This window comes from Cryptomeria japonica, chromosome 6 (assembly GCF_030272615.1).
Source record: "Cryptomeria japonica chromosome 6, Sugi_1.0, whole genome shotgun sequence".
Lineage (NCBI taxonomy): Eukaryota > Viridiplantae > Streptophyta > Pinopsida > Cupressales > Cupressaceae > Cryptomeria > Cryptomeria japonica.
Window position 1 is genome coordinate 103,630,379 of NC_081410.1, and position 72,089 is coordinate 103,702,467.

General features: G+C 35.9%; 1 protein-coding gene across 7 annotated transcripts; it reads left to right on the forward strand.

The window, feature by feature from the left end:
* Nucleotides 1-33,048: 33,048 nt before the first annotated feature.
* LOC131050132 (uncharacterized) lies at nt 33,049-51,456 on the forward strand. 7 transcript variants are annotated; one of them, XR_009106856.2, is made up of 3 exons: nt 33,049-34,572; nt 36,850-37,024; nt 43,829-48,797. XR_009106856.2 is itself a non-coding variant. In XM_057984302.2 (2 exons), exon 1 carries the CDS (start codon nt 33,263-33,265, stop codon nt 34,574-34,576), a length of 1,314 nt encoding a protein of 437 aa, XP_057840285.2. In that variant the 5' UTR covers nt 33,049-33,262; the 3' UTR covers nt 34,577-34,583; nt 51,442-51,456. The 7 variants fall into 7 exon arrangements, 4 of the variants coding, with proteins under 4 accessions (XP_057840285.2, XP_059063177.1, XP_057840282.2 ...); XR_009358158.1 differs by having other exon boundaries at nt 43,903-48,797; XR_009106858.2 differs by having other exon boundaries at nt 45,601-48,797.
* The last annotated feature ends 20,633 nt before the right edge of the window (nt 51,457-72,089 follow it).

A 72,089-nucleotide genomic window follows, 5' to 3' on the forward strand; every position in this document is an offset into this window, starting at 1 on the left:
CATCCATTAGTGATAGGATTGCATGGCCTACTGTGAGGTCTACAATTATGTCAATACTGGGCAAAGGAAAGTCGTCATTTAGACAGGCTTTGTTGACATCTCTAAAATCAGTGCAAATTTTGATACTGCCATCTGGTTTTGATACTGGTACAATGTTGGAAATCCATTCAGCATAGTCGATAGGTCGAATAAATCCGACGTCTAATAGTTTCTTTAGCTCAGCTTTAACTATGAGTGCTATATGTGGATTCATCTTTCTTAGTTTTTGCTTGACTGGCTTAGCTCCTGGAGCAATGGACAAGTGATGCACGATTAATTGTGGATCAATCCCGGGCATATCTGCATATGACCAAGCAAAGTTGATTTGCTTTTCTTTAAAAAATTTAACAAATTCTGATCTTTCTTCCTCTGTCAGAGATTCTGCAAGGTGTATAGTTTTGGCTGCTTCTGTAGTACCAATGTTGATTGATTGAGTGGGCTCAATCAATATGGGTGATTTCTCATGATAATGCTTAGGAAGAGTGTCAAGTCTCCCATTCTTAGCTGCCTTAAAAAGGTTTTCACCCTCAGATGCATCCTTTATTTTTACTTGTGTGTGATCTATTGTTGCCATTGACTGGTTTTCAGCAGTAAATCTTTTAGTTTGCTTATTTTTGCGACTGAGAGACTTGGCACTCTCCTGATTGCAGATGCCGTTACTTTGTTCACTGGTAGAGCCTGTCTCCGAGGTAACGGTACATAAGTAATGGATAATGGATTTGACGTTTGGAAAAATTGGTATATCATGAGTTTCGGGCTCGTCCCAATCTATGAGGTCAGGAAAGACAAGTGGTAAGGAGTCATTTGGTGGATCAAGTTCTGCGGTTGTAAGTGTCAGGAAGAAGGTATCATCGTGATTGGTCGGGGTGTTAAAGAAGTTAAGGATTTCGTCGAGGTCTTCGATGGTTTCATTTTCTGTATAGACTTGTGGATAATGTTGCTGCTCTTTTTCCTTGGCGTCATAGATATTTTGTGGACCAAATTCAAGTGGTCTAGATTCTGTGTCGCGTTCTTCTTGAGAGATGGGTGTATTACTGTCATTTGCACAAATATCTTCAGTAACATTAGAACAGTTGCCCCATTCATATTCATTGGAATCAGTCTCAGAGATATTATCCCAGATTCTAGTAGTGTTGTGAATTGGTATGTTGTAGGGTGAGAACGGGTCTTTGATAATTGAGACAAGTTTGATAGTTTTCTCTGATTCTGTGTCAGATCCTGCTTCCACTCTTTGCATTTGTTCATATATTGTCTCTCCTCGGGGAGGAATGATGTAATCAGGAGGTGATTCTTCTTTGTTGGATATTGGTTCTTGAATATGATGTGCTTCTACAGTAGATGCTTCTTTCTTTTGATTGATAGGTTGCCTTTGACATTTCTTTTGTTCTTGATGCTCACGTTCTTTGTGTATTGTCTCAGCTGACTCATACAGTGCCTCCTGCCAGGAGTCTTCTTTGTATTTCTTCTTTGCTTTCCACTGAGGTTTTTGATATTTATGTGGTGCCCTCTTTGGTAGTAGAGTGAGTTCAAAGCCCAATCCTTTTTTGTCTTTACTGAATTGTGAAGGAGGATCTAATGGTTCTGTGATGCCTTCCTTTCGCTTACCAATAGGTCCTTTGTCATTGTATCCCATTTGCTACATGATTAAGTAGCGTTTTCCATACAAGTGTGTTGGTATAGCTACTTCCACAGTAGCTGCTCTGTCTTCTTCCTCATCTTTGTATAGCCAACTAAGGATGTCCTTTTCCTCGGATTCATGTACTAGAGTGTTGAGTTGGATGAATGTGCCATCAAACTTGGTGATGGGCCGAGTTTCTTGATGTGTTGATGTTGTAGGTAATCCATGAGATCTAGGTGATGTTGGTAAGTTGGCCAAACACATGGGTTCCAAAGAGTATTCTCCCATGCCTTGTTCTTTGATTTTCATTTTCTGCTTGAAATCCATAGATAATGATTTAGACTTTTCTTGTTGAAGATCTGGTGCTGAGGAATTTTGTTTCTCTCTATTATGTGGAACCAAGTTGTCTTGGGTTGCCCCCATAGCATTACAATGATGAAATGGATTATGATCAGCTGATATAAAAACCTCCTGCCCATTGTAGGGGAATTTAACACACTGGTGATAAGTGGAGGGTACCGCTTGCATTTCCTATATCCAAGGTCGACCATATTGTATGTGAGGTCTATGTCTAAGACCTAGCACATAGTATCCTTTCGTATTGGTCCTACTTGAATTGGCAACACCACTGTTCCTTTGGATGATCTTTCTTCATCATCATATGCCTTTATAGTGATCTTTTTGTGTGGATCAATAGACTCCTTAGAGAAGCCTAAAGCACAGATAAGTTTTAAGGTACAAATATTAAGTCCAGCTCCTCCATCTATTAATACTCGTTTAACTCGGTGTTTATAGACCATGACTTCAATATGGAGTGGAGTATTGTGTGGATGGCTCAATGAGATATTATCATGCTCAAAAAAAGTGAGGTTATGAAGCCCTTCCATATGAGCCACCATGGCTTGGAATTTGTCAGCATCCAAATCTTGAGGTACATTTGTTTCTAATAATGCTTGTTCCAATATGTCTTTGTGTTTTGGCGAAAGTTTTAACAATTCCAGTATAGATATTTGAGCAGGAGTTTTGCGCAGTTCATTGACTAGATCATATTGAATTTTGGGTATGGTGTTTGTTGTTGACATATGTCCCTTCAAGACCTATTTTTGAGCTCTGGTTGTTATGTTGACGGATTCATGTTCATGCTTGTCTTTGATTGTGATAACATTGACTTGATTATCCTCAACTGATATGTGATTAATGGTGTCATTGTATATGTGATTGATACGAGCTCCATGTGTATCGTTCGAGGTTGAAGCTCCTTCCTTGTTGTAGTTTGGAAGAGGATTCTTGAAAGCTCTGTGGTCACCATTTGTCTTGAGGCCATCGACTGTTAATCACCTCTATCGATCAAGTCTTGAACAATGTTTTTTAGCCTCATGCAATCATTTGTTTGATGACCTTTCTTGCAATGAAAATCACAAAAGTGTGAGTCATTCCACCAGGGTGGTTTGATTTGTGGTTCAAAGTTGTTGATTGTTGGTAAAGAGATAATTTTGTTTGCTAGGAGTTCTCTGAATGCTAATTCTAGTGATTGCCCTAGTGGTGTATAAATGCATTTCATAAAGTTGTTTACATTACCTCGTGAGTTTGGATTAGGTCCCCTATTGGTGTTATTGTTTTGGGTATTGTTGGTGTTGTTTGTGTTGAGTTGATTTTGATTGGTATTTGGTGCATAAGTGTTGGTGCCTGGGTTAGCACCTTTGGGATTCTTTGTAGCTTGAGGATTACCTCATAATGCGAGCATGGGTTGCTTTGATTTTGGATCATATGATTCATTTCCTCCTTCATTTCCATTGTTTTTGTTTTTGGTCCAGAATCTGGATTTGTCCAAGTTGTTGTTGTTTTGGTTGTTGTAATTGGATGAACTTGTTCCTTCTTTGAAAAATTTCAACGTTCCCTTCTTGACACATGCTTCTTCTACTTGGATGCCATCCTCAATCAATTTAGCAAAAGATGGTATGCATTGGAGTTTGAGTCTGTAACTCATCTCACTATTCAAGTTGTCGATGAAAATTTCCATCTTTTCCTTCTCAAGTACATCATGAGGATATCTTGAAACCATACGCCGCCAACGTTGAAGGAATACCATGACTGTTTCATTGTTTTTCTGTTTGGTGTTACAGACGTCCAACATGGTGATAGCATGTTGAATGTTATAGGAATATTGAGTTATGAATTTGTTGACTAGTTCATCGAATGATCTGACAGGAGGTGTGATTTTGGATAACCATTCCATTGTTTGTCCGCCCAAGCTTCTTGGGAATAACCTCATCAAATAGGTGTCATTATGGGCGAATTCAAGACTCAGTGTGCAAAATTCTCGAACATGATCACGGGGATCACTTTTCCCATCATATTTGTCAAATTTGGGAACGTCTGAGTTTGGAGGAAAAGGTAACATGTTCAATCTTCTGTCAAACGAATAAGGAAAAATTTCAGTTAATGAATACCGTACTGTCATCCCTTGTTGCATGTCTTGCATTTGTTGAGTAAGAGCAATCAAAGGTGCATTATTTTGCCGAGGGAATAATTCTTCCCTTGCATTAATTCTAGGCTAAAATGGTGTATGGAACGGTATGTTTTTCTCGGGGATGTTTTGCTCAGGTATATTTTGCTCAGGGTCACGTGTTTCTTCCTCTCTTTGTTATTCTTGATATTTGTGATTTTGAGATCTTGTTCTAAAAATGTCTGTGTCAAAGTCTTTAGGAAGTTTAACTCCTTTGCTTGTGAGCATGAGTAGGTATTTTTCCTTGTCATTTTCCACGAGTCTTTCCACAAGTTTTTGAAACGAAGCGCTCTCTTGACATTCTTGAAGAAGTTCTTCAGAAATTTCGGTGTCCTCTAGATTTGGACGCTTGAAAGGATTTGATAATCTCCGATTCATGTTGGATTCCGGTTGCATTTCACTTTGTTTGTTTCATTGAGAGTGAGTAACGACGGGCATCTAGTAGAAGCTCTCTGTGACAAAAGGAACGAACTCTTCTTTAATGTTTTGCTCAGGGGTTGGTGGTTCAAATCGGGGTATGTTATAAGTGATGCACTCTTCGGGAAAGAAGGCCGGATTGATCTTTCCTCCACGATTTATTTGTTGGCTGAATGCGGACTTTTGACAGAATGCTCTACTCCTTAATGGTTTATTGTCAAATTCGTTTGTTTTGTTTTGAAGATATAATCATATATGACAAAGAAATGTGCGATGAGATTTGAAGAGTTGGCCATTGATGTATAAAAATTTATTTCTTTTGGCAAGTTTCGAAGAACTTGATTGTTGTTTCTTCAACTTAGTGTTATGATAAATATTCTTTCTTCTCAGAATATGAGGATTAGTCATGCACAAGCGATCAATAGTGTCCTTTGATTTGTTTTGGATTCAGTTTAGCTTGTTTTAGAAACTTAAGTCTTACTTTATCAAAGTGAAGGTTTAGATGCCCCTCACAACAAAGTGCGTCAAATGATATGGAATACGAGCTTTCTCGATATGGAAACTTGATTTGACAACTTAGAGTTTTAAACAAGTGTGTTTTGGGATAAAAATCCGTTTGATTTAAAGGACCTGTTTGCCACTTGTGATGATGTTTCCTGATTTTGATAGGAGAGATATGTTAATCTTGTGACTAGTTTCAGATTTTCAGACAACTTTGCTTGATGGAAATTTGCTTGTAGAAACAACTTTTGATACTTTGTTTTTGGTTTTCTGATTGATAAAGTTCAGGCTGATGAAGGAAAGCTTTCGAAACTGTTTTCAAAATTTTCAAAATTGACCTTTGTTTTGCCCCCTGTTTTTCTGGTTTTGACTATGCGCTAGAACAAAGATGCAATGCGCTATAAAAACTTCTCTATGCGCTAGCGAAAAGACTCCACGCGCTACGCTGCCCCTTGATACGCGCTAACTGGTTAATACTATTTAATATTGCTTTAGATTTGGTTCAAAAGGTTATGTGCCAATATGGGCCACCTATGCGCTAACAGTTAAACCCTACGCGCTAAAGTTTGACTTCTACGCGCTAAGCCGATGTTTTCAAAACGAGCTAACTGCCACTGCTTGCTTTTAGATTCTGGTGAAGGGCTATTGCAAAGACTTGACATGCTAAAGAGAAGATTTAATGCACTAAAAGATGGTTCCTACGCACTAAGAGGTTGCTCTTACGCACTAAACTGCCCTGAAATATATTGACTTGGGTGTTTTCTGCAATTTTGGAATTTTGCCTTGATTTTTTAGTGCTGATAGATGATTTTCTGAAATAACAAATGAAAGCATGACACCAAAGAGACAACCATTTTGCTTAATCTAAACAATAAGTGTATGTTCTGCAAGGATATGTTCAAATCCCCAATGTTTCAACAGGTTTAGATACAACATGCATTTCAATTAGACTCTTTATTCAAGGGTCATGAGCAATATCATAGCCCACTAGTCTCGATACTCTGTCAACTCAAACAGTCGTGTCACCCCCTAGGGGGCGCCCATTTTTTGCCTTTTGCCAGAAATTAACCCAAAGTGAATTGCTTCACAATTGAGTAGTTATCTTGGGAGATATATGGTGAGCGATCTTGGGGGCGGATTCTTCCCCACCCTTGCACTATGATATTGCAAATGTCTAGTTACTGACTCGGTTCAAAGTCTCTATACTAAGGTTTGTAATCAAGCTTCTTGTTCGGTCGTCAGTGATAAACTCACTCAGGAGGCTTCGCAACCTTTAGAACAAAGGCTTTATGTATCGTAAAGATACTAGGGGAAGGCTAATCGCTGCGCGCAACCGTTGAAAAGGACTTTCGTCACTTTCCACTTTTGATTATAGTGGGTTGAAACACTTGGCTTCAAATTTGTTTCCCACTTAGGTCATTCCCTTCACACCGGCCAAAAACGGCTTTCAGAATTTTTCCCCTTGGGAAGGCAGGCCTGCTAAAGGATTTATTGCTTGAATTAAAGAAAGCTTTAAGAGTGGTTTGGTTTTTTGATCACCCAATTAAGGGGAGAGCATATACCTTCCACTTTCGAGACAAAGCACACAAGTTCTTTTTAGCCCTTCAAAGCAATGATTTGCTAATCCTATATGGAGATGTTGCTCCACAAAAACATGGAGTTCTTTTTAAATTTTCAAGGCAATGATTTTTTGATCTAAAAAGAACTTGGTCAACAAAATGAATGCAATTTTCGTCAACAAAAGAAATCGATCAAAAGGGGAATATCTTCCCTCTTTAGTTGCAAAAAGACTTTTGGGACTTTGTGTGGTTCTTTACTTTACTAAAACCTAAAATGGATCCTTTTATACACCAAAGGATGGTGAAGTTCTTTTTAATCCATTTGTTTGCAAAACTTGAAAAAAAATTAATTTGTTCTCTCTTTTTAAAACCCAATTTGAAAATTTTCTCTCCTAGAAAAGCAAGAAATTTTTTGTTTTGTGGTTCTTTTTAAAGCCCAAACAAAAATGAGTTCAATTTTAACAAGAATCAAAAGAATTTTATATCTCAACTAACTTAACCAAGTTAGTAAAAACCTAAACTATTTAATGATCTTAAAATTAAGATCCTATCTGCAAGAAATTTGTTAAAACCCTGCAAAATACCAAGTTAAATTGTTAGAAAATTTGAGGTTTTTGTGGACTTCAACAAGTCTAATTTTTACATTCGGTTACAGTTTTTGGTTTTGCCTCTGTCTGTGATGTGCTACAGAACAAACTGTACATGCTACTGTATAGCCAAGATGCGCTATCGGATAGACCCGATGCACTAAGTTGTTTTCTAGATGCGCTAAGTTGTTATTCTTCCGTGCCGAGACCTACAAGAAAAGGTTAGTGAGGATGATGCGCTAAAGTATGATCTTCACGTGCTGGGAAATGAGTCCCACACGCCAAACAGTAGTCTGTATGCGCTAAATGATACACCAGATGTGCTAAGGGATGTTCCCTATGCGCTGATTCCTGTTTCCTGCGTACCTACAAAAGTAATTATTTTTAAAAATCGATTTGATTAATGGGGTAGAGCCCCACGGTGGGCACCAGAAATTTATGCGAGAAAAACGGGGTGATGAAACTTAAAATGTAAAATAAATGAAGTTCAAAGAGGCTTATCCACACACCCACATGACTTCTTGGTGCAAGTTATGGAGTCATGAAGAATGGCTCAACTTCCCAAAGTTGGTTCCATGGTTCTCTATCTCACAAGGTCCCTCACGCCAATGCCTTTGCTCTCAGAACACTGAGCAAAGTGGCTTAGGGATGACAAATGCAAGAATGAGGGATGCTTATGATTGATTTAGTTATGAAAATGCATCCTATCTATGCATGATTCTACAAATGTAATGAACTAGATTATAAGATGACAAGAGTAGTAGCAATACTATCCTAACATGATATACTATGAGTTAAGCTAATGATAAAGAAAATAGTCTAAAATGCTTATTAGATTAATTCCTATTACAAAGAGAAGCTAGATGGGTTAATAAAATTGAGCATAAATGAGATACTAAAAGCTTGCATGGATCTTTAAAATGGAGAAATGAGAGCTCTATTTATAGTGAAAATAGGGCAATGGATGGTCAGGATTGAAAGAGTTAATCAAGGGTCAAGTTTGAAAGTTGTCAATCCATGTTTTCAATTTTCACCAATGAAATGGTGACAATTGTCAACATAAGGCTGGTTGAGAGGAGAGGTAAGAAGCATTAAATCCTTGAGAAGACCTCATGATTACCCTAGGAGGTAAGGGTTAAGGTTAGATTAGGGTTATCCATTGGATAAAGCTATTACCCAAGGGGTAAACTCTTGTGCGAAGGTTAAAGGAATAACCATGGTCAAAGCAATAAATGCTTGATGAGACCCTTGGGTTAGATGGAGGTTAAGTTAGTCAAAAAGTCTCTAACCATGCCACTAAGGGTTAGTTAACCATTAATGGTTTGAAGACTTTGGGGACAAATTTGTAAGAGTCCTTCCAAATTTGGGGGTATTCAACAAGTTAGCTTGTTGAATGGATAAAGGCTTGAATGCCTTTTGAAGACTTTACTCCAAATTTGAGAAGTGACCTTCTCAAATTTAGGGAAAAGGGATAATGGATGGGTTTGGGGTTAATTGATTAGGATTAGATGGATTCTAGAAGAAATTAGGAATAGGGTTTAGGATGCAAGTGGGAGATGTATGAAAATGCAAGTGGGTGAGGGAAAATAGAATTAATTAAAATAAATTACTTTATTTCAATTTGGTTGCAATTTGGGAAATTGAATAAATTAGATTTATTCAATTTGGGGTAAACTATTAATTAAATATAAATTTAATTAAAAGGTAAGAAGAAGGGTTTTAATTAAATAAAATGATTTATTCAATTAAATGACATAAATGGCTTAAGTGAATTTAACTAAATAAATTGAATAATTTACTTAATTAAATAGAGGAATGTAGGTGATTTAGTTAAATTAGATTTAACTAAAATAGAGGAATGAACATAAAATATTCATTTAGGAATATGGTCATTTTTATACGTCTATAGAAAGCATCACACCATTGCCTGTCCCCACCAAAAATAGCCATGGCCAGATGCCACAGCACATCCCAAGTAAGCTCATCACAGTAAAAAATTCTCTTGCATTGTTGTTGAAATGTCTCCTCCGCACATAGGCAGCTCAACCCAAAGTGATGGACCATTTTCCCTCAATTCTCCTCCTATATTCATTGCTCGATCTGCCTTCCTATTTAACCTCAGTCTTATGGTTTCTTGTCCTTATCGAACATCGGGCTCTGTCTAAAAGAGAGAAATCTGATATCCCGTGAAGTGTCCTAATCTCTTGCCACCTTCTCCCAATGTCCCTTCATTCACGGTAATTGGAGCCTTATTTTTGTCTATCATGATCACCTATGTCACTCTGGATCCAAATTTGTGGTTTGGAATCCAAATCAGTACCCTCCCTTAGTTGTACCTATCCAATGCCTTTTTTTTTTGCATCCACAAGGCTTCATAGTCATCCACTAGAATCTATTCCAAATCCTCACTCGGGATTGCCTCGAAAACCTACCCATCCTTTGTCCTTTAAATTTATTCCCATGTTTGCCATGTAATCTGCAACCATGTTTGCCTCCTTGAAAACATGTCCAACCTCATAGTCGGGAACTTTATTTAGAGCATCCATAATGTCCCTCAAAATCCTTTGTATTTTCCAATTTGGTTTGGCACCATTCTTAGTAGCGTCGATAAGTATCTATGCATCACCTTCTATCAGTATAGAGTTCAAACCCTTCTCTACACATTGTCTGAGCCTTCTAGCAATATAGTAGCTATAGATGATGCTAGGCAAAGGTATATACGGGCCTATAAGATTTATACAAAGCAAGGGTCAAGTGTTGAAACAAACAAAGCCAATACATAGTCGATTAGTTTCTAGCTAGACTAAATGAATTGACTCTACCAAAGCTCTTATGGAGCAAACACAACAAATTTGTAAAATAAAACTGTCAGAAAAAATACCTTAAAGAAATGCGGTCTCATGGTGATGGAATTCCATGACAATCAAATTACTATGGATTGTCATGGCATTCCATCACCATGAGAACGCATTTCTTTGAGACATTTTTTGAAACAGTTCGTTGCCTTGTCTATGCAAGGTAGTGAACCATTTGATTGACCTTCATATAAGATGTAAGCTAACATAAGATAAATGAATTACATATGCAGGAACCTGAACCCCTTTGATGAGGTTCTTGCATAGTCTACATAAAGGCAAGGCGACGATTCTTCTCATGGATCGGCAGGTATAAGTCAATACACCCTATAGAAACCATTTATTATTTTTTTGCTTTCTCTTTACACCCATCTTGGAGTGGTTTAATATTAAGCCAGGTTTTAGCAACTATATTTTGTCAAAACTTTGATTTTTTTTCTCACCTAAACCACCTTGACATCCACATGGTATAGCTCATCCCACTTTGTCGGCCCTCCTATATTCTTTAAGTGACAAGGAAGAATATTTTTCTGATTTTTTGAAACTCCAAAATTACCAAGAAAACAAACTTGCTTAGTTTTTGAAACCTCGACATTAGCAGCAACTCTAATATAATTATCAGCACTTGAGGCCCTAGTTGGCCTTATTCGAATTTAAATCTCAACATGAACTTTAGGGCCGACTTCTTCATCAACATTACCCTCAATGATGAATATGGGGAAAAAACATGAGCCATTCTTATCAATCCATGCAATGGACCTTTGACAACCCGCCCTCAAATCTATTTGCAACATTTGCAAAAAATCAACAAGATATGGTGAACCATCTATTACAACTTCTTGACGTCTCTCTCCATGGAATCCTAAAATTTATTTCCTCTCACAATAACAATCGACCCTCTCCCAACTATCTCTCTCATTTGATGGAGTGAGGGTACACCAAATAGGTATTTGTCAGATGTGTCTTCCTCAAGCGAGGGAAATTCAGGAAGAGAAGATCAGGAAAGCGAGACATGTAGTAGGTCTAAAAGAGGGAGATCAACTAGAGGTCAAAAGATTAGAATAAAATTCCATAAACGCATGGAATTGTTTCTTGCTCAAGGGGGGTCATGTTCTTATGATGACGAGAGAATAGGCAACATTGAGGTGCCCTTGAGGAACAAACATCTACAGAAACAATGCTTACCCAAGGAACTTCCTCCAATAAACACTGATTTTTGTGTTAACGGGAGGATATATCGCATAGCACCATCGTCATTACATGGTTTGGGCCTATTTTCAATGGACGACATAAAAGTCTATTATAAAAAAGTTGTTGAATTGATGGAGTATGTCGGACCCTGTTACAATTACAAAAATTGGATGCAGCTGGTTCGATATACACGAAGTATGCGTAGGTATGCACTATCAACAAATTATATACAGCTAAAAGATAATGATCAAAGTAAAAGAGTGGCTATGTACATTGACGGAAGGCCAAAAGCAACAGGGAATATTACAGGTTTTATAAACAATACACGACCTAGATCAACCAACCCAATTGCATATTCGAGGCACGCGAGGGAAACCGTGTATTCGTATGTGCGATAAAATCAATAAGTGCAGGGGAAGAGCTGCTAATCGATTACAATTTGAATCGCATAGATACAAACAAAGTTACTATCGTGGGGGTGGTGCATACTAATATATACCATTTAAACCAACCTCCAATTAATGACTCCAATATATCATTTCATTATTAAGTTTTTTGGGTAAGTCTATTGGTTTCATTTTGGTAATGTTTTTTTATATTTAATTTTTGTCACAGCGCGACATTGATCCAACACATAGCACAGACTGGGATGTAGCTCCGGGCACTTCTACCGAGCAGGTAAACCTCATTGTAATTGTACAAATTAGATACAAGCAAAATGTTATATTATTATGTTCTTTTCTTTGGGGTTTTGAATTAATTTTGATAATGTTACTAATATTCTTATCGCAGACAGATGTTCAGGAAAAGGCACCTACAGTAGATGAGAACATCGATACAAAGGTGGACTCACTATTATGCGATGATGACATCACATATTCCACAAACCCTACTGAAATGGTAAGAAAGACACAAAAAAAATTAATAAAGAAATTCTTAAATTGTTATTCATAGTCCCTCAAACTTATGAGATACAAGAGAGGGTGAAACAATTGACAAAGAGAGCACAAAACTTGCAAGTAAGCAGCCATGAAATCTTTAATTATAACATAAGTTCATTCATGGTTTATATTTTATACTCTTTTATGTCATGAACTAAAATATGTACATGTTGTTTTACAGGAATTTTTGCATCCTCATGAAGCTAATGGCCATGATCAGGGTACTCCAAGTAGTTCAGGTGATGGTCATGTTTTGTGCATACACCAACTCATATTTTTACATGTTCATGTCCTTCTGTTAATGTGTTATTGCTCTTATATTTAATGTATTAATCTTTAGGTGTTGCCAATGTTCTCGTGCATTCGCCACCTCATCTAACCCCATCATCTGCACCTATATTGCCAACTGCAATGTTGGCAACACACAACATACAGTCATTGAGTACTGCACCAACCTGTGCAACAGGACATGCACCTGGGGATGCAGAGGCCACTAGTGGTGATATTTTAGAAGCATTTCTTGGATCTTCTCGTATTACTAGTACAGGAACATTGTCAATCACATTTATGGTGACCAGTGATCTTGTTCCCATAAAGATAGAGAAGGTTCCAGGTACTTTAAAATAATTATTATATACATAGTCCAATTGTAATTTACTTATTGATCATTCGTTTTGGACTAATGATCCCATGATTTTTTTGCAGGCAATGGTGTTTTTTATAAACATCTAAACAATATTGCATTGAAGATCTTCAGGCCCACCATACGTACACGGTGGAATGCCCAAAATCAACAATTAAAAGATGAACTCATAAATCGTTTAGTTGTGTTGTTTGGAAATGTCACATTCAACAAAAACCAAGGTCCTTCAGAAAGCTGGCACATATCTGAAGTATGTGAGGGACCAATATAGGACACATTTAGAGAAGAACAAAAAGTACGAGCTTCCCCCCATGATTCCAGAGAGGGAGTGGAAGGACCTGGTTTTGGATGGAAAGGAGAAAGTTGAAAAGAGAAAATGACATATACCACCGGGCGAAGGAAGGTATGTGATACTATTAACAATGTAATTATGTACTAATTACTCTTTATATTTACATAATCTAACATATTTCAAACTTTCCATAGGTTGTCTGACACATTGAAGGCAACTAAGGCAATACTAGAAAAGCACGAGCAACACAAACTTGGCTCTGGTGGTTATATGAAATTTGTTGTAGAAATTGTAAGTATCAATAAATGAAATATTGCATCGAAATAATAAATTGCAAATAATTTTTTTTTTAATCAAACAATAGAAGCAAAATTCATGATATTAAGCAAAAATGCAGGGCTCTGAATTCAATAGAGCGCCCACAGAAGATGACATGAAAATTGCCTTCCAGCAAGGCTATGGAGTCGTGGTTGAACGCCTACGAGAATTGAGTGAGCAAACACAAGATTTGGATGCATCCATCACACAGGTAAATAAGCTAAATGAAAATTATTTAAAATTGAATACTTGAGCAATAATCTATTCGATGTTAATTTCCAACATAAAGTGACTATATTTGTTTTAAATAAGCAAGCAATGGTAATAATGCACATGGCATTGGAATGCAGCCCGCTGAGAGTAGAACACAACCTGCACATGATGAAGGTTGTGGTGTGCATCCCAGTACTGGAGGTATTCATGTGCCATACAATTTTTTTTATGTAATTATTAATACAATTAAACATCTTTAATTGAAATTGGTGTAGTAATTAATGTAACCTTTTTTGTTTTAATTTTAGAGCATGTAGAGCATGGTGAACAAGTGGAGCATGATCAGGTTAGACAACATCAGGAACATGATGTGCTCCCATTAGGTAAAGAGGACCATTGTTATTCCTTTAAACAAATTTAATTGCAATTGGTGTATTGATTAATGTAACATTTTGTGTGTGTTTCAACTCCAGAGGATTTAGAGGGTGTTCATCATGTTGTGGATGAGGCTAGACAAAATGATCAAGAAGATGATGTGGCCCCATCAGGTAAAGAGCACCCCTGTAATGTTCTTTTAATTAATAAATACTTGTAACAATAATAAAAAATCTTATGAATTTAACCCATTTCTTTGTTATTGCAGCGAAGCCCCCTTTGCCTAGGCGTCCTCGTCGTGAGTACAAGACTAGGCATACATTAAGATCACGAGTAGAGAGCACAACAACTGAAGAGGGGAAAAATGATGAAGAAAACAATGCTCCGCTTAGTTTTTACTTAGCTTAAAAAAAACAAAAAAAAACAAAATGATTGTAATCGTATTATTTGTTAATGGATGAATTTTATGTGTCAATGAATGTAATTGTGTGTTAATGAATGTTGATGAATGTTACGTGTTAATGAATGTTAATGAATGCTATATTTTATTAATGGATGAAATAATGAATGAATGTTATATGTTAACGAGGAATATAGAGTGATGTTAGGGGGTGGGGGGGAGGGCCAAATGAGATTCCACCTTCATGTGGTTGGCCCTATTAAGTAGAGAATATTAAACTATTCTTGAAACAAAGAGAAGCTCAATAAGGTAACACACTTTTCAATATTTCATTATGCTCCTTTGTTGATCTTATTGAATAATATGTATTGAATCTTAATTGCAAGGTCCAACAGAGCTAACACGAACAACAACATAAGAAGTTACTTAGTGGAGACCATCAAAGGTAAGGTCCTTGATTAAGATTTTGTTGTTTATATTGATATTGCTGAGTACAAAAAATAGATTTTGTTTTTTATATTCATATTGCTGATTACATAGGCAAATATTCATTTAACTTTTTAAAAGGGCACTCACCAAATATACCAAATAGTTGTCTAAATCTGAGATCAAAGATTATACCAAATAGTTGTCTAAACAAGGGCTAGAACCCACTATGAAATATAGTTTACACTTGTCCTTGAACTGAGAACTTCAACATTTTAATGGACTACATAGGGCACTGCCTTAAAAAATGAGTCGACTTCACATGAAATTTGTTTAAGGTAGAAATATTGGTAAAAGGAACATCTAAGCTTTTAAATTCAACTTTAACTTGAGGGTGATTAAACCAATGGTGGGACAAGTGAAACCATCATGCACCTTAATCAAGACTTCGGATTTATCATAATTGTCTTGATATAATGCATATGTGAAAATATATTCTTTTGTATTCATATTAACCATACGTAGTGGATCAATAAGCACCCTACATGTGGGTTTGTCATTAGTTATAGCAGTAATGTATATTGGTCCATTAGGTGTATGCTTTGAGTTACCACTTTGGGTAAAGGTGATATTAGGTTCAATCTTAGGTTTCAGTCTATCTTGTTTAGGAATTGGTTCCATCATGTTCACTAGATGTTCAACTCAGTTGGTAACTCCAAGGGTCACCTTTTCATCCTAGTGACTACTTTCAATCTTATGAATATCATTGTCCCTTGATAAGGCATTTTCTTCATTGACATTGAAATCTGTCCCTAATGCCTTTATCATATGACTAGATTCTGTGATGCTATACATTGTCTTTTCTATTTTCTTTCCTAACTATCGTAATTGCTCATATGCCTCTTAAATACTTTAATGCTTATCTTGGTTCTATGTCGAGGCTTTGAACTATCAATGTAGCTTGATCTTTGACATTTTGTGACAATGGTTGCATTTTGTTGTGACCAATACTCTTGATAGTCTATATAACTGTGAATTTATCCTTTTATTTAAATGATGTTACTATTTTGAATGTGTATTGTAGGTCTATCAGACTTTGGGACTATCAAAGATTTGTTCATATTGTTGCTACGATACTATCATGTTCTCATTCATCTAAACCTTATACCCCTTTAACCCTTAATCATTGTAACTGCCTTTGGCCCTTTTGGCATTGAATCAAATCCTTACTTGGGTAAAGTTGTTAACTGATTCTACTCTCTGACATTAACTTGCTACAATTTTTTTTCTGATCCAATCCTTGTATATGAACATCTTTGCTTATGGACTGTGAGAGGTCACTTTGTGGTCTGAGATCTTTATAATCTTAGTGTGTTTCTATGATTGTAATCTCTGCATCCTTTAACCCTTCATGACCTTGTACGTCATCTATGACCTATAACTAGTCATTGTACTGCAGTAGAATGCATAATGGCTACCTATCTTCAACAGGGCTTTGCATGTTACTTCTGTCATTTTCCTCACTCTCATATTCGTGCTTTATCAAGGTCTTCATTACCCAAATAGTCCCTCTTGGTTGTGTTTGTATATATTTAGAATATATGAGATTGTTCATTTTGTATATTGTTAGAATATATAGTTTACCATAGTTAGTTATTCATTGAGGTAAGGAGTTATATAGGGGTAGTTCAATGTTTGAGAAATCTTATCAAATCATATTCCATATTTGCAATGCTCTATATTCCCTGATGGAATTTTTTTTAATTTTTTTAAAATATAGCCTGTTCGTCGGAATTCTGACGGACATGCCCAACATAGGCCCCAATGAGAGTGTTGTATCTGCGACGAAATGTTTCGTCGCAGACACAACACTCTTATCGGAGCTTCCTTGCATTTGTTGTTGGAATTCGGACAAAAAAAGACACTATGTTTCGACAAGAATGTTGTACCTGCGATGAAAAATTTCATTGTTGGTGCAGCATTCCTATCGGAGCTTCCTTGAATTTGTTGTCGGAATTCCAACAAAAAAGGGCACTATGCTTCGATGGGAATGTTGTACCTACGAGGAAAATTTTTGTTGCAGGTGCACCATTCTCGTCGGAGCATAATGCCTTTTTTTGTCAGAATTCTAAGGAAAAACCTAGTGCATGGTTCGTCGGAAGATTAGCGACTTCATCAAAGTTCCAACGAATTAGACCACCACATTATGTATCAAATTCCGACAAAGAAGGCATCGAAATTTTGACGAACATCTATCTGTCGAATAACCTGACAAAATTTTAGCAACGAAAAACTTTTCCTTGTTTTGTCAGATCTACGACAATAATATGTCAGAATTACGATGACAGTTCGTCGAAAAATGACCCCAAATGTGTTAGTGAGTAAAACAATATTACAAAAGAGGAATGCACTTGCATTCAGGCACACTGCCTAGAGCTCCCTGCTCAAATAAAAAACAGGGTTGCAACCCTGGAGGACTCACTGTCCTACAAATGAGATATAACAACAAATACAATGTCTGAACTGATATACAACATCTACAAATGCCAAGAATTAATTTTGGTTAGGCTCAAAATGATCCACTGCCACTGATCTAGAAGAGTGCTCTATTTTGTTTTGCTACCAAATACCGGATCACCAAGACTCAAGAGGTGCATGTGAAACTATGCTCAATCACTCCCAAAACAATTTCTCTCACACCTTGTCACCCAAAATCATCATCCAAGTCGATCTTGTATATCTACACTGCCAAAATGTATCTCCAACAAGTCAGCTTCCCAAAATTGCAAAATATGAAGTGTAGTCTCATGTCGGCTCAATCCACCACAAATCCATATACCGAACCTAAAACATGTGATCACAAGCTTCACATTTAATGGAACAAACTCCTCAAACACAACACCAATTACTGAAATCATCCCTACAGGTCCGCAATACACATTACCCAACTTGACCACACAATAGCTTTGCTCTTTCAAAATCACCAGATACCGGACCAAGAATCATGCACTATAATCAACACCGGAGGCTAGAATTACAAGATGATATATCTTAAACAACCAATCAACTATCCCAATCATCGCAACCAAAGCTGCATCATCAAAAATGAGTTGTGCTCACTGAATCTGTAGACCGTGTTCACACTCTGTCGGACTTATGCCTAAAGTTAATATAACTTCTGGTAGATCAAATCTAAAGGTACCGAATAGGATTACTAAGTTGAGTTGCCATCAATGACAACCCCTAAGTAATCTCCATGCATGTAACATCACCTAAACAGTGTCCCTTTAGCATTGTTGACAACACAACACTGTGAAAAATGACAAGTGCTCCAAAATTCCAAAACTGCAATCAATCTGGAAATTTGTACACTCAACTGACTCCCCCTGAGAATGTACACCATTTTTCATCGCTCTCTCCCCCTTTGACATCAATGGAAAAGGTAGGAATCCACCAAAACTTATATACAAAAGAATGTATACAATGATCTACAAAAAAATGAAAATATCTGCACAAGTTACCTTCAAGGACTTCAGATACTCAATCCATCCTCTCAGGAAACAATCTAAAACATTAATTAAGGCGCTAAACATATTTGCACGTACTTCTACGCCCTTAAGATCTGATGGTACATCTTTTCCCAAAGTAGTTATTGCATCATGTCGTGCTCCAAGCAAAGTGTCTAACTAGGGAGTGATCAAAATCCTCAATTCTCGCACTCTGCTTACTATTCGCTCCTTCTCTGTACTCAAGCTCTTGAGTTTGTCTGTTAGATTCATAATTTGGGCTTCAAGATTGCTAACAAAAACTGAACGGGGTAAAAGATTGTGAAATTGCAGCTAACTGTCCTTCATATTCCCTAATCTTCTTGTCAATGTCTACTATAAATTTGGGCAAAATGAGACATGACTTAAAGATCTGACCACCTTCAGCTAAGGCATCCTCAATACTCTTTACCGCAGATTTCAAAACTACCCCATCGACCTCAATTGCTTTCAAAAAGGTTTGGAATCTCATCTCATTAAACTTGTTCAAGACTTTTATATCTGTTGTTTTCTCCAATGATACAAAATGAGAATCAACTGCTTGTGACATATTTCTAAGCTTATCTGAGGACGAATCACCAGAGTCCTACTTGAAAGAAGGCAAAATTTTCTCTAACACACTGGTGGCCAAAGATATAACCTCCTTGTCTTCTGATTGAGACTTTAGTAAGTCCTCACTCGCTTTAATTTGGGCAAGGGTGGCCAACTTCAATGCTTGTATGGGAGATAGTGTGCTCAAATCAATCGATCTATGGGAAAAGGCCTCTTCATCTATAGCAATTTGCTTCCCTTTGTCAAGAACAATGGCTCTTGCCCTGGTCACCGGTGCCTCTTCAACCTTCTCTTCTCCTTTTTCTTTCTCAGCACTAGCACCTGTATCACCCTTTGCTATATCAGCTTCTTCTTCATCTATAGCACTAGCTCATGAGAAATTTCTGATTAAGCATGAACTATCGGAGTAGAAGTGTATTTGCTTGATTGTTCTTCCAGTTGGGAATCATCCTTCTTCAGATTGATCTGATACTAATTCTGCTTCAAGAATTTCTTCAAAATGCTCTCAATTTTCTTAGCAACTTCAGTAGATTTACCAAACATTAACTTGTTCACCCTATGTTTACTCATAAACTTTTTCTGTACAATTTTCAAAATTCTTTGAATTTCATCTTTTGAAATAATGGAACATAGATTAACCAATGTGTATTCTTTCAATCTCTCATCTTCAAGGCTCGTTGCATGTCTCCAGGCATCCAAAATATCATATAATTCCTTCATAATTATAGATGATAGCTCTAACAAAACTTTTCTATATGTATTCAAATACTCTATTATAGCTTCTTCAATTGATTTCTGCTCATCCTCATCACAATTCTCATAATATTCTGAAACATTCTTCAAATTTCCTTCCTTGACTATCTGATTAATCAATTCACTTAGTGTCAAAGGAGGTACAACAATGTAGGTTTCATCAAGCTTACCAGACTTCAAGGCTTCATCTAGTTCTGATTTTTGCTTCTTTCTTGGTCTGGCTTTACTAGATGGTTCACCTTGAGTTTTCAGCTTCTTTTCTAGTTGAGGTTTACCGGATGGAGGCTTTCTCACCACTCAGGCATAAGTGGTTGTCTTATTTACTTCTCTAACCTCTTCGTTAGATTTTGTTTCCTCTTCTGCAACAACATATGTTCTGACCGACTTCTTTCTCTTCTTTGTCCCAACGATTGATGTTGATTGTGGCTTAGGTGGAGGGACTGCCTTTTGTGCACCAGAGGTAGGTGCTGACTTGCTCTGGTTAGCCTTAGCCTGCTTGGGAGGAGTAGAGATCGGTTTAGCCTTAGGCTTCACCATGTCTTCTTCCTTCAATATGTTTTGTTGTCTGGCCCTCTGCATGACTTCTCTAGTTATCCCCATCTATTTTGCAAGTTGTTCAACCTCCTTTCTAACCTTTCTCTTCCTTCTGGATTCAGTAAATTGCTTGTGCAGGCTTAAGTCCTTTTCTTTGAAGGTACAATATCTTTCCTCCTTCTCATCCATCGTCTTACTAAGGAGGTGTTGTGCATATGTGTCAAGAGTGATTTCATCCACCTCATAGCCCATTGACAAGATCCAAACAGTCCTAGGCTCTACTGCTTCCATGTGGCATTGGTCCTTGTCCACCATGAAATAGATTGTGTTTTCATGTTTTTCAACTATAGCCTTTGGAATTCTTTCTCTGCCTTGCATCAGCTCTTGAAAGGTCTTAAAGTAACCCCACAAGGCATATTTTTGTGCAATTGCATCACCAACACCTTCTTTGATTTGAACTGCTACCATTTTGTCATATGCCCATTGAACCTTTCCAATCTCAGGGATCTTATTTAAGAAATACAGTGCCAAGCAAACGATCAAGGAACTGAATTTAAATACATGCTTCTTATCATGCTTAATCTTCTTAATATTGCTCGTTAGCTTTCTGAGAAGCACTAAACACAAATCATACTTCTTGTTTTCTTTGGGCATCTAATAAGCTGCATAAATTGCAGTACCGGATATTGAATTCTGCCTGCTTGACTGATACACCTTGTAACGAGTAACCATGGATGAAAATCTTACATCAAATTCCACTATATCACTAATGGTCATTGATCTGTTGCCATGCTTTGAACTGGTTACCTCCATTAGAGTGGTATTCTTCACATTTCAGAGGCTATGAACTTCACCGGTTGCACTTAGATAGGTAATTGCTTGAATAGCTTGCTTTGTGATCTTATAAGGTTTGTCTAGCCATAAGAATTCATCATGGATTCAGCTTAGAACATACCTTACCCATTCGGGTTCGTCGAATACCGAGAAGTGAACAAACTGAATAAAAACCCTTTTCTTCCAAATTCTTGAAATGTGATTTCAGACTGCCAAATCCATCAACCATGTGTTGAGCGTACATGGATAGCATATCTGGATTCCCCAGTTCTTCAATGTTTTTGTGTATGTAAGCCCTAATATCTTCATTGTGCAATACTTTATATGGTATAGAGGAAAACACACCATTCAAATTGTCTTCAACCGACTTAAACGAATGTTTCTTGAGAATGGGCCTATCTCTCTCAGTGATCTCAACAACAAGTGGGGTTGCAATACCAGAAGATGATTCCATTTTGAATTTAGGGTGTGATTTGATTGCTTCAGAAACAGATAAATACCTTTTTAATCACAATTGGATGCAAGAAGTCTCCATCAAATCGCCACAAGCTCGAATTTTGCTTTTATGTTACTTTCGCTCTACTGCTCTGCCCTTTTCTCTTTAATCACATTATGAAGAATGAATAGAGAAATGCCTTTTTATCCTTACAAAACCTAACTTTTAGTTGCAATAAATGCATAACCCTAAAATCTTTCAGATGCCTTGTTTTGCATCAATTCGCTCACTGGAATCTCAAATAGCCATGAATTCTTCCGGATAATATCTGGACATCTAATCTAGATCTTCTGCAACCTTCCAGAACTAGTTACAGATCTTCGCAAGGGGGTTCCATGGATTTGCATGATAGTATGCCCCCTAAGGCCAGAATGCCTTAGTTACCGGATGAGGTTCTAGCATCGGAATCAGGTGTGGACCCATTTACTGCATTAGGATCTTCTTTCTTCACCCACATCTTCTTATGCTGATATTTGATCTCATCTACCTTAGCTTTACCTTTTTCATCAAATTTGTTCTTGTTCACCTGACCATTGTTACTCATGTTCTTACTTCTGCAATATTTGCAATATGACCGGATTTGTTGCATGCATACTAGACAACACTCCTTTGCATAGGCCTAAAGTTCATATAATTAGGTCTCATCTTGCATTAGTTAGATATATGTCCAAACATTTCATAAGCATAACACATCTTATTCTGAAAATTGTTCATTACTATTTTGCACATGTTTGACTTATGTCCAAAGTTGTTGCATATGAAACATTGACCGATAAAGGCAAAACCATTGTTCATCATATTATTCATCCTACTTCTGCATTGACTTGCCATATGACCAAATTTACCACAAACAAAACATTTACCATTGAATATATAGGCATTAGGCTATCTTACCCCAGGTTTGTTGTTCTTTGTTGATGATTGCTTTGACCAGAATCAGAGGATTCTCCTTTCTCAAATCCAAGTCCTCACATATCTTTCCCATGTCTATGACTTTCTAGCATCTCATCCAACCGGGCTGAACTAGCCTTGAATTTTTCTTTGTACTCATTAGCAGTAGAAAGCTCATCTCTCAGAATTATGATCTGTCTTTCAAGTTCTTGTCCATCATTTTTGTATTGCACCAATTCAAGCTTCAACTGATCATTCTCATATGTCAATCTGCAACATTCATTAGATTTGTCCTTTCAGTGCCTGAGTAAGGGTTTCTTCATTCTTCTTTCAGTCTTATAGCTCCTTTGTTAGTTTCATAACAATGGATTGCATTTCATTTTTCAGAACAACATTCTCTCTAGCCAACTTCTTACATTCATCTGTTTTGTCTTGTAGGGTTTGATTATCAATGCTTTGTTCTTATTTCTCCTTTATCTTATACATCAACTCCTTCCTCTTTTCTCTAGATGTGCTCACTTGATCTTTCAATGTCTCAATGAAGTCCTCAGTTGCACTCAAGTTTCTTTTTAAGGAACTCACTTCTTTTCTTGTTGCATCAAGATCTTCAAGTGCCACACTAAGTTGTCTTTGAAAACCAGAGTCCATTGATTCAAGCTTCTGGATCTTCCTCAAGCTGTTAGGCTTCTTTCAAGGCACAAATATCTTATACCAATTGTTGGAATCAATGAACACTAAGAGGGGGGTGAATCAGTGTTCTGCAATTTACTAATTTGTTAAACTGATTCTTAAACCACTAGATGCATAAGAAAGAAAGTAAGATGCAAAAACTCAAAGCATATAACCAAACAACCATAACACCATAATTTTTACGTGGAAACCTCGAAAGGGAAAAACCACGGTGGGATTTGAACCCACAATATTATTATACTATGGCCAGTAGTAAAACAATATTACAAAAGATGAATGCACTTGCATTTAGGCACACTGCCTAGAGCTCACCGCTCAAATACAAAAAAGGGTTGCAACCCCGGAGGACTCATTGTCCTACAAATGAGATATAACAACAAATACAATGTCTGAACTAGAATACAACATCTACAAATGCCAAGAATTAGTTCTGGTTAGGCTCAAAATGATCCATTGCCACTACTCTAGAAAACTGCTCTGTTATGTTTTGCTACCAAATATCGGATTACCGAGACTCAAGAGACGCACGTGAAACTGCGCTCAATCACTCCCAAAACAATTTCTCTCACACCTTGTCACCCAAAATCATCATCCAAGTTGATCTTATATATCCACACTGCCAAATGGATCTCCAACAAGTTGGCTTCCCAAAACTACAAAATATGAAACGTGTAGTCTCATGTCGACACAATCCACCACAAATCCATATAACGGACCTAAAACATGTGATCACAAGCTTGACATGCAATGACACAAACTCCTCAAACACAACACCAATCACCAAAATCATCCCTATATATCCGCAATACACATTACCCAACTTGACCACACAATAGCTTTGCTCTTCCAGAATCACCGGATATCGAACCAAAAATCATGCACTCGAATCAACACCGGAGGCTGGAATTACAAGATGATGTGTCTTAAACAACTAATCGACTATCCCAATCACCACAACCAAAGCTACATCACCGAAAATGAGTTGTGCTCACTGAATCTGTAGACTGTGTTCACACTCTGTCGAACTTATGCCTAAAGTCAATATGACTTCCGGTAGATCAAATCTACATGATTACTAAGTTGAGTTGCCATCAATGACAACCCCTAAGTAATCTCCATGCATCTAACATCACCAGAATAGTGTCTCTTACCAACATTACTATCATCAAATTATCCTGAAATATTGAAAGTATGTGCTTAAATCATTAATATACTTTTTTGTTCTCTTGATACACATTATGTTGATTATTGATGTTGTAATATTATATTCTATTAATAACAACAAATAACATTTGTTTGAAAATTGATGAAAGAAATGTAGGTGACAGAAAATTGGTTACAATTGTGCTACGTCACTCCCTTTACCTACCGTATTTAGTACCATGCCTAATAATTTTAGAGTTGTAAATTTCAAGTCAAGCTTTTAAGATAGTTTTTATTGTGAGTAATTTTAGCTTAATGATTCTATATAGAGAGAGATATATATATAAAGAGGGAGAAGCTCAAAAGATAGACAATCAATTATTAAAAAAAAAATTAAATGTTTTAGATTAATACTTAATACATAGATGAAACAACAATATATTTAATTATTTTATTTATCGTTATTATAATAAAACTGAATGAAAATGGAACATTTGTATTAATTATTTAGGATAAATTTAGGAGATATATTGTTCTCTTCAATAAGTTTTGTAATTAATATGAAGAGATTTTTTTCATTACTTGTTAAATAAGTTAAATGTTTGTAATTATAATATATATTATTCTTGGTGAAGTTTTAGGTTTAATGTTGAAGAATTAGTTTGATGTAATGTAGAATTTTATTTGTTAAATGTGTTTTTAGTACCACGCAAGAATACTAATGCATTCGCCCAAATTTATTAAATATCAAAGCATTAACCAATCAGAATCAAGAATAAAAATAAGTTGACCAAATTTTCTAATGTTTAAACTTTTTTAAAAAATTTATTTAAAAATATACAAATTGATTTATCTATTATTATATTGGATAATAGCAGTCTTATTAGGATGATGCCAACATTTTAAATGTCAAAGCATCAACCAATGAGAAGAAAGAATTAAAATAGGTTGATCAAATTTCCTAATGTTTTTACTTTCGTTTGCATTTTCATTAATAGTATTCTATAGTCATTTCACTATTATATAATAGTAACTAGCTTTCTCCTATTTCTTTTGACAATGCAATGGGTGATAAAGCCACTTGAATTTTTATAATAATAATTTAACAAATACATCAAATTATAAATATCAAACATATAAAAAAGGTTAAATGTATAACTTTGATTGACTCATTTATATAATGATAATATAATAATTTCTTATATAATCAACCTGTTAATGGGCCTATTCGATTTAGTCTGAATGTCAAGCAAGTAAAAAGGGTTGAATGGAAAAAATCGGAGGTTGGTTGGATGAAAATAAACTTTGATGAAGCGTTAAAGGGTAATCCAGGCCCCTTTGGTCCTGGTTGGGTGGCTTGGGATTGGCAAGGTGATATTGTGGCAATTGGGGCAAAGAGACTGGCTGATGGTATGAATAATGAAGTGAAGCTGTAGGTAGCTTTGTGGGAGGTTCCGATGACACAAAAATTATCAATAGATTATGTGCATTTAGAAGGAGATTCACAAATCATTGTTAATGCCATTTCTAAAGGAGCTACCCCCTCTAGGAGATTAAATAAAGTACAAGTCATTGAGATGGAGTTGTCATTTTTTTTGTATTTCACACATTTTGCGAGAAGGGAATGCAATAGCTGATATACTTTCAAGGGTGCGAGTGTTATTAAAGGATGTAGATGGTGAAGGGTTGTACAGAGATTATCAAGGAATGGGTTGGGAGTTAGGGGAGTTGTATGCCACCATGTGAGAGTATAATTAAGGATGACAAGAGGGGTGAAGCAGCTGGGTGATTTAAGGCAAGTTTTCTTGCCAATTTCACTATTTTGTATCGATAGCCAAATCGGGCGATGGTGCAGAGAAGAGGGTGGATGGGAGAAGAATGGAGGCAAATTTCTCTTTGCACTCCATAAAACAGTAGCTCACATTCTGTGGGAGATTCTTGGAGAAGAGACTGGGGGACGTGTTTAAGTTCGATTATCCATTGTTTCTTTAGACTCTGGATGTGTTGTTTGGTGAGGAGTACTTGATGTCCAAATTTCGTTACAAAACTAATGTTGACCTGGTATCAATGTTTGTTGCTTGGGGCTTGGAGTTGGGCTTGAAAGATCTATTATGGGTGGTACGAGTGTGTGTGCTAGAGCATTATACCTATGGTCTCATGACCATATTGGCTAGAGTTGAGGCGGGAAAGGGTCTCCATTATCAATTTGGTGAGGGCATCCCTCTGAAGGGAGAAGATGCTGATTTTCGACCTTTTATTCTCTGGAATGACGGTGCATACAGGGATGTTCACAAAGAAGAGGCACGGGTAGGTTGGGCGATGTTGAAGGATTATGTTTGTGAACGTGAAGTAGAGCAACACATGGTTAGGGAGGCCAAGAAACAAGCGAAGGAGAAAGGTATGCACTTTGGGCCAAATGATTATTGGGTGAATGGCCCAGAGAAAGGGAAGAGGCCAAGGGTTGGCTAAACTATGTGTGTTAGTGAGTCAAGGGGGGTTTCCCCAATTTTGTAATGATATTAGTGAAGCAATGTATAATCAATGGGTCCCCCTGCAAGGCTTGGTGTGTCTGTTATTTCGTTGTCTGTATTGAAACGTGGTATCTATTTTAGGAGTTTCATATTTTTTCTACTTGATTTGGGTAGGGTTTATGGCGGGTGGTGGATATACATGGCTTGTCCTTGGTTTTGCTTATTCATTGTATAGTTGGACTTTTAAATATTAATAAAAACTATCAATTATCATCGATAAAAATAATATAATAATTTGTTATATAATATTATACAATAAAATCAATTATTAGACAATAATATAATAAATAATAATGTAATATATTTTAATTTATATATTAACGAAATAATTATGATACATTAATTATAAATAAATTAAATATAATTGAATAATTATTACTTATTATATAGTCATTAGTAATAAATTATAGAATAATTAGTATGAATAATAATAATTGATATTATTAATAATTAATATTATAATAAGTTATTATTATATGTTTATTATTACTATAATGTATATTAATAATTACATGTATAATTATACATGATACTAGTTATCATAATTATTTTATTATTATTGGTAAGTTTAGGTAATTTGATTAATTACGCTGGAAGGCGTAACACTACAATGACACCCATTCATCTATTTTTTCCGTGTAATTTTAATGACTAGATAATGGATAATTTAAAAATAAGTTAAAGACTAAAATGTAAATTAAAAAGCAACTTTCTATTAAAATTATTTATATTGGTTAGATAATGGATTATTTAAAAATAAGTTAAAGACTAAAATCTAAATTAAAAATAAATTTTCTATTATTATTTTTATTTATTAAATGCTATATATACATATATAATATATAAGAAAGAATTTGTGTTTCTCGTCCTACTACTTACAAATAAATTTCTATATTTTAACAAAAAACAAAAATCAAACTGAAAACCCTACCCATCCTTGTTTCTTCACATTTTGAAGCACATGGGCGAATTTTTTTCCAGTAGGGATTTTTTTCGGCAATGGGGGATATTTTCAGCATATTTTGCTGACGTCATCATGATGTATTGATGTTAGCGGTACTGTTAGCATGCATGGCCCCTTTGAACCCTCTTTGTTCCCTAAAAGAGGTTTTTTTTTTTTTTCTAGCCATAACTTGGGCATACAATACTATTTTTTGGAAAATGAGATATTGTCAGAAAGCTAGTTTCGCTAACTTTCCAGTGATGTGGGTCTCAACAGCTCTTTTTGTTGTTGGTACATTCTACAACCATTTGAAGTCAGTGGTGCTGTTTTTAGTCTTGAGATCATAACTTTTTACCAGTTTCTCTGTTTTTCGCGATTCCAACAGTGTTGGGACTGTGTTTTAGAGCTCTACACAACCATCCATGCACTAGTTCTAGATTTTACTCCAGGTACATTTTATTCAGTTTTTTGTGTTTTCACACTCTGGTGAATTACTTGGACATATGAGCTCGTGGAAACTTCTCATTTGTGTGGGATGACTCATTTTTTTGGCTATTCTTCATGTATTTCTAGTCTTGTGTCTGTTTTTGACATTCCGAGTTTTCATTGTAAGCACTTATTGTTTTGTAAACACACTGACATAAAGTGCCTTTGTATTGCACATGTATTAGATAGCTTACATATTAAGCGCATAGAGCATGCAAATATCATGCAATGTAAGGAGGAGCATGCATCGACAATTATCCGTAAATGTACAATGGTTAATACAAGAAAGATTTAATTTTCATTCTTTGCAGTTCTGATTTTCTTCTGTGTTTTATTATCTACAAGTTTTGCTTTTCTTTCCTTTCTAGCTAGATCCTTGTGCAAATTTGTAATCTGTTTGCAGGTTAGCAAAATTTTACATGGTATCAGAGTGAGGTTGCTAAAAAAAAGCTAAACACTTTATTTGCAAGCACTGAAGATTGAGTTGTTTTAGAGTGGAATATTCATTGCATTGAAGGTTTATTTTTGTACTATATTGGGCTTTCATTGTAAGCAATTATTATTTTGTACACGGATTGAGATAAAGTGCCTCTGTATTGCACATGTATTATGGGATCTTGCACATCATTTTTGTGCCTTATTGTACTCACACTATGATATAAAGTGCCATGGGGGTTTGATGTTTGCCTTTGTTTTTCCTTCATACCTTTCTCATGTGTGCGTGCCTTGGTTTGCACACCCTTTGTATTTGCTTGTACTTTCATGTTTGCTTGTTCAGATGTTCTTGGTTCTTTTTCATGCACTACATTATGGCTTTCAGATTCAGTGTACTTGTCATACCTCTCCCTTGTCAGCATTATGGGGGGTTTCTATTGTTGGTGCTAATGCTTCCTTGGTTTCCCATTGGAGTGAGCTATGTATTTAGTATTTGTTCCTATGTACTAGGCGGATGCAATGGCTGGTTACCCATGCATTTCGGTGAGATGGAGCACTTACCATATGGACACTCTTGTATTCCTATTTCTGGAGGTGACCTTCCATTTTTCACTTGATCAGTTCTTCAGTCTATTGGTACTTGTGCCATTTGTATTTTCGGGTTCCAGATGTTTTGCTTGTGTTTTCCATCTAATTTGGATTCAAGTAGTGTCATTAAGGGCACTCATTCAGATTTGTGTCTTCTTGATCCTGATCATCTTTTGTTTCACAGGAGGTTCTTATTTCAACATCATAGCAATCATTCTACGACAGTGTTTGCAGCTTCTTCGTGCTTCAATGTTTCTTCACGCTTGTCTTTTGTTCCTATCTTTTGGAACATTCTTGTTTGGATGCTTCTTAGTCCTTCACTTATGTTTCTCTTCTTGGAGAGGAGTTTTGTTCCCATAGGGTTTTCTCATTTTCTCTACTTTATAGAGATTTCATTGTACTTGGGTACCTCATCAGGCTTTGTTGCCGGGACCCATTTTTTGTTTTCATGCATCTAGTCTTTAGTTGTTTAGCTTCTCCCTAAGTTCATCTTAAGGGGAGGTGTTGGAGTAGTAAGGTTATTTACTTGATTAATTAAATCATCTTGATTTAATAATTAAGCTACCTTTTACTTTATTTTTTACTTAAGTTAAACTTAGGCACATTAATATTTGATTCATTATTAATTATTAATTATTAATTAGCTCATCCTAGGGTTTTTACTTTTAGGTTTTGATCTCTTTTTATAAGGATTGATCCCTTTGTAATAATTATTGATTATTGCATATACTTTTTTGCTTCAGGCTTTCATAGCACCTTGTTTGTGTTTCAGTATCTCTTGTACGTGATAGGTTATTTGCATGTAGGTGTTCACTGGGTTCTGTGAGGTTGTATTTCATAGCTTTAACATAGACAACAAATAATTAAAAATTATTTAAAGACTAAAATCTAAATTAAAAAAACAAATTTCTATTATTATTATTATTATTATTATTATTAATTAAATACAAAAAAATAATTTTAAATCTAGATTTAAAAAATTTAAATTAAAAAGCAACTTCTTATTATTATTTATTAAATGTAAAAAAAAAATAAAAAATTTAAATCTTGATTTTAAAAACTTCTAATTTAAAAAATTATGTTTTTAAATCTAGATTTAAAAGAAATTTCTATTTATTCATTTATTTGCTTGCAAATCATTTCATATTTTAAAAATTATATTTTTAAATCTAGATTTAAAAGAAGCTTCTAATTTAAAAAATTATGTTTTTAAATCTAGATTTGAAATAATTTTTTTTTTTTTTGCATGCAAATAATTTCATATTCTAAAATAAGACTAAAGTCTAGTAAATATTAACCATATGAAATTAATTAATCTATGCTAAAGGTAAAGATCTTTAAAATTTGATATCTCTCGGCGTCCTCTACATAAATTTTATTTATAAAATATAGGTATGCTAGTATTATAAAAAATTACAATCAGATTTGCCATAATTTCAACTCCTACTTTGAATCCATACAATTCACATCTGCATCTATCCTATCCACCATAGTCTCTACATACAAAATTTATCACAATTTTTGCTTCTAATTGATACAAATTTACAATTTACATCTATCCTATTCGCCATAGTTTCTACATACGTTTCTACAAAAAATTGTGTTTCCTGTCCTACTACTTACATATAAATTTCTATATTTTAACCAAAAAACAAAACAAAAAAAAACCCTACCCATCCTCGCTTCTTCACATTCTGCAACACATGGGCATTATGGCAATAAGGTTCTCTCTCATTGTTCCACCTCGCCCTGCCTAGTAACCTTAGAGCTCACAGAGAAGACTCCACTCATTCTTTTTGTCTTTGATTCCATAAGCCTTCCCCTCTTTCTCTTTGTTTCATTCTTCTTTCTTCTTCTCCGCTCTAGGAGTGTTATCATAATTATTATTATATTTCATTAATTAACAATAATATCTGTATAACTATTATAATTATATAGTTATTATTATATAATATATTAATTAATTTTAATTTAACGATTAAAAATTATTGTACATGGAGCTTTAATTCTAATTTGACATACTTTGTTTTTTGCAAAACCTTTACTATACATATGGTTTTTGTTACATGCAAAAATAATTATTGTTACAATGTTGTTTAACTAAGCAATATGTTATAGATTTTATTGATTGATAGGAACTAGATGAAATGAATCTTTTGTTTACTTACTATAGAAAAACATTTTATATTTTTTTAAATATAGATGCTTTAAGGTTAAACTTTCCTTAGTACTATTTGTCATAATATTTACTATGTTATTACTACAATTATTATTTAATGATGACAATATTTTAATATTATTATTTAACGATGTCAATATTTTAGTATTATGGTAGGAACATGACACAAATGCATCTCTTATTTGAGATTGATCTTGTCTATTACGAAAAAAGGTTTTGACATGTAGAAGTGATTTATAAATTGATAAAACGAACTTGTTGATGATAGATTGATTTAACTTGTTTAATTGTTAACTTTGTACTTTAGATAATATTCTCCTAGATTGACATGTTTCTTAGAGTAGCTTTATAGTTGCACAAATGATCAAGACAACATGCTTTACCCTTGCATGCAATAAATGATTTGATCTCTCTCCCTCTCCCTCTCCCTCTCCCTCTCCAGCTCCATCTATTGAACTATTTCTCCCTCCTCCTCCTCCTCCTCCTCCTCCTCCTCCTCTCTCTCTCTCTCTCTCTCTCTCTCTCTCTCTCTCTCTTCATATGCCTCCCTCCCTTCCATTCGCTCCCCTTCCCCTCTCCCTCCCTCCCTTCTCCCTCTCCCTCTACCCATCTCTCTCCCTCATTCTCTCCCACTCTCTCCCTCTTTATGTATTTATCTCTTACACCTCTATCCAACACTCCTTCCTTTCTTTATCTATATCTATAGCTTCCTCTCTATCTATATCTCAATCTCCATCTCTATCTCTATTTTCCTCACTATTCTTTATCTCCTTACCCCTCTCTCTATCTCTCCGTCTCACTCTCCTTATTGTAAACATGAGCTTATTGATAAAGAAACATGATTATCTTCCTAATTTAGAGGTTTTGTAAACACGAGCTTATTGATAAAGAAACATGATTATCTTCCTAATTTAGAGGTTTTGTTTTAGGCTTGTTTGGATCTATACACGTAGATTCGTTGTTGATTTGAAACTATCACTTCTCCATTGAGATCTTTGTTCCATAAACAACATAATTTAATAATAACCCACTAATTGATCTCATGTATTGTACAAATGTATAAAATAAATAGGCCAATATTTTCTCCAATTTATCTTCCACACAATTTAGGTGTAGGCAATGATTATTCATTGATAAAGAAACATGATTATCTTCCTAATTTAGAGGTTTTGTTTTAGGCTTGTTTGGATCTATACACGTAGATTCGTTGTTGATTTGAAACTATCACTTCTCCATTGAGATCTTTGTTCCACAAACAACATAATTTAATAATAACCCACTAATTGATCTCATGTATTGTACAAATGTATAAAATAAATAAGCCAATATTTTCTCCAATTTATCTTCCACACAATTTAGGTGTAGGCAATGATTATTCATTCTCTATACAAAACAACACCAGTTTAAAAACACAAATATGATTTTTTTGCTGTTTACATCATTGAAAAGGCTACTTAAAAGAAATGAATCAATAGAAATGACATAAAAATCCATCCTATGTACAGATTTTATGTTTTTATCAAATATTTTGTATGAAAAGTAAATGACTCTTATAACTATATCCGTTGCAAGCAGGTACTGATAACTCGCCGTACTAATTAGCAAATTCAGCATACGGCCATTTTGCTTTCCCCGCTGTCAAATATTCAAAACACCCTGCCTCGACCTGCGGTTCATAAAAAAATTAACAGTCAAAGGGAAGTCACAGCCAATACTGATTTGACCAGTCCGGCCACAATCCCACAAAAAAAGAGGAAAAAAAAAACACCGAGGAGTCGGTAATGGCCATATCACCGACAGGAACAGCAGTCGGCGCCGCCGCCACAAGAAGCAGCAGCGGATCCACGGTAGCCTCCAACAATAACCCAATGCAAGCCTGGTGGGAAACCATAGCCAAAGCTCGCTCTGCAATTCAAGCCCTAATTTCCATTCTGGGCAACAATGAATCCTACGAAAGCCTCCTAGACTCGGAAAGCCCAGCCAAGGCTCTCCTCGACAGCCGCGAAGTTGCAGAAGCGATCGCCACCAGGTTCCTTCGTCACCCATCTTCTGGTTCTGCCTCTGATCCGCTCTGCCGATGGCTCTACGAAACGTTCCAGACCCAGGACGCCGACCTCCACCTGGTGGTCCTCCGCTACGTGCCCCTGGTAGCGGGCCTTTACTTGTCCCGTGTTGTTAACCAGCATGAGGTTGCTGAGCAGCAGGCGCACCCACTGGCGGGCTTTGAGGCTGTGCTTCTGGCGCTCTACACTGTGGAGGCCAAGGCGAGAGGCGGCCGCCCTGTGCTCATCCATGTCCCCGATCTGGCCCAGCCCAGCCTCTACCACGCTCCCAGAAACCCTGCCCCCGAGGGTTCCCTGAGCCCGATAATCGGTCAGCTCTGCGCCCCGCTCGAACCTCATGGTGCTGTGAAGTCCACCAAAAGGGCTTTTATTGTCGGGGTCGCGCTCGACCTCTTTAACAGAAAGATTGCTCTCATGCCCGCCGAAGCAAAGGTGGAGGCTTGCGAGTTTGTGCAGGGGCTCGCCGGGCAAAACTGCCAGTGCGCCCGTTGCTTTGAAGACGAGTTTACCTCAGAGAATTTTCCTGACACGAACTCTAACATTTCCTCAAATCTTGAGCATAACCCTAATACTGGTCCGAGGACGCTGATCGAGGAGTTGAGGAAATTCGGTATCGAGGAGGGCATCAATGGTGGGAGTCCAAGCCCTAGCCCTAAAGGTAATCGTGGGGCTGGGTCTGGAGATTGTTGTAATGGTGTCGTTGATGAAAGCCGTGCCAAGGGCGCTAGGGTTCCTTTAAATTGGGAGCTACTGCAGCCGATGCTGAGAATTCTGGGCCACTGCCTGCTGGGGCCTCTTAATCCGCAAGAAGTCAAGGACGCGGCCTCGTCCGCAGTTAGGGTGCTTTTCGCAAGAGTTTCACATGATTTGGTCCCTGAAGCGATTTTGGCAACCAGGAGTCTTGTAAGATTGGATGTGGCATCACGAGCGAGTGCGGCAAGAGTTGCTGCTGCGACTGCCGATGCTTCTGCAAGCAAGAATAGTACGCCCACCAAGCGCCGGAAGCCTGAGATGCTGCTGGTATCTAAGTAAGAGTAAGGTCATTCTTTTTTTCTCTTTTAATTTCGTTGCCTATTCTTTCGAGCGCTACACATCACAAAGACCAAGAGAGTTTGGTTGTGTTCTTAACTAGATTTTTCAAGCTTTCCTGACTCAACATGTTTGGTATGCTAATGTTTTGGAAACTTGCCCCAAACTGTGAGGGTTGTGTCTTGAGAAAGAGATAATTGTCTTTGTGTTGTAGTGCTTGTTATAGTGGTATTTACTGGTCAGATTTTTCAAGTTTTCACGATTCAACATACTTGCGAATTGGTACGCCTATCTTTTGGAAACTTGCCTAAACTGTAAGGGTTGTGACTCGAGAAAGATGTATTCATCTTTGTGTTCTAGTGCTGTTTGGAGTACTGTTGTCACTGACTGTATTTGTTCAGTGTTGAATGGTTTTATGCACCAAAGCATCCATGCTTTTCATACATCATAATGGATGCTTTGGTGCATTGTAAGGGCTGAATACCCATTTTCGATGGTGTACTTGTTCCAGACTTGTGATATTCCTCACAATGTGCTTGTATTGAATGAAATTTCAATGATGTGATTTTATCCATTTCATATTTTTTCGAGCATTAGAGAACACAAAGATAGCCCGGAGTTAATGATAGACTTCAAGAATCATACACAGAAAGTTCTGTTGTCCACCTTTGTGTTGTAGAGCATGTATTTGACATTGCCACTCAATTGATGCAAGTAAAGTGAATTTTATTGATTAAGGCATGGTTAAATTTGAGTCTTCAGTTCTTAAATTGAAGACCATTTCTTGAAATTATAGGTTAAAACTTAAAATTGTTTAATAAAAATCCTTTATTTTCTATTTTATGTAAGAGGGCCTAACATCACACAACTTTTGAATTCGAGTAATTTTAGCAGCAATCACCGATCACTGGTTACTCATTAAAGTCTCAGCCACTCATCAAGGATTTATTTCTCTTTATTTTTTCTTTGTGCAGTTATGCTCTATGGGATGCGAATCCAGATATTCTTTTATCATTTCTCCCTTTTTTTAATTTAGATGTTTGAAAGTTATTTTGATTCAGAATGGGCTGATAATGGTAGCGGTAGTGAGTTCGTTTACAATTGACTAGAAGTAAAATGAAAATAAATTAACAAAGTGCAATCAGTTGAAATAAATCTATATGAAATTTTACTGGAGGCCCCGAAGAATCTACAAGACATCAAAATTACATGTACAATAAGAGCTATAACCATTGCAGGTTGATCACTCTCAAGTATGTGCATTTGTCTTTGTCTTCCCCTCTGTAACATAGAATACACATGTAACTGACAGTCTGTGATCTTCCAATTGACTGTAATGTAGTGTCAACTCTACCTTACTACACTGAACAGAGACCCCTTCCACAACGTTTATAATTTGTTGGGTGTTGCTGCTCTGGCTGAAGTAGCCAATCGTCGATCTCTATCTAGAGACTGCGGTCCTTGATCTAACTATGTAGATCTATGTGATCTAAAATGTTGGTGCTACAAATAATTATGCAGTTAAATCCAGAAGTACTATCTCTAACTATCATGGACTGTGGAAATATCATGTTTCTTATTGATCTCTGGTTGATGAAGTTTCATTGTCTTATGCCTCTCAGGCCTTCAAAACAAACAGTCACGTATAGAGTGCTTTTATACTTTTACAGATTATAAATAACCTAATTTATATCACAGCAGATAGCTAGAGGTTCCAACATGATATAAGGTAGTAAATTATTTTGGATGTTATCAAAAGAATATTCATTTTCTCTCTCTTTCTGTGCCAGATAATGCATTGCAGAAGTCTTACAAAGAAAAACTATTGGGCCAGCAGATCCATTCCGACACTGTTTTCTCTTATAAGCCCATGAGGATTTTGTTAAACTCACATTGGTGTAGATTTTCTGAGATTTGTTTGAAAATAACTTATTGGTTTTGTTAATTTGCATCGTCAAGGTTCAATTGTGTCTTTTGTGGTGTTATTTTTCTGAAAAGTTTGTCATTTAATGAGAAAGCTCCTGGAGGTTTCACTTCAGATTGCCATACCTTGCTGTGAATAAACTGTACAGGATGCATGCAAGAAAAATTGAGTTTTGTATATGCAGGGACTTGCAAGATGCTTGCAAATAGTGGTGTTGTACATAAAATTTATGGACTAATTAGTACTCTTTATTTCAATCTACAGTGATTTCTTAGTGATTTTGCCCAAGGTTTTTTAGATTAGTTTGAATGTTCCATGTTCTAATTTATAGTCTTAATTGTGATTTTTGTAGTGCGTCTTTGGTGGCAAGGTCCTAGTTGTATTGAGGAAAATTATTTTCTGGTTGCTATTGAGGATTTAGCTGGAGATCAACATGCCTTACTGTGTTGGATGACTGCACAGACATTCATGGCATGAAAATGAGTTGTGTTTTATTGGCCTATATGACGGTTAGTCTCAATCCTGAGGTGAGAAACAAAATATTGGATAACAACTTTTTCTTTTATTTGTGTGCTTTTTTTGTTATTTTGTGAATGTTCTAAGATCTGTGTTGTAGTCTCTTTATTAACGTTATGAGGTTGGTATTGGTACTTGAAGCCTACTCAGTAGTGTGTGCTGCACCAATCGTCAATGTAATGTGTGCAATCAGCATTAAAATAAACTGAGTTAACAAACTAACTGTAGCCTTATAAATTATGATCCAGCTGTCAAGTTGTTTCTGTTCTAACTTCATTCTTTAAAGTTTGTATTTATTTGTCAATTCCAGCAGACAACTGTTGTGGGTTTGCCTTGGAAACAGGGAAGTTGTTTTTGGGTAGGGGCAAGGCATTTTGGGAAAATCCAATGCTAAGATATTTCAACGGAAAACCATAATCTTCTCCCTTAGGCTGTAGTAGGGTTGTTGTGAGATTACATCTCATGGGTGAGTTCAAGGACTTAATTACATGAATTCAAGAATCTACAGAAGTACAATTAGTTAAAAGAAAGTGTTGATGTAACCCCAAAGGCTCTTAGTCCAAAGTAAATTTCATTTCTGTCTTGCTTAGAAACATACCATAATGGTGGTGCTACTCCAAAGTAATGAATAAATGAAGGAGATTTGGGTAGCTTTAATCAGTTATGTTGATGTTTGTAGCTATGGTTGGATTCCTTCTATGGCCGACATAGCTAATATAATTGTCTAATTGGCCTATTTGCCTTAGACAATTATGGGTCCGATTTATATTCATTTGTGTTAAGCATAATTAAGGTCTTAATGCATGCCGATTAGCATCTTGCTTTAATAGTAATCAATTGAGGTCGACTTGGATGTTCGCCACCTCTTTGTATTGAGACGTGTTGCTTAGGAGAGGGCCGACTCTTGGAGAAAAGGCATAAGCGGTGCATTTAAAGGAGATCGAATCTCCATTCATATATATATACACTCAATCATATAGCAGATATACATATTGAGAAGAGATGTGCTCGGGGGTGATGATAGAGTTTATCTTCTATGGTTGGGAGGGCAATGTTGTGTCATTGCTCGTGGTTAATCGAGCATACCAAAAGTCAACATGGTATTAGAGCCAGGTTCCTTCTATAGAGCCTAATCGCTTGAAGGTAGATCCTGTGTTTTTGAGGGAGTTCATTACACCTCTCAGAGGAGAGGCAAATGGAAAACCAAAACTAGAGTAGAAAGAAGAATTTTTGGTCAAGCAAGGAATCATGACGGAAGCTCTGGTATTGCGCGACACAATGGAGGGGCACTCAGACTAGGTGACAGCCATTGCGATGCCCATCGACAACTCGGACATGATTGTGTTCGCCTTGCGTGACCGCACAATCAACTGTGGAACACTTTGGGCGAGTGCAAGTACATGGTCCAAGCCAATTCTGATGTTGTAGGTTGCACACTCGTGGTTGTGTCGATGTGCTTTTGCATTTGGCGGCCCTACTTTGTGTGGCCCATATTTTGGTTAACCTAGCTTTTTCGTAGGCTCATTTTGAGCTATTCAGAGTCTTATTTGATCATTGACGTCTCAATCAAAGGACTTGCTTGGTTCCTTCATTGGCATTTTGATTGGCCCGATAAAAGTTTGGACTTGTGTTAATCACTTGTGGAGTACTTTCCTTTGGTTGGGTGATTGTGGTTGGCAAGATCACGATTTGCAGATCTCTATGGATCCAACGAGATATATTTTGTAGAGATGTGTTGGTGCATATCCTGTGTGATTGATCTGTGTGACTCATCATCCTTGTGGCGGCTGATCAGGTCGAGAGGGGGGGACTTTTTCCTTCTTGGCATTGATTCTTGGAGTTTCCATTAGACGTGCATCTTATAGAGGTGTTTCTTGGCGATTAGCAACGTCATTTCATTGGTGTCGTTTTGCATCATATCGACTTTCATTGCTATTGTGACAGATCAAGTGTTTTTTCAGTTTGGTCAATGTGTATTACCGGCTTGCGTTCTCCTCAGTCAAATCAAGTCGATTCATATTGGCTTATTGTTGAGAGTTTGCAGTGACAAATGTATGTATTGTCGTGGACAACATCATCATTGCTTGTGTCGATTACCTCTTGTTCTACAGTTTAGAACTTGCTTAGTCGACATATGTCATTGTGTGGTCTGCTCTCCATTTGCCTTGGTTCGTAGGTGCTCACATTATTTTGGCTTGATCAATCTGTTCTTGATGGTGGTTTCGTTCATATGATCTACCCAAGGAATTTTCTTTAGATTGACATTCTGCCCAATACTCGTTATATTTTGCGGCTTGCATTTTTGGGTGATCGATTTCTTTCATCATCACCTGTGGTGGTGTTTCTCATTCGGCTGTTTTGAATCGATTGGTTTTGGCTTTGGGAGAAAGTTTGGTTAGAGGTCCTGTTCGTCTTCTTTTCAGGCACTGTTGAATGGGTGGATTTCTGTCACATTTATGTGGTTAATCCATCACTTTGCCATGGATAGTATTAAAGGCAGTTCTTCAGATGATGCTTATAGATGACGAGTGATGGCGAGGGCCAAAGTGTTGGTGTTGGAAATAAGCCACACCCGGACCGACGATGGACTGGTCCAAGAGGGGCCAGTAGCTCAGTGGTAGAGCACTCCAACAGCGTATGGAAGGTCCTAGGTTCGAGTCCTAGCTGGTGCTTTGGTGTGATCAATCCAAGTGAATGGAAATTCCATTGTTGAGCAAAATTATATTTCACTAAGTCACGCTACTTCATTGAATAGTGAATCTTGTATTGACATTTCCCCTGACTATCATTATCTCTCTTTGAAATGCTTCCAGGACGAATCAGAGATTGCATTCAAGGAATAAAAATTGCTTGCATTTCTTTGCATAGGAAGAATCAACATTTAGAGGGAGTCTGACATATCATCAGAAGTAACCTTGGACGAAGAGGTCAGAAGGTTGAGAGGGAGCTTAACATTTCAGCTTCAGAGGGAGCCTCACCATCATGAAGATTTGTTAATGAGTTCTTTGTGAGGGGGAAGTTCGAGGTTCAATCCCTTGTTTAATGCATTCTTCTTTGTGAGAGAAGTTTGAGGTGCAAGCCCTTGTTATGCATTTTTCTTTGTGAGAGAAATTTGAGGTATCAACCCTTGTTGTGCATTCTTCTTTGTGAGAGAAGTTTGAGGTGCAAGCCCTTGTTATGCATTCTTCTCTGTGAGAGAAGTTTGAGGTATCAGCCCTTGTTGTGCATTCTTCTCTGTGAGAGAAGTTTGAGGTATCAGCCCTTGTTGTGCATTCTTCTTTGAGGTTTCAGCCCTTGTTGTGCATTCTTCTCTGTGAGAGAAGTTTGAGGTATCAACCCTTGTTGTGCATTCTTATTTGTGAGAGAAGTTTGAGGTTTCAGCCCTTGTTGTGCATTCTTCTCTGTGAGAGAAGTTTGAGGTGACAGCCCTTGTTCCACCCTCAGAGAGTAGGTATGGTGGATCCACCCTCTGCGAGTAGGTATGGTGGATGTCATGTGAGAGACTCCATGACTTGGCATTTGTGCTTATTCATCCTCTGGGAGTAGCCATGGTGAACATCATATTGAGGTGACAACATCATGTTGAGTGACTCCGTGATGAAGCACTTGTATTTACTTACCTTTCCATACATGGGAGTAGCCATGATGGACCCACCCTTTGGTAGTAGCCATGGTGGATGTCACTACGTGATTCAGATATTGAGAAGGATTGCTCCCTAGCTAAGAGGGAGTGTTGATGTTTGTAGCTACGGTCGGATTCCTTCTATGGCCGACATAGCTAATATAATCGTCTAATTGGCCTATTTGCCTTAGACAATTATAGGTCTGATTTATATTCATTTGTATCAATTGAGGTCGACTTGGATGTCTGCCACGTCTTTGTATTGAGATGTGTTGCTTAGGAGAGGGCCGACTCTTGGATAAAAGGCATAAGCGGTGCATTTAAAGGAGATCGAATCTCCATTCATATGTATATACACTCAATCATATAGCAGATGTACATATTGAGAAGAGATGTGCTCGGGGGTGACGATAGAGTTTATCGTCTATGGTTGGGAGGGCAACGCTGTGTCATTGCCCATGGTTAATCGAGCATACCAAAAATCAACAAGTTATGCCCCCAAAACAATGAAATTTTCTAATCAAGAAGAAAGCTATGATCCATTTAGTAAATGCTAAATAACTACATAGAGCCCTATGCAATTTACCCCATAGCCACTGTTGAGCTGTACCAAAATACAACAAGCTAAAGGGCTAATTAGATTGCCAAAATCTAGGGATTTGAATTGGATACTAAATTTGCTAAGTTAGTCAAGGGGCAATGGGTATGCAAACATGCCTCAATATGTTAATATGAACATCATGTTTTGTATGGAAATTAGTATATTTGAATTACTGTAGTCTCTGGTAAACAGTCTTGTGTTCTAATATCTCTTTTATATTGTATATGGAAGATGTCTTGGATGCTTGAATGATTGGGAAAGACAAGACCTCAAGCTTGCTAGCTTGCATTTTGTTTTAGAAGAACCATGTTGCTACACAATTAAAATATGCTGACCAGGATCATCTAGTGAAAACTGAAGTTGATTTTCACTTGAAGATATACATAGAGCTTTTGTTGCTTTTAACTATTGCTGACAAGATCCTCCTAGTAGGCAACTAGTAGATTACCTTGTTCCATGATAGATATACAAATGCTAGAGCATAGTTGAAAAACTTGGACTTGGCAATGACTCGGCTAGTTCAAAAATTTTAAAAACTCGAGACTAGCCGAAAAACTTTGGAAATCGGCAATAACTCGGCAAAAGTATTGAACATTTGAAAATATATAATTTCTTAAAATATTCTTAAAAAACACACATATACACCGAATGTGTAGAACATATACTGATTTCTACCATATATAAATAAAAGTTTAATAGATATTATAGATTTCTTTGAATAAGTTTGAATTTAATACATATCTAGAGGACAGAACAAATACAACCTCATAATACATATCAATGAAAATGTTATATATCAATTTGTTTTCATCCAGATAAAATTAATATCAATATAAATATTATTTTAAATAGATAATCAAAAAAATTTAATGTATGGATAAGCTCTACCTCAAATATAAATAACATAATCTATACAAAACTACAATCTAAAATTATAAAATTAAATTAGAAGATTTCTATATGCATAAACTATAAAACAATTATAATGTATGGATAACAATTAAAAAATTATAAAACAATCAAAATATTTTTATATAGATTTCTAAATAAAATAATTTATAAATGATTTTTATATAGTTTACATAAAACAAGCGTAATTGTTTACAAAAATAATTAAAATAATAATTGTGACAAACTATAAAGAAATCTTTAATTATCGAAATATAACAAAACATTGGGCCTCTACCATGCCGTCGTGCCCTAGGTTCCTCTATGTCGTTGTGGAAAACGCATTGAAGAAATACACGCTAGCTTCAATTGCCCTCTTCCGATTTTACTCAGTTCTGTTTGCATCCAAAATGTGCCCTCACGCGCTGGGAATGAAGGCGACGTAAGAAATGAAGGTCGGGAAACAAAATGAAAATGTTAGGGTTTCAACAAAAAATGGTTTTATGTTGACATCTGACAATTTTTTTGTCGAGACAAGGTGTGTTTTCGCAATTTTTAGAGCAAAAAGTGCTGCGATTTAAACCTAAAACTTGTCCGCGAGTTTTCTCATGAGTGACTCGTGGCCATGTTTGGCTCGACCATTAATTCGTACGGACAAGGACATCATTTTTTTTTACTGAAGGAAAAATCTGAAAAGCATTTTTTTAGGGTTTCTGAGTCTACGGTGGGTCTGCGGCAGCGATTTCAAAGTCTATGGCGGGTTCTTTGTGTTTGTGGCGGGTTATCTCTGTGTTTGCTGTCTCTGTCGTGCATACCTGCTCCATCGTTGCCAACAGCCATGTTCAGGAAGGCTTCTTCAATTATTAATGTTTTGGTTTGCCCGATGGTATTCATATAATCCGTATTCAATATTCATATAATGTTTTGGTTTGCTCCAATTTTTAATGTTTAATGTTTTGGTATTCATATAAACCGTATTCAGAATTCATATAATCCTTATTCAGTATTGCCCGGCAATATAATGACTTCAAATCTATAATGTTAAGCAATGTTAACAATTACATAATGACAATATAATGTTTTGTTTAATGTATTTATAATGTTAAGCAATTATATAATGACAATATAATGTTTTGTTTAATGATTTCAGATTTTTTTATGGTTTATATTTTATAAATGTGCCATCTTTTTATAATGACTTCAAATCTATTTAGCAATGTTAAGCTATTTTGATAGTTTATAAGAAGTATACATATGTTTAAAAATAAACAAAATTATATAAGGCGAATTTTATCCGATTTTTCTTCCAATTTTTCCATTGTCGAATTTCATCCGAATTTCATGGCTGTTGAATTCGAATTCAAATTTCAACCTCGTGACTTAGTGTGCATATTTTCATTTTAACAATGGCCTACCATAAATTAGTTCACCATTTGTGTAACAGCAATTTTAAAAAAGAATCACATTTCTTGTGTGGTTATTTGGATTTTTGGAAAAGAGCATTCATCTTAGATTAATGGTATTGAGATGATTGATTTCTTTTTGGCTTTCCTCCGTGTTGAGATTATTGATTTTTAATTTTTTTTTGTCATTTTTTGTTTATTTTGTGTTAGTGTTGGTTAAACTTTTGTTATTTATTATTTCATTGATTTAAATAAATAGATTATTTGTATTTTATTTGTTGAATATCTAAATTGATCACAGGCCTGGGAATCAATATATTAACTAGTGAATGATTCAATAAATACTTTTTCTACGCTTGGATGTTTGTTCACAAGGTGCATGTGAGGAATGTAATGGTGATAAAGACAATGGAAATTTTACCCGTCCCTTTGAATTTTTTACGGTCTCTAAAAGGTGAGTCCCATTCTAGGGGCTACTACACCAGTTTTTACGGAATGCTCAATAGCAGGGGTTGCAGGGGAAAGTGGAATCTTCAGGTAAAAAACAGGAGTTTCCATTTTATTAGGAGATATTCAGTGGGGCAGGTTGTGGCACCCTCCTGAGTGATTTACAAATTTTTATATCCAAAGTTCAAGGGCATTTCATTCTAAGATTTTAGATACTTATCTCCAACTTATTAAGGGTAGTTTCTCCTATAAATTCTAAAATTCGACAACTAGGCAGCAAATTGAAAAATGCTGATGGTGCTTTTTTTGGTAGTTGCAAACTGTGAAACCATAAAATACATATGTTGAAAAATCTTTAAGTTATTTTATTTTACTTAAGAACTATTTTATTTTATTTACATTGTTTTACTTCAATATCATTCTTATTGAAAGAGTTATTTTTATTTTCTTAAAGAGTAATTTATTTTATTAAGAGAGTTGTTTTATTTACTTGAGAGTTGTTTTATTTTATTTTATTTAGTTGAAAGTTATTTTATAGTTTAAAAAAAGGTTGTCTGTGTTTTAGTTTTATGTACATGGTGATGACATGACTCTTTGTGTCTTGCTGACTGTGTAGAATGCCTATTGGCATGATTATTGGAAGACCCTCTCCATGGGACTGTTATTTAAGAATAATAGGGCATATTAGACTTTTAAAATAATAAATTCGCTGAAGTTGTATGCACCTGTAACATTTTTTATTATCTTCCTAACGCATGAAATAACCAATCATCATTTCAATGCTATAAGAATAAAAATAAATATACAACTATACAACTTTGCAAAAAGGATCTGAGTTCCGAATACCCAGCTATTCTTGATCTCGCCAAATTTGCTTTAGCCTTTTATAAGAAAAAAATCTATGTTTTCTTCTTTGCTGAGGCCATCTTCTAGTTCATTACAGAATCCACTCTATACAAATGATTAGAATTTCAAAATTTTTCTTATTTTTAGCAAAGCTGTTTCATTTATTTGTAGTAACCTTAAGATGCGTGCTTTCTAATATTCTCAATACACTATTATTTTTGTCTCTACTAGACATGGAATCTTAAAAGTTACATATGCTCCATTCATGGATCCCTTGCCTTATCAATAAATGTTACAAAGAAAATGCATATACTCCAACATGCTCAAAATAAGTTAACCAAGCAACTTTTGAAGGGTGACACAATATAATGATGGAATTTTGTCCTAGTGTTAATCTCATACTACTTATTACTTGTGTCTTTTATTAGCCATGCATCTTCTGCTATAACATTGGTTTAGACTTGAAGGAGATCCCTCACAACAATCATCACATTACTGCCATTACCCTATCTGTGGATTCATCAAGTTCCCTTCACTCCAGAATTTTAAAATATTGTTTGTTTCGTGAGATTGCAATGTATTATTAATTTATGCTTGTAAGTTTCAATTGTGGGTCTTATATGATGTTGGCAAGTGAAATTTTATATCTATTCAGGCTGCACACCAGAAAATTGAGTTCTGTATTTGCAAAATCGGTCCATTTGAAAACAGTGACCAACTTTTTCTTTCTACAGAGATTCAATTTAATAGCGAGTTAATGAATTTTGTATTGTATTGTAGCCAAGGTGGATTGTCATAAATCCTATTTGTCACCCTATACTTAACCTGCTTCTGTAGACTTGGGACATTTCGAGATTTCGCATTGTAAGATACATTGTACTATTTATCTTTCCAATTCATTGAATAGGATAACCATGATAGTTATGGTAATTTTATTACGAAAGCAAATGCTTCAATGCAGTTCTAGTACCAAAATTGTTGATTTGTAAAACCGAAATAGAGTGTAACATTTCTTTTGTATTGATTTTGAAGCCCAAACCAGAGTGCAAGGTATGCTTTTGTTGCAATCCATGGTCACTGACAAGCATATAGTTTTAGGTGGCTTGGTAATCAAGTGGAGAACACTAACCTTGGATAAGTACTTAATATTGATAAAGAAAGATCATGTTTTGGAAAGGTAAACGGTGGCCAACCTCCATCATCATTGTCTGCATCTGTCATCATTGTCTGCATCTGTTTGTGATTGTTGGATGGTTTTTGATCAATGTTGAATTTTTTTTAGCTGTTTGTAATAGCTGGATGGTTGTGCACAAAGTAGCGAACCTTTCTAGAGATTATAACTTGTGGACCATCTAAGGTGATAAGTAATCAAAATTAGTTTTTTCATATGAATAAAACATGAATTAATATCTTAAACCAGAGGTTATTGTTGGAGGTCAAACTTTTAAAATGAAAAGAAATGGAAATTTCAACTTTTGCTTGTAAATTGCAAGCAAGTTTGAATCTACCATGCTATCAATTTGTGTTTCTTGAATAATAATTTAGAATCTAGAAGAAATGTTAAATATACAATGAAAGAATGACATGACATTTTAGAGTGAAATTAAACTCCAAAGAGGACTTAAATACTTCCAAGAATTTGTAATCATGTTCATGATTTACTTGTCGTTCCAATAAAGCATGTTTTACAAAACCAGGGAAAATACAAAACTAAATATAAGAAATATCAAGTATGCCCACTTCTAGAATGGCATAAAAATAAGTTTTTATCATATTTTAATATTGAGTATAGTTCTAGATACGTTATGTAATGGAATGCATATCAAATGTTTCTTATCTGCTCATATTGTGCTAGATGAAGTAAATATATAAAGAATTGTGTGGGTGTGAAAATAGACATGATACTTCAAATGACGTACTAGATGAAGTAAATATATAAAGAATTGTGTGGGTGTGAAAATAGACATGATACTTCAAATGACGTACTGCACCTCACAAATTAAACCTACCTAGAGTTTAAATGTGATTAATTATGGGCTTCAGAAGAATATCCAACAAGGCTTAATGTTTCCTTCTTTCCTTGCAAAGTGCTCTTTCTTGTTTAGGTAGTTAAGTAGTTACAAGAAGTTCAATTATGTGTAATTACTAACTCAATCTATATCTAACTCCATACATTTGGAAGTAATTTGATGATTAAACATGACTAATTAAAGATGCATTTTAAGTATAGCTCCATTTGCATATACTTGTATATATTTTGTGTTTGCTAATTTATTGTAATATATGCTTGGAAGAACAAGTTTTTTAAGGAAATTGTTTCATCAATTTTGTTATATTTATAAACATGAATTTATGTGTTTTTTTCTATTTTCTATGTTTTGTCATACATTAATTATTTTTGTAATTTTAAATCTTCTACTCAAACATTACTATAATGTATAAATTTAGATATGTGTTTCTTTCAATTGGTAAGTTATATTGATCCCTTTTTTCAAAATGTGTGAACAATTTTTTTTTTTCTCTAATGTTTATGGAAAATATTGTAAAGTTGAATTTATCATTGATTATCTTGAAATCTTATAATGGTTATTTGATTGGATTGAAGTGTCGTACTTCAAATTATGCATTCATGGTGTTAGTAGAGTGGAAATCCTTTTTGCTAATGCCATTTTTGGTGTTGGTAGGACTCGAAACTATTTTTCAAACCATGAATATTTTTTTTATTGAGGAATCATGCATTTTTTTAAAGTTTTTTTTTTTAATAAAATGCACAGTGTAATGCCCCTCCCTTGATCAGACTTTGTTTAATCTAGTTTGACTCTGGTTGACTTCTCTTGTTGTTTATGTGGCTAGGTGATACTCTCTAATGTTATGATTTTTATTGTGATTCTAGGATATGATGTTGGTTATGCATTTCATCTCTATGGATGTTTAGATGTTAGATTATATGATTAAGTTCTAACTTTGGATTGACATATCAACTTTATGTATATGTCTTGTGTTCGTTTTCTTGTATGGGGCATGAGGGGATGATCTTTCAGCATGGACTTCAAAGGGACACAGAATGTTACAACTCACCTCCACTGGTGTGTTTGTATATGTAGGAGAAATATATATGTTTTCTTGGTGATGTAGTTGCAGGTATCGAGTATTGATAACATTAATGAGATTTTTGTAAACAAGTGGAAATACTAAATAATGAACTGGGAAGAGTAGCTAGATAACATTAATAAAGATAAAATTGTTGCCTCTCTTATGCTTGTGTGCTCGTTTATGTCCGAGGTAAGTAGACATCCACCAATTTTGTCCCTTCAAAAGGTTGGTGTGGTCCACTAGTGTTTGTATGGGGGCCAGGGGTCAGGAGAGGTCACCAGGGTAACCTAGGAAGGGGGTTGAGACCTAGTGAAAAGTCACCAGCGTAACTCATGACAACCTAGTGATGACACTCTTCCCTATTGCATACTTAGTGGTAACTTATGCTATTTATCTTTATGTGGATTGCTCGGGCCTTTGGAAGTTGGTTGTTTTACTTTTGTGTCTCCTGTGACGCTACTCTTGTGAGCCTCTTGTGCGCACAGTCTTGTTGATTTTTTTGTGAGTGTAGTCTTGTTGGTGCTCTTGAGAGTCATGTTGTACTCTAGTGTGTTGCTTCCATCTCTTGTCTTTGGTAGATACCTCCTAGCATGAAGGGTGGACCCAATTGTACCACATGGTTGGGCAGAGTGCTATTCGCATCCATTGGGTTTTGGTTCGATCTACATCCTATTCGTGATGGCTCGTGAGGAGATTGAAGACCTACTTTATGTACCAGATTTTATACTCATTTCATTATTGTACTCACGAAGATTGTATTGTTATGGATACCTTGTAATGTATACGATGATTATATGTACTATTCCATGGCTATGTAGTATGAATCATGTACCTTGTGAAGGACAGTGTAATCTTTATTATTAAAGTTCCTTTTGTTCTTTTTGTATGGTTATGTTATCTTGAGCAACATCATTGTGGGGCCTTGAAGACTCGTGTTAGATTTTATATGTTCATTTTATCTTTATCTTGTAACATTATGTTATTTCCTTCTTATGTGTGGTTTAATTTATTTATTAAAAAAATTATTCGCTTTTTTCGTTGATTTATTTGATTTAGTCCTCTGGGCCTTATAGTGGGGTGTTACACTTGGTATCAGGGCCCATGTTCAAACACTGGGATCTCTGGATAAGGTTGGGCCCTTAGTCTGGTTGGTCCTTTTGTTGTATGCTTGAGATTGATGTATAGGACCTTGTAAGTCTTGAGTGTTTTGTGCTATGCCTCCTGCTTGTTCTTTTTGAAGATCCTATTTGAGTATAACATGTGTATTCACATCTTGCTCTTACCTCCTTCATGATGGTGATTGTTATTTGAGTGCATGTGCTTTTGATTGTATTTTTAGATCCACGATTACTCTTATTATAGAGGAAAGTATGTATGCCTCCATATCTGATGTTGTATTTTGTTAACTAGCTTAATTGCATTGGATAATTTATTACTCTAATCTCATGCTTGTGTTAAACTTGGAATTTGACACAATACCAAAATCATGAATGGATTGGGATGTATTTCTCTCTTTCTCCTCCCTAGAAATTAAAACTATTTGCATCTTTCATCTTTTGTACTTAGGGCTTATGCATGTCTTTTTGTTGTGAGTGAGTGCTTGCGATTTCATGAAACCCTTATGTGTTCCTTGAAGATTCTAGTGTGTACTTGTATGTTGGGAGAGGTTATGGTTATATAAATGTTCACGGGGTAGGAGGGAAATTGTAAGTATTTTCTTTACGGATTCCATTATGTGTACTTTGGATGATTAACTTAATTAATGTCTTTGTTATGAATAGCACGATAATGTGCCTACTTTCGACGAAGTTAATGAAATCTGTATAAATAGGATGTGTAAGAGGACATATTTGATGTGTATACATTATCATATATTAGTTAACTAATAGTTCTCTCTTCCCTCTTTTTCTTGTATTTTGATATTCAATGAAAAATGATAGTTAAGGATGAATGACGTGTAACAATTAGGAGTAGTGAGTGCATATGCAAGAGGTGTTGTATGTAAGAAAAGATTGTCTGTATAGATATCTTGGAAAATTAGGACCTCTAGCTGCATCCCAAATTTTATGAAAACTCATGATAGGTTAATTTGTATGCTTCTAAATAGGAAGTGTAATGAAGTGTAGTTCCATAAAGGTGATATGCATACAAAAATTTAATCACCTTTGTGCGATTTTGTTGGTTTACGTGCATGTGCATGAATTGTTGACTATCAAATTCTCTCCCTCTTCTCTCTATCTAGATATAAGAATTCATAAAGATGCTACTAAATGATATTTTTGATATTAAATAGAAGTATCTAATGTTTATTAATGAATAATATATGGCTTTCATGATTAATTATGCATTGAAGACATAAAATGCTTTGTGTTGCATGTAGGATCTCATGTAAAGAAAGTAGGTAGAATACCTTTTTACATAAAAGCTTTAGGTAGTTCATATGATTTAGTTGTTTGACAGATTATGATAGAGAACAAGTGTGGATTAAGGTAAAGTTATGCATTGCATGTAGTATGTGTATAGAGAACATGAAGTTATTCTTTTGTGGTTTTGTCTTATTTTGAAATATATAAATCTTTAGCTTAAAAAAAAAAAATTGCATGGTTATAAAGAAGTATATGAATGTTATGTTTGATTAGTGAAAGATTTAGAAATAATGCTATTCCCTTACCTTGTTTGAATGGTAAAGGATGCGTATTTAATGAAAATACAATTCTTCTTGTGGTTGTTGAAATCATTAAGTAGTTAGAAGTTTATATTTAAGAGCCATTTTAAGATGGTACTGTTAGGAATGTAGTTACTTTGTAATTGTGATATTGCAAGGAATGTCAAGTATGGATTGAGTATATTCCCTGTAAGTGTGAAATGACATATCTTTACCATTCTTGCATATGCTCTTTTACATATAGGATAATTTCATTAACTTCTTGCGCACAAAAAGTATTGCATCGTAGTAACGTTGGTCATTGTTGTTGCTAGGATAAGTTGTTGTCATTGATGTTAACATATTCCTGTGATTTATTGTTCCGGTGGTTCCAGATTGATTTATTGGGATCATGGTTCGGTATATGGAGTATCTTTCGTATCATTATATTTTTATGTATTGGTTTCAGTGATCCAGGAGCTTAATTGATCATATCATATGATCTGGTTTACAGTTTGGTTTTTCTGATAAGTGCTTTGCAGAATTCGGTATTTCCTCTGGTATATTTCGATGTGATCAGATCTTGAGTTGAGATTTTGGGAGATTGTTTGGGATGTTCTTGTGTATCTTTCTTTCAGATGGTTTATGATTTGGTGTTCCGTAACTTATCTTTCCTCGTGGCAGTTGTTGTTTGAGCATTTTTGAGTTTCATATGTTGATCAATGAACATTTGATAAGTGGTGTTGGTGCAACTGTTACAGATGATTCTAACGTGCTTTCTGGTGTTTCCTAGTTATGTCCTATTTGTTTTGATGATTTACATTGATCGTTGTGCGAGTTTTTTATGATTTTCATGATCTGGTGATGTTCTTCGCGTTATGCAGTATTCTTGATGGTGTAGCCTGTTGCAGTTGATCTTGGCGTGATTTCTGGTGGTGTTGCATGTTTGAGCATTTGATTTAGGTCCATGTTATGTCATGTATATCATAATATTGGTCTAGTCGTGGATCTTTGTATCGTGTGATGTAATTTTGTAATTGTGAGTTGAGAGTTTGGCCGATCTTGTAGTCAAGGATGATGAATTGTATAAATAGATGGTATAGTCATGTAAATCTGGTATCAGTGAATTATCTGCATTATCAGAGAATGATAAAGGTGCGGATGAGTGAATACATCCTTTGACATTGTGTTTGAGTAGAGATTGAAGTGTTGCAGAGCAGACAAATGTGCTTAACCGAAATTGTCATCGGGCATTTGCAGATGCTATTCTTTCAGCTCATTTGATTCTAGATTGTTGTTCGAATGTTTTTAAGTCAATGAGACTTCCTTGTAAGGTACCGAACCTTCCTTGAGGGTTGTAGCCTTCTGGGTTATTATATTTGAGCAGTGAGATCCAGGCAGTGAGCCTAAATGCATGTGCATTCCCCATTGTAATTATTTTCACACACTACTGCAGAGTATCATCTTAGTGTGGGTAGGTTCCCACCGTGGTTTTTCCCTTAATTGAGTTTTCCACGTCAAAATCTTGGTGTTCTGTGTTGTGATATCGATTTTCTTATCTTTGTTGTTGCTGCAATTGATCAAATTTGTATTTGTGTTTAAGTTTGTTAATCCGGTGAAATCTGAATCACCCCCCCTCTCAGTTTTCTTTCATTGTTGCCAACAATTGGTATCAGAGCTAGATCCTCCGAAAGAAGCTTGACCGCTTGAGGTGATCCAGGATGGCAACTGGAGGTGTTATTTTTAAGAAAGAAAGTTTGAGATTCAATGAAAGTAATTATGCTATATGGAAGAACTAGATGAAGACGCACTTGAGATGTCTTGGAGAAAATTACTGGAAGATTACAAAGGATGCCTATTTTGTTCCTTAGAATGGACTCGTTAGTGTTGTTGATATCAAGGATGCTGAAAATTACATTAGAGCTAAGAAAGCATTGTTGAGTGCCCTGACTGATTCAGAGATGACTAATGTGATGGGACTTCAAACTGCACATGAGATCTGGGAGAATCTTGAGACCTTGTATGAAGGAGATAAACAAGTCAAAGTTGCTAAGTTGCAGAGTTTGAAAGGGAAGTATGAGATGCTGAAAATGGGAGAAGATGAGAACATAAACTCCTTCATGGATAAGGTGAATGAACTTGTCTTAGGTATCAGATGTGTCGATGGAACTCTTGAAGAAGATGAAATTGTTGCTAAGGTGTTGCGATCATTGCCTCTTGCTTACAAACATAAGGTAGCTGCTATTGACGAGATCCGAATGTAACTACTATGACAAGAGATATGTTGGTTGGAAAAATTACTGCATTTGAATTGAGTGAGTTTGGTGAGTCACATGGAAAGTCTGAGACAACATTTAGAGCATTTGTATCTAGGAAGCAAAAGTATGATCCTAAAGGAGCTGGTAAGTATGATGGTAAATTGCCTTTGAAATGTTTCTCTTGCAATAAAATAGGACATTTTGCTTCTAGGTGGCCAGAGAGAATGTGTAATTATGATAAACATAATAAATTTGATAAGCGTGATAGGAATGATAGATATGAGAAGCGTGAGAAGTATGATAAGTCTTACAAGTCTAACTGGAAGTATAAATATCAAAAGAACTGTTATTATGCTGATGATGAAGGTGTTACAAATGAGAAATTAGAAGGAGATGAAATTGTGTTTATTGCTATTAAAGAAGATGGACCGGTCTCTGTTGATTCCACAAGGTGCACTATTGAGGAGAAAGCTTTAGCTGCTAAACTTGAAGAGAAAGATGAATGGGTGATTGATAGCGGTTGTTCACATCATATGACCGATGATAAAATCAAATTTGTGAATATGGAAAAGTATGATGGCGGAATAGTAAGATTTGGAGATGACAAAGCCTATGTGATCCGTGGCAAAGGTTCTATTTTCTTTGATGGTAAGCATAACATTGATGATATCTTCTATGTTGAAGGCTTGAAGCATAATCTTTTGAGTTTTGGACATATGATGGACAAAGGTTATGATTTGATATTCAAGAATGGAAAATGCAAGATCCTAAATGCCTTCGGTATAGAGATTGCATCATTTGAATGCCGATGAGAAAAGTTGCTTGATTGCTCATATTGATAAAAGATGGTTGTGGCATAAGAGAATGTGCCATATTAATTTTGACTCAATGATTAAGATTAGTTCTACTCAAGCTGTTAGAGATTTGCCTAAAATTGTTAAGCAAACTAATCCGGTATGTAAGGAATGTCAAATGGATAAGTAAACAAGAATTTCTTTGAAGAGTAAGCAATATTCATCTGATGGACTACTAGATCTTGTGCATACTAACCTATGTGGACCTACAAGTATAAGAAGTGTACAGGGTGACAAATACTTCATGTTGTTGATTGATGATTATTCCAGAATGATGTGGGTTGCCTTTTTTAGGGAAAAATCAGAAGCATTGGACAAATTCAAGATATTCAAAGCAAAGGTTGAGACTGAGACAAGATTGAAGTTGAAATGTATGAGATTTGACAGAGGAGGAGAATTTTGTTCCGGTGAGTGACTCATTTTGTGAGAAACATGAAATTAGAAGACAATTATCTGCTCCTAGAACCCCACAACAGAATGGAGTCGTTGAAAGGAAGAACAAAACTATCTTGGATGCTGCAAGGATCATGCTGATTGGATGGAATGTTTTGAAGATCTATTGGAGAGAAGGTGTTAGCACTACTATTTACACATTCAACCGAGTGCATATAAAAGGTGATACCTGTAAGACTCCTTATGAGCTATGGTTTGGTCATATCCTTACTGTGTGATATTTTATAATTTTTGGAAGCAAGTATTATATCAAGAGAGACGAAGATATATGAAAGTTTGATGCATGAAGTGATGAAGGAATTTTCTTGAGATATTTAACAAAGAGAAAAGCCTACTAATGCTACAATAAGAGACTGAGAAAGAGAGTAGAAAGTGCAAATGTGAAGGTTGATGAGAACTATGGAAAATAAATCAGAGTATGCGGATATGATGATGATTGAAATGTTGTTTTAACACAAATTTAGACAAAAAATGAAGTAGAATGATCTGGTAGAAACTGTTAATCCAGATATTGCTGCTGCCGATGAAGAGGTGCAGGAATCTGAAAATCAGAATAATCAAAAGGCTCTGAGGTATATAAGATTAAATCATTTTGAAAATTAGGTCATTGGTGATAAAAACAAAGGTGTAATGACTAGAAGAAGGCTAGCTGCTGAAGAGGTATGTTTGATTTCTAAAATTGAACCTAAAGATGTTGTTGAGGATTGCAAAGATAAAAATTGGATAAAGGCTATGGAAGGAGAATTGAATCAGAAAATAATAACACATGGGAACTTGTGCCTAGACCTAAAGACAAGAATGTTATTGATACTAAATGGGTATTCAGGAACAAAATGAATGAAGCCGATGAAGTTGTCAGGAATAAAGCAAGATTGTTATGCAAAGGATATTCACAAAAGGAAGGAATTGATTATGAGGAGACTTTTGCTCCGGTAGCTAGACTTGAAGCTGTTAGACTATTGCTTGCATATGTTGCTTACAAGGATTTCAAGGTATATCCGATGGATGTCAAGTCAACCTTTTTGAATGGTGACCTTGAGGAAGCAGTCTACATTGAACAACTTGATGGATTTTCATTATCAAACGATGGAGACATGGTATGCAAACTGAATAAATCTCTTTATGGATTGAAACAAGCCTCTAGAGCCTGGTATGCTAGATTGGATAAGTATTTGCTAAAATCGGGATTTAACAAAGGTACTGCTGATAGTAATCTATATTTCAAGATTCAGAATGATAACATATTGATTGTTGAAGTTTTTGTTGATGACATTATCTTTGGAGGAGATTATGACTTGAGTATGAAGTTTTCTGGTGATATGCAGAAAGAATTTGAAATGTCTATGATAAGAGATGGAATTTTTCATAGGATTGTAAATTTCACAGACTAGAAAAGGTATTTTTTATATCTCAACCTAAACATGTGAAGGAATTACTAAAGAAGTTTGGGGTAGAAGATTCTAAACCGGTTGGAACTCCCATGGTGACTGGTTGCAAATTGTCTAAGAATGATGAATCTCCGAAAGCTAATCAGACCTTGTATAAATCCATGGTTGGTGGATTGCTATACCTAACTTAGACTAGACCTGACATTATGCATGTTGTGTGCATGACTGCCAGATATCAAGTTGATCCAAAGGAGAGTCATGTCACTATTGTGAAGAGGATATTTAGATACTTGAAAGGAACTGTGGATTATGGTTTGTGGTATCCGAGGAATGATGATTCATGTTATGTGCTTACATTGATGTTGATTGGGCTGGTGATGTTGATGACTAGAAGAGTACCTCCGGTGGTGCATTCTTTTTGGGTAAGAAGTTGGTTTCACGGGCAAGTAAGAAACAAGATTCAATTTCCCTATCTATTGCGGAAGTTGAATACATTGTTGCTGCTAGTAAGTGCACTCAGGTAGTTTGGATAAAACAAATGTTGAAGTATATCAGAGTTATCCATGATGAGCCTACTGTCATATATTGTGATAATTTCAGTGCTATTAATATATCAAAGAATTTAGTGCAACATTCAAAGACTAAACATGTATCAATCAAGTATCATTTCCTGAGAGAAAAAGTTAGTGAAGAGGAAGTGAAGCTAGAGTATGTGTCTATAAAAGAACAAATTGCTGATATTTTTACCAAGCCTTTGGCTATAGATACATTTGTCTATTTGAGAGACAAGTTAGGGGTATCCACCCCGTCTGATGGGAACTAGATGCATTGAGTTACATCAATTTGGTGAACTTCACAGTCTTATCTTCTTATTCGGATTGATGAGCTTATGCTGCTCCTTTGATGGAGTAGTCTATTTGTGATTTAGATGAGCTGGTTATAATCATGATTTCTTTATCTAAGGGGAGAGCAAGTTTGGTTTTATGTTTTGAGAACCTCTAACATTGATGTCAAATGGGGAGAGAAAGCATGTGAAAAAAAATTAATTGCTTGATCTTTGGGAGAGTTTTGTTGGAGATATTTTTTTTCTTTGCATTGATTGTTTTTCACATCCATATATTGCCATCAATGCCAAAGGGAGAGATTGTTGGTCATTGCTGTTACTAGGATATGTTGTTGTCATTAATGTAAGCATATTCCAGTGATTTATTGCTCTGGTAGTTGTAGATTGGGTTATTGGGATAATGGTTCGGTATATGGAGTATTTCTAGTGTCATTATATCTTTCTATATTGGTTTAAGTGATCTAGGAGCTTAATTAATCATATCATATGGTCCGGTTTACAGTTTGATTTTTCTGATCAGTGCTTTGCAAAGTTTAGTATTTCCTTTGGTATATTTTGGTGTGATCAGATCTTGAGTTGAGATTTTGCGAGATTTTTTGGGATGTTCTTATGTATCTTCATTTAAGATGGTTCGTGATTTGGTGTTCCGCAAGTTATCTTTCCTCATGGCAGTTGTTGTTGTTTGAGTATTCTTGAGTTTCAAATGTTGATCGATGGAGATTTGATAAGTGGTGTTGGTGCAGCTATTACAGATGATTCTAATGTGCTTGCCGGTGTTTCCTAGTTATGTCCTATTTTTTTTGATGATCTACATTTATCATTGTATGATTTTTTGGTGATTTTCATGATCCGGTGATGTTCTTCGTGTTATGCGATATTCTTGATGGTGTAGCATGTTGCGGTCGATCTTGGCGTGATTTGTTGTGGTGTTGCATATTTGAGCATTTGATTTAGGTCCATGTTATGTCATATATATCATAATATTGGCCTGGTGGTGGATCTTTGTATCGTGTGATGTAATTTTATAATTGTGAGTTGAGGGTTTGGCCGACCTTGTAGTCAAGGATGATGAATTTTATAAATAGATGGTATAGTCATGTAAATATGGTATCAGTGAACTGTCTGCATTATCAGAGAATGATAAAGGTTCGAAGAAGTGAATACATCCTTTGACATTGTGTTGTAGAGCAGACAAATGCAAAGCAAAGATTGAACTGTTGCAAAATAGACAAATGTGCTTAATTAGAAATGCCTTCAGGCATTTGTAGATGCTATTCTTTGAGTTCATTTGATTCTGGCTTGTTGTCTAAATATTTTGTAAGTTAGTGAGACTTCCTTGTAAGGTAGTGAACCTTCCTTGAGGGTTGTATCCTTTCGAGTTATTATATTTGAGCAGTGAGCTCTAGGCAGTGAGCCTAAATGCATGTGCATTCCCCATTGTAATTATTTTCACATACTACTGCAAAGTATCATCTTATTGTGGGTAGGTTCCCACTGTAATTTTTCCCTTAACCGGGTTTTCCATGTCAAAATATTGGTGTTGTGTGTTGTCCTATCAATTTTCTTATCTTTGTTGTTTCTGCAACTGATCAGATTTGTATTTGTGCTTAAGTTTGTTAATATGGTGAAAACTAATTCATCCCCCCCCCCTCAGTTTTCCTTCATTGTTGTTGCCAACAAGTAAAATATATGTATTCAACTTAAAAGCCTGAGGTGTCTATATACATTCTCTAACACACTCAAGACATGCGATCTGGGGTGTTGTGTAGCAGTTACTCCCTTCAGTGTGGTCGAAAGTGGTCACCTCGTATTGAGATTTTGTTGTGACCGCGATTTCTTTGATTTACTTATGTGTTGTGTTTTATGATTATGGGGCTAGCATTATTCTCTTGAAATTTCTTTTGAAAGGGATGACCACCAAATCCTCTTTTCTTTCCATTTAAATTGTGACACTTGTCATGTCTTTGGTGTTTTTGGTTATCAAATTGCCGACACTTTTCATTATTTAATATTGACCTCGACAAATTTGTTCCTAGATTATTTTATGTTTTGTTCTAGTGGTCGTTCGGAATATTTGATTTGGCTGGCTCTAGTTGTGTGTTAAGTGTGATTTCTATCATGTTCGCTTGAACCTCTGATAGTGTGTAAAAGGAGGACACCACGAAGAATGGATCTAGGCATGTTGGATAATCAAATAGCATTAATAGTAATTTGAGGAAATATAAGTGCATTCTCCTTGATGTAATTCATTTGTAACCTTTTTGAATCCTAAGATATAATAGGAAGAAGTGTGAATTGGAGTAAGTAGATTGTATTATATGCACGAGTGTATTGGGATGCCTGAAGACATGGATTCTCTTTGAATTAAGTTGGCATTACATGGTTAATTTATGTGTTTATGTTCACTGCCTCTCTTAGATTGAGATTATATTGTGCTTTATGATTGGCGTTTTTGGTGTTAATGTTGATATGAATGTCATACCATGAACCCTCTTCTTCTTTCAATGTGTATGCATTATGGACCTTAGATGATAACTGATATATTATCCATGTTTGAACTTGAGAGCTTAATTGGAGTGTATGCTATGTTTGCCATGGTGTGTAGAAAGAAGAGTGTGTTGGGATGTTGAATTAGATGTATATTTGTAATTTTTATGGTGCATAAATATGTTAAGGAAGTATTTTCATCTTTGAAAAATGTAATTTTTGATTTGTCCACTTTTGGATAAGGAATTCAGTAGATAATTTAAGTTCTGTGAGAATATTGGTCAAATGATGGTTTTTGGATTAGTTAATGTAAATATTATGACTAACGTGTTCTTGTTTTTCCTATCTTGGCCTAGCGACTTCAAGGAGCAAGTCAAACCCTAGGGGGGAGGATGTAATTATGAACCACAAACAAACAATGAACCACACTACCATGATATTAATTATGATCTCATCAAGGGAAAGAAAAACATTCAAAGGTTGCTTCATGAGTAGGAACTATGGTTAGGGACAATCACCATCATTGGCATACTTTACTACATATGTTTTTGCATATCATGACTGAAATAAACAATCTTGTGTACTGTAGCTACACTTAATTAAGTTTAGGTCAGTCATGGTTTGTATTTGTCATTTTTTTTCCTTGCAAATTTCTAGTAATTGTGTCCACAAGATACACTTCCAAGTATAGTATTATGCTTGAAGATAATTGACGCGAGAAAATTAAACCTTCAATATGCATTTTCCAATTTTTGCAAAAAGCAGTTCTTAAAGTGGGTGTAGAAAAATGTGGTGCATGTTGTGAATTGAAACTATGTAATGTCCCCATTTATTTGATATAAGAGAATAATTAAATAATTAACATTAAGTTGTCAAAAGAATACTAAATTAAACAACAAATTTTCATTATTTTAAGAAGTTCATAAAAATGATTTTTAAATTATAACCTCCAAAAAGTTTCATCAAGTTATAAAAGGAGGAGTTGAGGAGAGGAAAGGACATTCTGAAGATTTACAATTTCTCTTATTGGGATTTGTTCCTATGGCCATATATCGACGGGTGGGACAAAAACCCCAGTGGTATTCTGAAGCTGAGGATGAAAACCCTTTGCCTTTATTAGAGCAGTTCCATCCAAGAATCAAAAGTGAGCTGAAGATTTGGAGATTCGGGACAAAAACCCTCAGATTTCATGGAGAAATTTCATCTAGAAGTCATCATTGGGTTGAATGTTTGGAGCATAGATGAACTACTTGCCAAGGCCTGAAAAAAAAACTCGGAAAAAACTCGCCAACTTAAAAACACGCTTATATTTAATTAAAAATGCATTTTTTTTGCAAAATTTAATGAGAAGATGCATCCAATGAGTCAATAAATGAGAACACAAAAGAAATAAGCTGATTCTAGATATATTTAAATGCATTTTTTTTGCAAAATTTAATGAGAAGATGCATCCAATGTTCCTATGGCCATATATTGACGGGTGGGACAAAAACCCCAATGGTATTTTGAAGCTGAGGATGAAAACCCTTTGCCTTTATTAGAGCAGTTCCATCCAAGAATCAAAAGTGAGATGAAGATTTGGAGTTTCGGGACAAAAACCCTCAGATTTCGTGGAGAAATTTCATCCAGAAGTCATTATTGGGCTGAATGTTTGGAGCATAGATGAACTACTTGCCAAGGCCTGAAAAAAAAACTCGCAAAAAACTCGCCAACTTAAAAACACGCTTATATTTAATTAAAAATGCATTTTTTTTGCAAAATTTAATGAGAAGATATGTGGTTGGATGATACTCTCTAATGTGATGACTTTTATCATGATTTTAGGATATGATATTTGTTATGCATTTCATCTCTATGGATGTTTAGATGTTAGATTATATGATTAAGTACTAACCTTAGACTGACATATCGACTTTATGTATATATCTTGTATTCATTTTCTTGTATGGGTTCGAGTTTCTATGGGGTGCGAGGTGTGAGGCCCTACCCCGAGCCCGTCATAGCACTTCATTTATTTTCATGATAGACTTATTATTTGATACCTTATTTTGATGCATTATGGATTTAGACTCTATTTGACAGGTGATTTGATATCATTGGATATGATGTATTCCATCTTACGTTGATTTCAGTACTTATGTGATGATGATATGATATATTTATACATGTCTTATAAAAAATTGATTTATATGATTCTTAAGATGATGTAATTGAGTAATTTATTTCATATGGATATGCTAGGAAAAATGTAATTGGATACTATCTCTATTGTTATTTGATTTGGATCAATTTATGAGATGTTATGAAATTGATGTTATGTGTCTGATGTGTATTCCTTTCATATACTTATATATGCATGTGGTTTTGGACTATTGATGTGTGTCATGAGATGTGCAAGAAATTAATCCATGTGACCATGGAATTTTACGGAGAACTAAGGCCAGACCTATGTGAAATAGTAAAGTCAAGGTTTGTCTATTTGGAGAGACAATATCTCGTATGTGATGTGTTTAATTTTGTAATAGTGATGCTTGAGTGTAAGTTCATATTTGTAAATTGTTGATTTTATTATTCCCAAAAAGGACATGCCAAATGTATTTTGTGATGTCACTTGACACTTGTGATGTGTGTGAGTTGGCAAATGACATGTCCTTAGGAGGGAAAGTGTGTAACCCAATGCATTTTTAAATATCTTGTTGTGGTCCCAAAATATAACTTGGTTAGAGGGCCATTAGTTTGGTCAAATCAAGTTTGACCCATAGACAAATGTTAGGTGGGTTTTTGGGGGGTCAAACTAACTCCTAGGGTTGAGTTTAGGTCACTTTTGAATGCCCATATGATATTCCTATAGGTAAGGGTCATTTTTAGCCATGTGACCACTTACATGTGATTGTGGAGTCGCTTCAAAAGTGGGTTTTTCAAGATGGACGAAAATCAACTTTTAGAAGATTGACTCTTGGATAAACAACCTTCCTTTAGGTGTTTAGGTGCACTTCCCCATCTTGCAACCACCTTTTCCAGTTTCCATTTCTAGAAACCATGTAAGAGGTTGGGAACACCAACCTATGAGAACTCACATCTTTTTCAAGGAAGTTGGAAAGTGTGAGGAGAGCCTACATAGAAGAGATTTTCAAACTTGGTACTTTGATTACCCACTCTCCAATCTTGGAGACAAGTTTTGGTATTGGATTTGGAATTTTTAGAAGTAGAATTTTGGCTAAGAAGATTGTAAGGGAGTTGGGTAGCTTTTCTACAACATACATTTCATAGCAGGAGTAAAGGCTGACATTAATCCTTCCCAAGTAGCTTAGTTGCATTCATGTTATGTGATGGTAAAATCTGATTTTTTTGTGAAATGAATATGTTTCTATGTTCTTGAAACTATGTTTTGAATTGTTTTCCTTTGGATTTTTTCTTGTTGTTTGTATATGGGAGTCTAGACTAGACTCACCCTTGGGAGGGAAGAGTAGCCTTGAGGTGGAGGGTTTTAGGAGAGTCTAAGGGTGCAAAGTCTCTTCTTGGAAGAGAGGGATAAGCAAGGTTTAAGTGTCTTGCTGTTATTTATTTTTATATATAACATATGGGGGTCATAAGGGGAGTTTGGCTTGAAGCCTTGGGGGTCATAAGAATTGTTTTGGTCATGTGAGAGACCAAGTAGATGGATCTTTTTATCCTTGTGAAGGCATTTGGTTATCAATGGTTTAAATGCAATTCTTTCTTTAGATATTTGGTCCACCTTCACCCCATTGTTTTGAGTCACTTGGTGACTATGTGCAAGCCTTGGGTTGGGAGTTCATTGTTAAGATGTTTTTTTGTAATATCTGGTTTCCTTTGTATTTGTGTTTTGAGTGTGTGTGTTACCCGTTTGGTTCTTGGTTTTGCTAGCTCGAGGGTGGCCTCTAGTAGGCCTAGGTTGGGAGGGGAGCCTCCATGGTCACATAAAAAGTTTTATTTGCAGGTCTACAACTTATTTAGAGGATGGAGAAAAGCTACCTTCCTAAAGCCGTGTTAAAAGTTTGTTGAAAGTGCACTCCTTTGTTCATTTGCAGATTTAAATCTTCCTATTGTATTTAGTCAATTTTAATAAAAATGTAAAGAAGGAAAGACTCATATATTTCCTTGTGAGCAATGTATTTCAAGAAGAGATATAAAGATGTATTTACTTTTTGTTTTGTTTATTCATTGAATTGAAGTTAAAAAAACATTTAAATAATATTCTAATTTGCTGTTATAAAGAGTATTATGGTTGCTAGTTGTTTATTTTATTAGAAGTTCGTAAAAGGTAAAAGAAATAGGATATTGGAAATTAGTTTCAGTTTTAAAAACAAAAGGAGAAATACTTATATTATAATACATTCATTGTTATTTCATTTAGCTTGCTGCTTTGTAGAAAAGAAAGAAATCACAGACATAAAATGATCTTCATATTTTAACTTGTGTTTATTCAATTGTTTGCATAAAGATATATGGCTGGTTAAATAAAATAAAATAAATGCTGTTATAATACATTAATCTGGAAAAATACAGTGAATTCATTTCCGAGTATAATTAAATTGATACATATATATAAATACATTACATATAATGTTATTTAAATAAAATAAACCTGTTCTAAAACAAAGAGTTTCACCTTTGTACACACACACACACACACATAGATATATATGTACTTATATAACCATTTAAAATGTTGTGTTATATAATAAACTAGAAAAAGAATGCATTTTTCTCAATATATATAACCAGTTTAAATGCTGTTGTGTTATATAATAAACTAGAAAAAGAATGCATTTTGCTCAAACACACACACACACACACACACACACACACACACACACACACACACACACACACACACACACACACACACATATATATTCACATCGTATTTTTTTTGCAAACTTAAAAAAAACTATTTAAAAAAATAATATAGAACAAAAAAAGACGGCTCGTGGATGGGGAAGCTGAAGGCTCCACACCACCCACGTGGGAAGCGACACACAATGTGCCGCGACCCACACAGTGGGTCACCGGTGGTCATAGACCACCAGCAGCAGGGGCTCGACCCTCTTCTAACTTCCCTTCGCCGCCATATTCGTCGCCTCGTGTTTGGCACGAACCCGCCGATGTGCCTCTCGCCACTGCCCATGCCCTCTGCCATGGCTAAAAACCCTACAACAAAAATAAAATAAAATATAAAACCCTAACTTTGGTTAGGGATAAAAGAAAAAAAAGAAAGATAGATGTGTATAAAAAAAGAAAACCCTTAATAGGGTTAACCCAATATGAAAAAAGAATATTATATGAGGGGTTTTAAAATTTAAAATAAAGTTATTGGTGTAATTTTATAATGCTTTAAATATGTTCATTTTTATTTAAGAAGGTATTTGTTCTAAAGGGAAATTTTAATGGAAAGTTTTTAGATGGATTTTTTTTATGTAAGGGGGGTATTTTAATTGTTGGTGATGTAAATGATTAATTTGATTATAAGAAGATTTTGAAGTAGGTTAATGTATTTTAAAAAGTTAATGGACTTTTGATCCTATGGATTTATTTAGTCAAAGTACGAAACATTATTAATGAATTAAAGACTATAATGACATTTTGGATTTTTATATTCATTTGCTCAATTAATTAATTATTAATGCAAGGAATTTGTATTAATATTAATTTAATGGACTTTGGAATTATTTAAATAATATAATGAAATAATAATATGACTGAATATAGTTAAAATAGTAGATTGTAATTGGGTGAAATAATTAATATTAAAGTGGGTTTGTCATTATTGGTATATTTTAATCAACTTAAATTAACAATGGGTGTTACAATAAATTAAAAGGAAGTTGAAATATAATTAATTAGGAATTATTTTCAAAGTAGATTAAATGTTTTTTCAACACTTGGAATAAGATTTTATCACTCGCATTAGAGACCTAATTAAATTGACACTTAGGATATCTATTTAGAGAAACTAAGTGAACTATCACAGTTAACTGAATGTAGATCACAAGTAAATTAGCGTTATTTAAAAAAAATTGTTGTTGCATTTTTGCCCAAAAGTTTGGGCACCACATTTGGGTATCAGAGAAAGGTTTCCTACACTAGGAACCTTTCTCCATTGTGTTTTGCTTAAATTATTATTTTCTTTTTAAATTTTTTATTTATTTTATTACTTGTGTAAGATGCCTCCGATTACGCGACAAGCTCATAGACGCAGTAGGGGTCCTAGATGTGCTCGCATGGCAAGCGAAGACGTTGGGCGGGAAGAGTCGGTTCCTGAAGGGAATCAAGAAGCTCCTCCCAAACAACCTATTGACCCAAATCGAGACATTTTGAATGCATTGCAGAACTTGATAGGGATAGTACAAGATAGGCTGCCTTCAACATGTCATTAGGCAGAACATCAGGTTTATGAGAGTCACAGATCAATAGCTTGGGAACGGAGTAGGAGTCCACCTCCTAGCCATATAGAGGGACAGGCTAAGCATGAGCCTGAGTCAGCTCACCAACTTGAGCCACCACTAGTTATAGCACTTGTGATTGTAGAAAGAGAACCCCGTGATCCGAGAGATCAGATAAGAGAGCTTCTATTCCTACATCCACCTTCTTTTGCATGATCTACCGATGGGGTGGAAGCTGAGTCATGGCTTTTGAGCTTAAAGAGGTGCTTTGGATTGCGTCCATCGAGAGAAATCTAAAAGAATGGTTTTCTATTCACCTTATGAGAGGATCAACTTCCACATGGTGGAGGTAAGAGGAATATAATAATGACATAGTTGTTGACACCATTACTTGGGGTACCTTCCTAGAGAGGTTCAAAGATAGATACTTGCCAGAGCACTTTAGGCAGCACTAGATTGATGAGTTTCATGACCTTCAGCACAAGAGACTCTCAGTGTTACAGTATGAGAGAAAGTTCTTTGAGCTCCTACCTTATGTAGATTACATGAAGGATGAAAACTATTAGTTAACTATTTTATCAGAGGACTGAATGTCAGGATAGAAGGACCAGTACGCATGGCAGCTCCAGAAAGCCTCCTTGTTGCCATAGAGAAGGCCTTATTATCAAAGGAGATTCAGGGTAAACCACAGGATAAGCGGGATCGGTTTCAGAACCGAAACCCTCCACCTCAGTCCTTCGGGTTTCAGAAACCCCACTAGAAGAGAAATCATAGACATTCTTTGGGGTCTGAAAAACCCCCTCACCCTTAGCAACAATCTCAGTAGAATTAGAGGCAAAGGCCTCCATAGGGACAGCAGGAATTTAAGCCCAAGAAGTGGCAAACACAGGGTCCTAGACGTGATTAGCGACCACAGGTTCCATAAACACCTTCGGTTCAGACTCAGCAGTCCACCAAGGGTGGTTATAGTGGATCTAGTAGGACAAGAGGACAACAATATTCTAGGCCACAGGGTGTTCAAATTCAAACACGTGGCACTTACTTTACTTGTGGATCCATGGGACACATGGCGAGAGAGTTCCCACATAGACAAATGGTAGGTAGTTAACGTATGGCAGGTTCAGAACCTACAGTTGGGGACATGGGTAAGTCCCACAGAGTTTTCGTAGCGGTTGATAACTGCCTAGCTGAGCATCAGGCCATAGTTATAGAAGCCATAGGTATGATTAGAGGTAGTAGTGTTACTATCCTATTTGATTCAGGAGCTACAAATTCTCATTTCTCCATTGGTTGTGGAGCGTTGTGGGCTAGTGGCAACTAGGCAAGTTGTTAGTTGGGAAGTTGAGTTAGCATTAGGAGCTAGAGTGTCTATTGAATCTATGGTTAGGGATTGTCAGCTTTAGATTGGGAGTATGACCACCATAGAAGACCTTTGAGTTACACCACTAGGTTCTTATGGCATTGTTCTTGGCATGGATTGGCTATATGCCCATAGAGCCAAGATGGATTGTTGGCAGAAGAAGATCGTATGTGTGGATGATCATGGTACTTCCATATTGATTTCAGGAGTTCAGAGACCCATATCACTTCGTATGATCTCCGCTATGTAGCTTAAGTAGAGCATACGAAAGGGATGCCAGTTATTTTCCATCACCATTAATGATAGGGAGGAAGAGGATAAGAAGGAACCCTCACTTGACGATCATCCTATTCTTAAGAGATTTGCATACGTGTTTCCTTCTGAGCTACTTGGTATGCCACCTCGTAGAGAGATTGATTTTCATACAGATCTTGTACCAGGAGCTGAGCCAGTTTCAAGAGTACCATATAGAATGACCACTAATGAGCTTAATGTGCTCAAGATCTAGCTTGAGGAACTTTTAGAGAAAGGACACATTCATCCTAGCGTCTCCCCTTGGGGCGCACCAGTCATCTTCGTAAAGAAGAAGGAAAAATCCCTATGATTATGTATGGATTGTCGACAGTTAAACAAAGTTACCATTAAGAACCAATATCCATTGCCCAAGATTGATGACTTATTTGATCAGTTACAGGGTGCCAAAGTGTTCTCAAAGATAGATCCGAAGTCAGGATATCATCAGTTGAGGATAGTGGAGAGTGACATTCACAAAACTGCTTTCCGAACTAGACATGGCCACTATGAGTTCATAGTGGTACCTTTTGGCCTTACAAATTCTCTAACAGTGTTCACGAGTCTCATGAGTGGTGTATTACACACTTTCCTTGACAGATTCGTGATTGTGCTCCTTGATGATATATTGATATATTCTCGGAATGAGGAAGATCATGAAGAGCACTTGCGACAGGTATTGTAATGTTTGAGAGAGAATTAGTCGTATGGCAAATTGTCTAAGTGTGCCTTCTTCCATTTAGAGGTTCGATATTTGGGACATGTCATATTAGGAGATGGGATCTCACTTGACCCATTGAAGATTAGAGTGATTATGGATTGGCCAATGCCAACTAGTGTGACAAAGGTCAAGAGTTTCATGGGCTTAGAAGGATATTATAGATGCTTGGTTGAGAGGTTCTCTAGGGTTGCACACCCTATTACATATCTTCAGTGAAAGGGAATGAAATTTGAGTGGAAAAAAAAGTGCAAGAGGGCCTTTCAGGAACTCAAAAAGGCACTTACTAGTGAACCTATTCTTGTTGTGCCAGATCCCTCAGTCATTTTATGGTATGCACAAATGCTTCCTTGGATGGTTTGGGAGTAGTCCTTATGTAGGATGGTTGAGCTATTGCATATGAGTCTAGGAAACTTAAGACTCACAAGCTTAACTACCCTACTCATGACCTTGAGCTTGCAACAATGGTGCATGCTCTAGTGAGATGGAGACACTTTCTTTTAGGACATTGTTTTGAGCTTCATTCTGGTCATCAGAGCTTGCAGTACATATTTCATTAGCCTAACCTTAATGATCGTCAGAGGAGATGGATGGAGTTCTTGTGTGAGTATGATTTTGATGTTCACTACATCAAGGGGAAAGAGAACATAGTTGTAGATGCTTTGAGTAGGAGATGTCATGAGATATAATCCATGTATATAGATACATATTTGAGAGATCGCATATTACAACACTTGCTTGAGGATGAGTGGTATTTAGAGGTGTGTCAGGTAATGCAATCTCAAGAGACCCTAGAAGGAAAATATGTAGATTATTCATTGGAGTCTGATGGACTACTACGCCATAGAGGGTGCATTTATGTACCTTCTTTCGGGAAATTGTGTGATTTCATTGTGATAGAGGCTCATAGAGCTCCCTATGCAACACATCCCAGGGTTAAGAAGATGCATGCAGATTTGAGACAATTGTATCATTGGACAGGTATGCAGCAACTCATTGCACAATTAATAGATTGATGCCTTGAGTGCCAAAGAGTTAAGATGGAGCACCGCCATCCAAGAGGGTTGCTCCAATCTCATGCAATACCAGAGTGGAAGTGGGACACAATTTTGATGGATTTCATCATTGGTCTTCCTATGTCATCTCGTCGTCATGATGCCATCATGGTGACAGTTGACAAGTTGACCAAAGTAGCTCACTTCTCACCAATCCAAACTACTTTTACAACACCAGCAATGGCATAGGTGTTCTTGCGGGATATTGTCAGACTTCATTGCATTCCATGCAAGATCATTTCAGATAGGGATTCCCTCTCTACTTCTTCCTTTTGGAAGGCATTGTAGGCAACATTGGGTACCAAACTCAACTTTAGCACGACCTATCATCCGGAAACAAATGGATAGACAAAGAGAGTGAACCAAGTATTGGAGGATATGCTCTATTGTATGTCATGGATCATCAGACTAGATGGGAAGAGTATCTTAACTTGGTAGAGTTTGCCTATAATAATGGGCATCACACTTCCTTGGGGATGCCACCTTATCAGGCATTGTATGACAGACCTTGTAGGACACCTTTGAGTTGAAACTGTATGAGGATAGAGTAGCTATTGGTCCTAAGTTAGTTCGAGATATGGAGTAGCAGGTGGATTTGATTAGACAATGCCTTAGAGAGGCTCAGGATAGACATAAGAAGTATGCGGATGCAAAGAAGATAGATCGTAGCTACATGGTTGGAGACAAAGTTTTTTTTAGAGTGTGACTGCATAAGAGTCCAATCCATTATGGAAAGGGTTCTAAGCTCACACCTCACTTTGTTGGACCATTTGAGATGCTTGAGAGGATAGGACCAGTTGCATATCGTCTAGCTTTTCCACCTAACCTGTCATGCATCCACGATGTGTTTCATGTGTTTGTATTGAGGAAGTATATTTATGATGAGTATCATATTATAGATTGGGATGCCTTGCAGGTGGAGTTGGACGGGTAGCTATCTTTGGAGCCCATTCGTATTTTGGCTTGTTGGATGCTGGCTCTTTGAGGCCGAGAGCTGGACCAGGTTAGGGTCCAGTGGAATTGTTATGATGAGGTTACAATGTCATGGGAGGATGCAACATGGATGAGATATCAGTACCCCCATTTTTTTGAACTCAAGGAGGAAGTTCATGCCTAGAGGGGGAGGGTGTGAGGCCCTACTCTGAGCCCATCATAGCACTTCATTTATTTTCACGATAGACTTATTATTTGATACTTTATTTTGATGCATTATGGATTTAGACTCTATTTGACAAGTGATTTGATATCACTTGATATGATGTATTCCATCTTACATTGATTTCAGTACTTATGTGATGATGATATGATATATTTATACACATCTTATGAAAAATTGATTTATATGATGCTTATGATGATGCATTTGAGTAATTGATTTCATATGGATATGCTAGGAAAAATGTAATTGGATACTATCTCTATTGTTATTTGATTTGGATCAATTTATGAGATGTTGTGAAATTGAAGTTATGTGTCTGATGTGTATTCTTTCAGATACTTATATGTGCATGTGGTTTTGGACTATTGATGTGTGAAATGAGATGTGCAAGAAATTAATCCATGTGACCATAGAATTTTATGGAGAACTCAGACCAAACCTATGTGAAATAGTAAAGCCAAGGTTTGTCTATTTGGAGAGACAATACCTCGTATGTGATGTGTTTAATTTCGTAATAGTGATGCTTGAGTGTAAGTTCATATTTGTAAATTTTTAATTTTATTATTCCCAAAAAGGACATGCCAAATGTATTTTGTGATGTGTATTTTATGGTGTCACTTGACACTTGTGATGTGTGTGAGTTGGTAAATGACATGTCCTTAGGAGGGAAAGTGTGTAACCCAATGCATTTTCAAATATCTTGTTGTGGTCCTAAAAGACAACTTGGTTAGAGGGCCATTAGTTTGGTCAAATCAAATTTGACCCGTAGACAAACTTTAGGTGGGTTTTTTTGGGGGTCAAACTAACTCCTAGGGTTGAGTTTAGGTCACTTTTGAAGGCCCATATGATATACCTATGGGTAAGGGTCATTTTTAGCCACGTGACCACTCACATGTGATTGTGGGGTCACTTCAAAAGTGGGTTTTCCAAGATGGAAGAAAATCAACTTTTAGAAGATTGACTCTTGGGTAGACAACCTTCCTTTTGGTGTTTAGGTGCACTTCCCCATCTTGCAACCACCTTTTTTAATTTTCATTTCTAGAAACCATGTAAGAGGTTGGGAAGAAAAACCTATGGGAACTTACATCCTTTGCAAGGAAGTTGGAAAGTGTGAGGAGAGCCTACATAGGGGAGATTTTCAAACTTGAGACTTTGATCACCCACTCTCCAATCTTAGAGACAAATTTTGGTATTAGATTTAGAATTTTTAGGAGTAGAATTTTGGCTAAGTAAGAAGATTGTAAGGGAATTGGGCAGCTCTTCTACAACATACATTTCATAGCAGGAGTAAAGGTTGGTGTTAATCCTTCCCAAGTAGATTAGTTGCATTCATGTTATGTGATGGTAAAATCTGAATTTTTTGTGAAATGAAAATGTTTCTATGTTCTTGAAACTATGTTTTGAATTGTTTTCCTTTGGATTTTTTCTTGTTGTTTGTACATGGGAGTCAAGAATAACTCACCCTTGGGAGGGAAGAGTAGCATTGGGGTGGAGGGTTTTAGGACAATCTAAGGGTGTAGAGTCTCTCTTCTTGGAAGAGAGGGATAAACAAGGTTTAATTGCCTTGTTGCTGTTTATTTTTATATATAACATATGGGGGTCATAAGGGGAGTTTGTCTTGAAGCCTTAGGGGTCATAAGGATTGTTTTGGTCATGTGAGAGACCAAGTAGATGGATCTTTTTAGCTTTGTGAAGGCATTTGGTTATCAATGGTTTAAATGCAGTTCTTCCTTTAGATATTTAGTCCACCTTCACTCCATTGTTTTGAGTCACTTGGTGACTATGTGCAAGCCTTGGGATAGGATTTCATTGTTAAGATGTTTTCTTGTAAAATAAGGTTTCCTTTGTATTTGTATTTTGAGTGTGTGTTACCCGTTTGGTTCTTGGTTCTCATAGCTCGGGGGTGGCCTCTTGTAGGCCTAGGTTGGGAGGTGAGCCTCCATGGTCACATCTAAAGTTTTATTTGTAGTTCTGCAACTTATTCAGAAGATGGAGAAAAACTACCTTCCGAAAGTGGTGTTAAAAGTATGCTGAAAGTGCACTCCTTTGTTCATTTATAGATTTAAATCTTCCTATTGTATTTAGTCATTTTCAATAAAAATGTAAAGAAGGAAATACTCGTATATTTCCTTGTGAGCAATGTATTTCAAGAAGAGAAATAAAGATGTATTTACTTTCTATTTTATTTATTCATTAGATTGAAGTAAAAGAAGCATTCAAATAATATTCTAATTTGTTGTTGTAAAGAATATTATGGTTGC

Coding starts and splice junctions, on each gene's coding strand:
- LOC131050132 (XM_057984299.2), top strand. CDS start 33,263: ATGGCCATATCACCGACAGGAACAGCAGTCGGCGCCGCCGCCACAAGA. Junction 34,573..36,849: donor GAGATGCTGCTGGTATCTAA/GTAAGAGTAAGG, acceptor TGATTTTTGTAG/TGCGTCTTTGGTGGCAAGGT.